At 50.0% G+C, this 71885-nt stretch overlaps 1 protein-coding gene across 1 annotated transcript; it reads right to left on the bottom strand.

Annotated features, from left to right (window-relative positions):
* Positions 1–38097: 38097 nt before the first annotated feature.
* GLRX3 (glutaredoxin 3) lies at positions 38098–70675 on the bottom strand. The gene is made up of 11 exons (XM_047825558.1): positions 70535–70675; positions 63677–63785; positions 54689–54763; positions 53743–53944; positions 48666–48838; positions 48365–48426; positions 46238–46295; positions 44453–44505; positions 41806–41845; positions 41619–41711; positions 38098–38347 (listed from the first exon to the last, which is right to left on the bottom strand). The coding sequence occupies exons 1-11, from the start codon at positions 70621–70623 to the stop codon at positions 38297–38299; spliced, it is 1005 nt and encodes a 334-aa protein (XP_047681514.1). The 5' UTR covers positions 70624–70675; the 3' UTR covers positions 38098–38296.
* Positions 70676–71885: the final 1210 nt, after the last annotated feature.

Genomic DNA, 71885 nt, shown 5'->3' with positions numbered 1-71885 from the left:
TTTGCTATCTAAGAAATACACTTCACAACGCTCTTGCTGCCACAGACAGTGATTTCTCTGACAGATCTGGGCGATGGAAGTTGAAAATCTTCTGGAAATGACTCACCATTCTACAGGAATTAAGACCATTTGTGGGGACACCTGGGGAGCTCAGTCAAACATCTGACTCAATGTCAGCTCAGGTCATGATGTCATGGTTCACAGGATAGAGTCCCATGTCGGGCTCTGCGCTGACAGTGTGGAGCCTGCTTGGGAGTCTCTCTCTCCCTCTCTCTCTGCCCCTCCGGCATGCTCTCACCCTCAGTCTCTGTCTGTCAAAATAAAAAAAAATAAACATTAAAAAAAAGGACATTTGTGATTCATGGAAAGAGTGTCAAAATATCAACATCATTGGGAGTTTGGGAAGAGTTGATTCGAACCCTCTGGAGACTCAGTGGAAGAGGTAACTGCAGGGGGGTGGGAACAGCAAGAGAATTGGAGTCCAAAGAGGAGCCCGAAGATGGGCCTGAATGGCTGCAATCTCGTGATAACGCTTGAGGAGATGAGTGGTTACTTCTTACGGATGAGGAAACAGTGATTTCTTGAGATGGAAACTACTCCTGGTGAAGACGCTGTGAAGACTGTTGAACTAACAACAGAGGATTTGGAATATCACATAAACTTAGTGGATACGGCAGCGGCAGGGTCTGAGAGGTCTGACTCCGATTTTGAAAGAAGTTCTACTGTGAGTAAAACGCTATCTATCAAGCAGCATCGCCTTCTACCGAGAACTCGTTCACGAAGGAAGAGATCATCTATGCAGCAAACTTCGTTGTTATCCTATTTTAGGAAACTGCCCTGGTCACCCCACCTTCAGCAGCCACCACCCTGATCAGTCAGCAGCCGTCAACATGGAGGCAAGACCCTCCACCAGCAAAAAGATCATGACTCACTGAGAGCTCAGATGATGCAGTGGTTAGCAATTGCTACTGGCGTGTTGTTGCCCTCAGATAACAGCAGTGCAGAATATACGTGTCTGTCTTAAGCCATGCATATTCAAATATCTATAATTAGTTCTTACCCATCTGTATCTGAATCAGCCTAGACACAAGTTCATACCGATGTTTCAGACTCTAGTACAGGAGCATGTGGTCCATTCTGGTCTTCCCCTTTGCTTTTCTGTGACCTCCTCTCTTCTCTGGAGGGTCCTGGTTGCTTCAAGTGTCCTTCTGTAAGAACGCTAATCCCATGCCCACAGCCCATGACCTAATCAACTCCCAAAGGGGCACCTCCCAATGCGTCATCTTGGGGGTCAGGATTCAACACACGAATCTGGAGGGAAGCACACACTTAGACCACAGCGCAGGGGGAAAGGCCTCTCATGATGCTTCATCATTACACCGGGAGATCTGTGGGGACTCTGCAGTCATGGTGGATATGAGACCCAGGGGACAGGTAGAACTGGAGCGAGTTGAACACAGTTATATGATTGGCACTCCAGAGTATTTTTTAAAAGACCTAAAAAGTAAATTGCCTGGTTGTAAATCACACTTGGGCTATTCATAAAATGTGTGACTTTGAGCAAGTCACTTTCACTCTGAGCTTCTGTCTCCTTGTTTATGGAATGACATCAACACCGGCTGAAGCACGATGCCCTGATCAGATGCCCTGGTCACACAGAAGACTCCAGGTATACAGAGGAAGGCCAGGGTTGTCCTGCTTGGGCAGGCGGATTCCAAGAACTCGTTGCAGACATGCCCCCCCCTCCCTCTTCACATGGCATACAGATGTCAGCCACCTAAGAATCGTGGCCTTGCAAAGGTCAAAATCCCATACAAACCTTTCCAGGGGTCAGTGCCCAATGCTCCAAGCTCTGGCTTCTAGCCGGAGTAGACCACCTGCATGTCAGGTCGTGCTCACATGACTGACCCTTGAACTTGGCTGCACGTGAACACAACACAAGCAACACACAACATCCATGACCCTGTGTCACCACGTTGTGCTGTCTGAACAGGCAAGCACCTGCAGTGGCACAATAGCAATCAAGGCTGTATCACTCAGGAAAGAGATTTCTCCCTACAAGGTCCAGATGAAGAGTTTCTGAGGGAACTACTATCTAGAGGGTCAACCAAACAAACAGGGAGGGTCGGGGGCCTCCAGAGCCTGGCCACTGCTGCCCCTCGGTATGAGTTATCACCCCGAGGGTAGCAGCCAGGAGCCAAGGGGAAACCATGGTCCCTGGGCTGCACTGGGGGAGGTTGTCTCAGAGAACTGACACCACAGCCAAGTAGGAGCAGGAGAAGATACCCGGACCACTCTTGCTCCACCCCCAGCCTCCTGCTGGCCTGTCATCGGTGGAATCCAACTGGAGCCTGGCCAATGAGGAAAGTGGGCCCGCCCCCTGCAGGGGCCACAAAGGATGACTAGAGATAGCCAGGGGGTTAGAAGCTGTGGCCACGGAGGCCCCCACTGCGATGTTAGAGGCACAAATGAGTACAAAGCACACACAGCAGAAGACCAGAGAGGTCCTTGCAGCAAGCTGTGATCTTGGCAGAACATTCATTTGCTTCTCCAAACTTTTCTCTACTTGCCAACTTCTGACAGGACACTGATTGCATTTATAGCCAGAGGAAATAAATGTACCTAAAAATGCAATACAAAATACACATTTACAGAGACTTTGGGTTGAACCGCATGAAATTCTACATGGCTGAACGTCCGTTCAACTGACACACAGAAACACACACATCCACATCCACACACCCACACTCACACACGTTAGACATGTATACCTCCTAAGCACCGGAAAATCAAGGCCAGGACATGGCGAACACCAGCTGGTGTCTGTGGCGTGGCCAGACAATGAGGGTAGCTGGGCTTCCACAGATGTGCTTCTGTTTCACTAAGATGTTCTGGCCCATTCTGCAAACATTGGACCCGTGGGCAAACTGCAAAGCATGAACTCCACATACTGGCCTGGCTCATTACCCTCTCTCGTGATAACGCACCAAAGAAAACCTCAGCAAAAACAGCATCCTCCTCTATGGCAGACATGTGTTTTTGCTTCTGCTGCGATCATTGGCCAAAGGAGAATGTTTTCTTCAAGCATTTATCTCGTTAACACCAGTGGCCACTGCCCACTCACTGCCACAGGTGCAAGGGCAGCCTCCAGCAGATACACACACACACACACACACACACACACACACACACACACACACCAGCCCCTTGCCCTGCATTTCCTCCAGAGCATTCACAGCTGAGGAGGGCCGGCCACCGAGTCAGTCACTGAAAGCATCACATTATTAAAAAGATATACCTTGTGACGGTAAGTTTGTAACATTCCCGTGATTTTGGTGGAACTTTATGGCACGAATACTCTCTAAGCTGTGAACAAATGTCTCCCTGGTCACACATTGTCAGGGAGCACACAGTTGCTCTGCTTGAAGATAGATATCGGCTTCAGAAAGTTCCCTGCAGAGGTGATAGATGACCAAGGTCCCCATCAGGCCCACTACAGGGAACTCTTCCTAAATCAAAGCCCTCAACTTGGCCTGCCCACGCTCCTCCCTGGCCCCGTTCCATCACAAAGGCTCTCAAAGACCCATAAATGCTTCCCCTGAGCCTGTGATGTCCACCAGCTTCAGCTACAGTGGAAATCACCCTGCCCTCACTTGTGTGGACAGCTCTTCACTCACGACGCACGTCATTAGCTCACAGCCATCACACCAGATCCCAAGCCCCACATGACCACAGATGACCCCCTAGGGTCCCAGGCTGGCAGGGCCAGCACCAGCCATGGGCGGCATTTCCAACAGACACCTGTCCCTTGTCGGTAGGGCTGTCAGTGTCGTATGGCCTTTATTCCCCGTATCACTCCAAACTTTGCCGATGCACACCTTCCTGCCCAAGACCCTTTCTAAGGACGCAAACCAGCCTGGGGCCCCAAGAGTGACCTGTGGGTCATGCTCCAAGCAATCAACTTTATTTTGTCCCCTTGGCCAAGACAGATTCGTCACTTCCTAGCTGTGTGACTTCCAGCGAGCTACTGTACTCCTCTGTGCCTCAATGTCCTCATCTGTAAAAAGCAGTTCCTACCAGTGCCTGTTCAGGGGCAGGTGTGAGGCTCAGTGCAGCGCCCGGCATGCAGCGAGGCCTGGGAATGGGCCTGCTATCACCGCTGCTTCTGGCCTCAGGCTCAGGCACTGCGAGGGAGGCTGGGGAGTGGAGGGCTGAGGCTGCCATGTGAGCTGCCCGGACCCTATTCATACTGCTTGGCTGGGGTACCTGGGTGGCTCAGTAGGTTGAGCGATCGACTCTGGATTTCGCTCAGGTCATGATCCCAGGATGGTGGGATTGAACCCCACATCGGGCTCCATGATGAGTATGGAGCCTTCTGCCTGCTGATGATTCTTTCCCTCTCTCTCTCTCTCTCTGTATCCCCTGTATCCCTCTCCCTCACTCGCACGAGTGCTCTAAATTAAAATACACACACACACACACACACACACACACACACACACACACACACACACTGCTTGGTGACATAGGACAAGCCACCTATCCCAGACAGGCCTCTGTTTTCTCATTGGTAAAACAGGGGGGATTTGGGTCCGACTATTTCTGAGGTTCCCTTCAGCTCCCACATTTTCATGAGTCTTCTGTTTTTGTCTCCAAATCCACCTTATTCAGGAAAAATAAAACTACTTGCTTCAAAGATGGGCAGAATCCAGATACCACAACTCTGCTGGCAGACAAAGTCATGGGCCCAGGTTCAGAAAGAAGACCCCAGCACACCAGGGCTGGCCACTGCATCCCCACCAGGGCCCGAGGGCCACCACGGAAGTCCTGGTGCAGGAAAGACACAAGCTTCCATGGGTGGCCATGGTTCCAACCACTGCCTACAAAACTCCGCCACAACGTTCACCAGGGAAGGACCCTCCAAGGAGGCTTTCAGAACAAAGAGCCCCCAGGTCGGAGATGGTGTTCTGGGCCACTGGAGCCTGACCGAGGGTCCAGGAAACAGTACAGGGCAGGGGCCACCGGGCAGCACCCTCCCCAGCACCCAGAGGGTGTCCTGCCAGGTCTCCAGGAGGCCACGGAAGGAACCAACAAAGACTGCTGCAGCCCCAGGGGAGCTCAGAGCAGCGGCCTTGAATGACCGCACGCCTGGCGTTGGACTCTCCGTCCGCTCTGCCAGCACGACAAGCACGGTGAGGCTCGCGGGCTCCCTGGGGGTCCTGGAGGGTGTGGGGTGTCGCTGAACGTGCAGCTGGCAGGCTCTCGAATATCTGAAATGACTGCGCTCACACAGCAGAGGAGCCCTCCCAGGCGGCCGAGCGCCCCGGCAGCGTGAGCGGTGTCCTCGGTCATGGTCACAGCTGGTGTCAGGTGAGCAGGAGGGCAGCACGCTCTGAGGGCCCGACCAGAGAGCAGACACCCCACGTCAGCTCAGGTGGGACAGAGCCCGCGCCTCAGAGCAGGGAGCCTGCAAGGCCCGAGGGAGAACACTGCTTCTCGCCACGCCAGGGCTCACACTCTACACTGACACACACGTGTGGGCCGTCCCACACCAGGCGATTCTCAGATACCAGCTGGTGTCCTACAGTTTAACTCTGCCCTGACCCTCACACGGACTACCTGAACCCGGGCTCAGACCGTGGCGGTCAAGGGATCAGTCCTCCGAGACGGTCCCTTCCCGATGTCAGGCTGTCACCTGTGCATCTGACCGCTGGCCATCAATCTGAGGTTCCCATGACCCTCTCCTCGGCTTCCACGATTTGCTAGAGTGGTTCACAGAACTCGGTAAAACATTTTACCTCCTAGATTACTGGTTTGGAATAAAGGATACAACTCAGGAGCAGTGAAAGAACAGCCCAGCCCCCTGACCTGTTCCAGCCATGTCATCTGAGGCTCCAACATAAGAGATGAGGTTACTGGGCCATGCGAGACAGGCTTTGTCAGCAGCTGGCCCACCAGATCCATGATCATGTGAGTGAATGCAGGATAGATTAGCACAGGTACCCAGCTCAGCCACAGAGTCACGACAAATATTCAGCTGTTGCTTTTTTAAATGTTTGTTTATTTTTCAGACAGAGAGAAAGCATGAACGGGGGAGGGTCAGAGAAAGAGGGAGACACAGAATTGGAAGCAGGCTCCAGGCTCTGAGCTGTCAGCACAGAGCCCGACGAGGGGCTCAAACTCATGGACCATGATATCATGACCTGAGCCGAAGTCAGAAGCTCAACTGACTGAGCCACCCAGGTGCCCCAAGCTGTTGCTTTTTTTTTAAGTTTGTTTTTATTTATTTTGAGAGAGAGAGAGAGAGAGAGAGAGAGAGAGCAAGGACGGAGGGGCAGAGAGAATCCCAAGCAGGATCCGCACTGTCAGCAAACAGCACAACGCAGGGTTCCATCCTACAAATGGTGGGATCATGACCTGAGCTGAAATCAAGAGTCGGGCGCTTAACAGACCGAGCCACCCAGGCGCCCCTAAGCTGTTGCTTCTTCAGCCAAATGAATGAAGGTCAGGCATGACTGAGGACTGCCTGTACCCCCCCCCCACTTCCCCCCGCCACCAGCAGCTGGCGAGGCCGGAGGCACTTGCGAGACACTGCGTGGCCCAAGGATATCTGCCAGAATGTGACCTGTTCCAAACAAGGCTGGTCACTGGCACAGAACCTGGCACTCACATACCCCTGCCCCACCCCCCCCCACACTGGTTTAATGCTCTGTCTTGAGCCCCACAAATTAAGGAACCAATCCTGACTTAATAGTGATACTCCACGGCAGAGAGGGTGGGACCCCCCAGGGAGCAGAGGAAGTCACTGCAGGCTTCTGCTTGGCTCCTGGGCCTTTTTTTTTTTTTAATTTTTTTTTTTTTAACGTTTATTTATTTTTGAGACAGAGAGAGAGCATGAACGGGGGAGGGTCACAGAGAGAGGGAGACACAGAATCGGAAGCAGGCTCCAGGCTCTGAGCTGTCAGCACAGAGCCCGACGCGGGGCTCGAACCCACGGACTGTGAGATTATGACCTGAGCTGAAGTCGGACGCTTAACCGACCGAGCCACCCAGGTACCCCACTTGGCTCCTGGTCCTTGAGGTCAGAGACTCTGAATCGAGGATCATAGCCAAGTGCCACCCATCCCTGGGGCCACGTTCTAACTCAGGCCTAGACAAAGGGCTGCTATGTGAGTCCCACAAAGCAAACAGAAGACATAAATAGGGCAATAATCTCTGACATTAAGGCGGACTTGTTTCAGACCAGCTGGGCACGGCGAAGGAGTACTCTCCACCCCAAAGTCACTGCGCACTGGTGGTGGGGATGTGACACGGTGCGGCCACTGTGGAAATAGTACAGTGGCTCCAATTAAACACAGAAAGACCCTACAATCCAGCAATTCCACTCCTCAGTACCTACCCCAAAGAACTGAAAACAGGGACTCGAAGAGATGTCTGTATTCCCGGGTTCACAGCAGCATTACTCACAGTAGACAAAAGGAAGAAGCAATCCAGATGTGTCCACTGATGGATGGAGGGACAAACAAACTGTGGTCCAGGGGCACCTGGGTGGCTCCGTCCACCATCCATCCAACTTGGCTCCGTCCAAGCATCCAACTCTTGGTTTCAGCTCAGGTCATGATCTCACGGTTCATGGGTTCGAGCCCCATGTCTGGCTCTGAACTGACAGTGTGGAGCCTGCTTAGGATTCTCTCTCTCTCTCTCTCTCTCTCTGCCTCTCTTCCCCTCACCCACTCTCCCTCTCTCTCTCAAAATAAATAAACATTAAAGAAAAAAAAACAACCATGGTCCATCCACACAATGGAATATTGTTCAGCCTTAAACAGCAAGGAAACTCTGGCATCTAATGCCAAATGGATGAACCTTACAGACATCACGTTCATTGAAATAAGGACAAATATTTCGTGACTTCACTCATGAGCCCCTGGAGTCGTCAAAATCATACAGACAGAAAGCAGGTGGGGGGTGGGGGGGGCGGAAGGGTGAGTGTTTAGTGGGGAAAATGAGACAGTGGTGGCTGCAGATGGTGTGACGGCCACACAACAGTGTCAATGTGCTTTGTGCCACCAAACGGAGACTTGAAAACAGCTACTTTTCCTAGGGGTTAAATTATATGGTATATATGTTTTACCAAAATTTTTTAATGTTTATATATTTGTTTTTGAGAGAGAGAGCAGGGGAGGGGCAGAGAGAAAGGGAGATAGAGAGGATCCCAAGCAGGCTCCACGCTGTCAGCACAGAGCCCAATGCGGGGCTCGAGCCCACGAACCATGAGATCATGACCTGAGCCTAAATCAAAAGTCAGACACTCATTCGCTTGAGCCACCCAGGTGCCTCAAAAAATGTTTTTAAAAGAAAGAAGGGGCGCCTGGGTGGCTCTGTCGGTTGGACATCCGACTTCAAGTCAGGTCATGATCTCACAGTTCATCAGTTTGAGCCCCGTGTCGGGCTCTGTGCTGACAGTTCAGAGCCTGAAGTCTGCTCATGCTCTGTCTCTCAAAACTGAATAAATGTTGGAAGGAAGGAAGGAAGGAAGGAAGGAAGGAAGGAAGGAAGGAAGGAAGGGAGAGAGGGAGGGAAGGAGGGAGGGAGGGAGAGAGGGAGGGAAGGAGGGAAGGAGGGAGAGAGGGAGGGAGGGAGGGAGAGAGGGAGGGAGGGAGGGAGGGAAGGAAGGAAGGAAGGAAGGAAGGAAGGAAGGAAGGAAGGAAACGAGGCCACAGGCAGGGAGACAGGGAAGGGGGAGGAGGAAGAGCAGGTAACATCAGGAAGCATGCAGACCAGAGAGAAGCACCGGTGGGCAACTGAGGGGACATCTTGGCAATGGGGGTCCTGGGGAACTGCAGAAGCACCCCCGGGAGGGTGCTGGACAACAGCCACAGGAATGCTCAATGCCAGGCACCACCTGTCACTCCCAACGTGAGCGGCTCAAAACAGCCACCAGCAAGGGGCTGAAGCGGGACGGTCACTCGGGGAGCTGGGCATCTCTGACCACCTCCCTGCCACCAGCATAAAGCATCTCCAGGGTGACAGCACCCTAACTGTGGTTCCCAGGACCTGGAGCACCACAGCTCTCCAAAACAAGATGCGTTCCAGAAAACAACACCTACTGGGGCTAATTTTGCACTACAAGTTTTAAAACCTGTACTTTTATTACAGAAAATCGTAAAGCAGATAAGAAGATGGAAGCTATTGGTAACCTCACCACTGAGAAACGGCTGCTCTCACACGTTCTGGCGTGTAATCTATACGTCCAGACTGAAGGAAACCAGAACACGTCACCCCCAAAAATGCCACTCTGGCACATTGCTGGTTGTGAATTGGAGGCACTCAAGAAACAGCAGGGGCAAGGACACTCTGCCCCTCCCACTGCTCCCCAAAAGCAGGAGATAAAACTCCCACGTGGAAGGGGCCCCCCTGCAGCAGGAATGAAGCCATTCTTACCACGAGAGCCGGGAACCGGGGGTGAGAAACCTGTACAAACGAACCTTGTCAAACTAACCCTTCCCTCCTGGCCACGTCCGAGGCCCTCGCCAGCCCAGCACGACCCCTCTGTCCTGCCGACCCGTCACATGCTCACTGCTTCTTTGTCTAAAAGGCATGAAGGCTTCCTGCTCTGGTCACTCTGGGGGTCCATTCTCCTGTGAAGCCTCCCACGCACATGTGACAATTCAATAAATGCTTCTCCTGCGAGTCTGCCTTATGCCAATGAAATCTCGAGCTCGGCACAGACTCAAAGGGTAGAGGAGAATTTTCACTCCCTCCAGACACAGACACACAGACACACAGACACACACACACACACACACACACACACACACGTCCACGTACATATGTATGCCTGTACACACACTCAGGTGTATTTGTTTCTCATCTTTAACAAAAATAAGAATTACTGCGTCTGCTCTTTTCGTGCCTTTTAAAACTTGACTCACTTCAAGCTTCTCCTGTATGATTACCTCTTCTTTTTGAACGATGTATTGTTATGAGCCTATGATATGCTATTGTATGGTTCAACTGCATTTCACCTGAACTAATACATATGGAAAACACTTGCTGCTGCTTCCAGACTCCCTGGCCGAGTCTCGGGCACATGCATAACACATTCCCAGCTGGGAAATTCCCAGGTCAGGGGTGTGTATGTGCTTCTGGGAGCCTGTGGCTAAAAGGTGCCCCAGAAAAGCTGTCCCAATTGACACTCTACAGGGGTCAAGTGACAGCCCCCAACAGGAAATCAACTCTGATGTGATTAAATGTACTAAACAAATGATGAGATCTTGGTGTGAACGTGGAACCAACATTTAGTACCAACAGGCTGCAACACGTCAGGGAACAAGGCTTCTGGGGGTGTCTCTGCACCTGCACCCACGCCCAGCAGCCCAGGCCAGGCCGGCAGAGGACACAGGATGGACCCCTGGAGCACCAGAGCTGTTTGCACGGCACTGCCGTGAGCGGGGCAGGCCACGTGGCCCCAGCCCCAGGGGCACATCAAAGGCCCCACGTCCTGCTCTGCCCCTGCTGGTGTTGACGGCATTGATTTTGTGTCAGAAGTTAGCAGGATTCTGTTTTAATTGATGGCCTTGCAGCTGACCCCTGGAACGCATTATTAATGGATGCTCCGTGTGTCCTGTCCATCCACAGCCCCCCATCGCGGTGCGCATCTCGTGGGCCGCAAGGCAGAGGACCAGGAGCCCAGCAGGACCCAGGAGGCGACGGGGCCCGCTGGGCAGCAGGGACCCGGGGCTCTCGGCACTGTCCTGCCCACACTGGAAGGCCAGGCTTGTGATCCCTGTCAGAGCCCCGGCAGCTACCTCTGCTCAGGAGGAAGGGTGCTCCCCGGCTGCACCGTGTGGGCCCTTTGTAACCACTGCGGGCTGACGTGAGACCCTCAGCAGGCAGCCTGGAAGGTGTAGGGACGCGTTCGCGATAGGGCAGGGTGGGCGGTGACTATGCCACCTGCAGGGACACGGTGGCCAGTCGCCAGCGCCAGCTGGAACACGTTGGGGCACAAGGCTCTCACCTCCTTTAAAATGCAGGTTCCGTGCAGTCCCACTCTGCCTCCAGGCAGACTCTATCCCCCGGAGAAACCAGGCGGAGGAACCGTCGGCAACAAGCCCAGGCCTTCCACGAAGCTGGGGGCAATGTGACCTCCCCTGGAGGCCCTTCCGCATAGATGCGGGCTGAGCTGAGCAGCCCTGCCTGAGCCGGGGCTTCCTCCCACGCGTGAGCATGTGACAGCAGCACCCGCCTCCTCGTGGGAATACTGCTGGGGGGCCCTGCAGGGTCACACGGAGCACGTGGTACAGCTCCACGCCCGGGAAGCTGCAAATCCGGCTGCCATCACTGTGCTTCCAACGGAAACATGGGGCCCCATGTCCATCCGGTCAGACTACAGTCGTTCCCTTCTGTTCCACACATTTGTATCTGTGGAAACCCCACTAGATCCGACTCCTTGACCCCATGTGATGTCACCCCTCAGAGCACCAAAGAAAGTCCATCCAGGGAAGCAGGCGCCCGCTGGAGCCTTCTTCAGCTTTGGGGCCAATTTTCAGACAGAACCACTGACTGTTCCAGAAGCCCCAGCAGGACTGGCTCGTGTTACTCCCATCAGTGAATAGTTGCTCTGAACTTCTTAAGTACGTGTCCTTAATTCTGCCAGTTGAGTTCCCAACTGCCATGGTGGTGGCCAAAGTCCCAGAGGAATGAAATCATTAGACCCAGGACAGCTGTGAGTCCCGGATGGCGTGGCCAAGCCACTTGGGTCGGGAGGCATTCTTTTAATAATTGTTTATTACTTCAGAGAAAGAGAGACTGGGGGAGAGGGACAGAGGGAGGTAGAGAGAGAGAGAGAGAGAATTGCAAGCACAGAGCCCAACGCGGGGCTCGATCCCACAACCGTGAGATCATGTCCTGAGCCGAAATCAGGACTCAGATGCTCAATAGACCGAGCCCTCCCCAGCAGCACCCCAGGCTCAGGAGGCATTCTGACCGTGTTTATTCAGAAGTGCAGTGTCCTTGCTGTGCTCGGTCCCAGCTTGGGGTGCAGGGTGGGTGGGGCTGCGCTAAATGTCAGTGGTCCTGTCTCTGAGACCAGCCGGGCTTTTCTGTGTGACCAGGAAAAGAAGTGACTGAGTGAAGAAACCACAGGTGCTGGGGCCACAGGCCACATGGGTGCCTTGGCAGGCGGGACGTGGGCATAGCAGGCATGGGGCCTAGGGTTCCACCTCTCGCCGTAAGCAAGGTTCACAATTTCTGCATTCTGGTCATCTTTACACCAACATGGTCATAAAATACAATTTTTAATAGGTTTTTATGGGGGAAGGCCCATGAAGGCCAAAGTGCCCTGGACCCAGGAAGTCCTAATTTGGCCCTAGAGAAGGGCCAGAGACCCGGGGAAAGTATGGGGGGGGCAGGGAGGGGTCAGGCAGAGGGAGACGCCACAGTCAGATGAGCAGGGGAGGGGCTCCGGCACAGACAGGGATGGCCCCGACGACGTGTCCTCTGGGTAGCAGATGACATTCGGCACAGGAGGCACAGGGTGAGAGGGGAATGAGCCCCAAGGGACAGAAGAGTCAGCTCCAGGCAGGCAGGGACAGTCGGAGCAGCCCCACAAAAGTAGGGGTTTGGGGGTGAGCACTGCCCCCCTCCCACCTCACCTAGGGTCCCCCGGGACGCCGTGCAGCAAACTCACTGACCGTGGCCTCACATCATGCATGAAACTGACACATTTACACGAGCCAGTGAGCCAGCTCTGTGCGGCCACCAAGGCCAGGGCCATCACCCCAGACCCCCGCCCTGTCCCCACCCCACCAGGCCCCACACTGCTTTGGCAGCCTCCTCCAAGGGTCAGCAGCTTCGCAGAGACCACTGTCTCCCCAGAAAAGCCCCCTCGGCTCAGCCCCCCGGGGCCAGACGCTACAAGTAAAAGAGAGGGAACTGTCCACAGTGGGAGGGACCAACTGTCCACTGTGGGAGCCCCTGCCCTACCACCCCCACAGTCAAGTTGCCCCATTAAGGGGGAGGAGGGCACAGGCATAGACTGAGCCTCTGTGGGCATCTGGGGTCCCTGCTGCTGATCGAGTCCTTCACACACCTCCACTGGCCTCCCTTGGCCCAGCGCACACTTGGCCCGAGTGACCTTCCAGCCTCTAATGAAGCCCATCTTGTTTTCACCCTTCGAACATGAAACCCCCACAGCTCCCACACGCTATGTGTCCGCTCAGAGTCTTCGATTTCACACGCATCTGGGGTGATGTGGTGGGTTGTGCGCCGGCCTCAAAAGACGTGCCCGCGCCCCAGCCCCAGAACCAGTGAATGCGACCTTATTTGGAAATAGGGTCTTTGCACCTGTGAGGTAAGGAAATCATCCTGGATTATCTGGGTGGTCCCTAAATCCAACGATAAGGGTCCTTTAGAAAGACAGAAAGGGGGGCACCTGGGTGGCTCAGTCAGTTAAGTGTCCGACTTCGGTTCAGGTCATGATCTGATGGCTTCATCGGTTCGAGCCCCGTGTCAGGTTCTGCACTGACTGTGCGGAGCCTGCTTGGGATTCTCTCTCTCTCTCTCTCTCTCTCTCTCTCTCTCTCTCTGCCCCTTCCCTGCTCGTACTCTGTCTCTCTCAAAATAAATAATAATTTTTTTTAAAAGAAAGGAAGACATGAAGGACCCCTGCAGCCTCCAGAGGGAGTGCGGCCCGGCCCCACCTCCAGGCGTCTGGCCTCCAGAACGTGTGAGAATGCACTCCTGCTGCTGGCCAGCTGTGGACATTTGTTGTGGTTGCCCCAGGCGACTCATACAGTTGACAAACATGTGTTCTGGAGAAACACACGTAAGAGAGTACGGGAAACTGTCTCCACTACGCTGTCTCCACTGAGCCCGCAGGGGAAATGTTAGTGATCAGCAACCGTCAGGCACATCAGGGAAAAGAAGGGGGCCTCGTAAAAGCAGAGGGATCCAAACACTCGCTCCTGTGGGGCGAAGTACCAACCTCCTTCTGAGACACAGGCCCTGAGTATCCAGAATTGCTAGTTCCGAGCAAGGGTTTCCATATCTCTGCGATGGGTTTTTATTACCACTCTGCAGACCAGCAGGCATCTGGCAGACAACCCCAAAATCACAGAGTATTGCATGCGGCCGGTTTGGGGGAATCCAGAAGGGGCAAGGGGAGCAGAGAGAGGGTCCCACCACATATTGGCCCTGTTCCCCGGGGCTGCCTCCTGCTGGCGAGACACCAGGGGCAGGTTCAGCCTCTGCGGTGCTGGGCCGCACCCTGACGTGAACAATCCTCTCTGTGAAACACAGTCTTCCGGGTGGTTTCAGGTTCTTTTGCCTTTTTCACAGCAACACATTTCTATTTTTTTTAATGTGAGTGATTTCAAACAAACAAAAGCAGTGATGAAATATACATGAACATTATCATGCATGGCTTTTTAGCTAGAAAAATGTCCTCGTGGTTAGGATAACTGCTTCAAAGGGTTGTATAGCTGGGAGCCATTTGATTAGATTAACACAAGAGAAACAACATTTGCAGAAAGCACAAATCCGATAACCCTGTCTGGACCAGGAAAAGCAATGTATTCATCAACAAACAAATAAGACACTGCATTCCTGGACACCTACCTGAAGTCACAGAAGTGTCCACAAAATGGGACGGCAGCAGTGGCACGCCAAAGTCACTGCCAGAACCAAGCTCTCGGCCCCGAGCCTGGCCGAACACAGCTGCCCTGCCCAGAGGTACCTATGTCCCCTGCCTCCCTGGAGACAATTCCGAGGGCCACCCGAGCTCCAGCTACCAGTGGGCTGTTCCGTGGCCTCTGTTGTGGCTGCATCTGTGCTCAGCACCTCCCTTTGCCCTGCCCTCAGGCACTTACAGACACGTTCCAAGAGCCCTCTAGATAAATTCCCTGCACAAGTCTCAGAGTCTGCTTCCCAGGAACAGCACCCGTCCTGGCTTAACACCTCCTTCCCCCATCTCAAGAATTCCATGCCCTCCTCGGTCTCCTCCAGAAATCTGAACTCTCCCATCTTAAAGTCGTTTTCAGACCGTGTTATTTCTACTTCCTGGGTGTGCATTTTCCCGTGGAGGTTCTCCTGACTTTCTCAGGGCTGTGAGTTTCTTCCTGTGATCTGTAATTTTTGTTTGCAACTTTTCCCACGGACATTTTCCCTCTTGTCTGATTCTGCAGTTGCCCCGGCCTGCCCCTACAGGCTGTGGGGTTGAAGCAGATTTTACAGTGAGCATTTGGGGCTGCAAAAGCCTTGCTCTCATTCGTCCTTCTAGTCCCCACATGCCGTGGCCTTCCCCTCAGCCTCTGTTCACCCCCGGCCTTTCCTCCACTCCTGGGCCTGGGTGTTTTCCTCTTGAACCTGGCTTCTTTTATTCATCTATTTATGAATGTAACAGTTTGTTATCACTTGTGTCAGGAGCAGAGAAGGGAGGTCTCTTCCCCCACCTTGGCCTGGAAGTCCAGCCCAGCCCTTCAGCAGACAAATCTGCGTATTCAAAGGCCCTTCTGCATTTTGATTCTAAATCAGCCTCTTCTATGTTGTCTTTGTTAGTCTATGTCCACCCTACGAAGTTGCCTCGAAAAGGTCCCCTTCTTCTGATGTCCCGCCAGTAGGTGGTCGCTGATGGTGGTCCCCATGCCTTTTCAGGCTAAACATCCCCATACCGCCTAAAACACAGCTGTGAAAACTTTTTCTCCCTAGAAAGCCCTCCCTGGATGTGCTCCTATGTGTCAGTTAATCCTTAATTCTCTTAATAAAATGTTCTTAGTTCTCCCCATTTCATTTTGCCATTGACAAACCTACTTCAACTCTTAATTTCACTGCCAGAATCCTTCCGTGTGTAAAGAGTTACAACCCAGCAACCCACACAGGCCATCCCTGACAGACGGCCAGCCTGCCCTTCTGGAATTTCCTAGACACGGGAAGCACAGAGTCACCAGCCAGCTCTCAAGGTCGCTGGGCAGATGCTGCGCACACCTGTTATTTCTGAGTCCAAATCTTCCTTCAAAAGAGATGAATGTATTAAATACAGAGAACAGCTGAGAGTTGCTAGAGGGATGGTGGGTGGGGGAATGGGCTCGTGAGGGAAGGGGCATTAGGGAGGACACTTGTGATGAGCACTGGGTGTTGTGTGTAGGGGAGGAATCACTGGAATCTACTCCTGAAACCATTATTGCACCAGATGCTAAGTAACTTGGATGTAAATTCAATAAACTAATTAGATAAATAAAACAAAATAAAAAGATGAATGTACAAGGACATCAGCTGCCACAGCCCTTCTGCACGGGGGGGAGGGTGCAGGCCAGACACCTAAACGCCCATGGTGTAAGGGAGGGATTAAATAAACTGGTGTAAATCAAGAGAGAGACGAAATCTGTAAACACCGACATCGTGTGTCTAATGACACAAACCAGGACATGCTGCTGTGGCGAGGGCAGAGAGGGGGCAGTATAATGATCATTAACTGGTTTCAATACGTAAATTAAAAAATTAAAACACCGGGGCGCCTGGGGGCCTCTGTCAGTTGAGCCTCCGACTTCTGCTCAGGTCATGATCTCGCGGTTTGTGAGTTCGAGCCCCGTGTGCGTCAGGCTCCCTGCCGCCAGTCCGTCAGTGCAGAGCCCTCTTCAGACCTTCTGTCCCCCTCTCTTCCCCTCCCCTGCTTACGCTCTCCCAAAAACAAACACTTAAAAAAAAACAAACATGTGGATGTGTCCTTATTTGTAAATACATACGGGAAAACATCTGGGTGTTGCGTGCCAGCAGCTGTACCTCCCCTTGAGAGGAGGCGAGAAAGGCACAGGGCAAAGGATGAGGGAGGTTTCGTTTGCTTTGTAACTATAAATACTTTTACGTTGTTTGAACCTCTACGGTAAACATACACTGCTTTCCTAATTTACAAAGAAAAAGGAGAACAGATTTCCCAAGACCACGTGCAAATGAAAACTAGTTCTAACAGCCGACGTGAATCTTTGCCATCTGCAGACCTGTGCTGAGAATACTGCGTGCCCGTGCTTACTCAGCCTCAGAGCAAGCCTCTGTCACCCCCTCCTTTAACAGATGAGAAGGCAGAAGCACAGAGAGGTCAAGGAATTTCCCCAGGCCACACAGCAAGAACAGTGCTAGCCAGGATGCACATCCTGCAGTCCAACCCAGAGCCTGCACACCCGACCCCTGCCCTGCCAAGGGCCTCTTCGGCCCAAACTTGTGCAGACGATGTTTAAGTACAGGAGGAAGTTAGTGTCCAGCAGCTGCCCCTCCTTCATGGGGAGGCCCCCACACCCTGGCTGACACACATATTCCCGGCCCTCCGTGGGCCTTGAAGGCCAAGGTGACTAGGTCTCGCTTGCCTATGGTCATGAAATCGGCACAGTGCCTGACCGCAGAAAAGACTCAACTCACATTCTAGAATGTTCCAAAATGCATTTCACACGCACAGTCCTGCACATTATGTGTTAAGCCCAGCATCTGGAATCCTTGCCATTCCTGGGTCTGTGACGTATAAGTTATGTCGTTTCGATCAAGATCCTTAAATGCTTTGGGTCTGCTTTCTCACCGTTTAAATAAAAATACCTCACCGGCTGTTGGTGGGGATTAAATGAGAATTATAGGTAGGGGAAGACGTGGCAATGTTGGCCACACATAAGTGCTTAAACACTCAGCATTAATGTTTGTGTCTACCACAGTCACACCTGTGGACTGCCTGGTTGGGGTGGCAGGTGTCTGCACCTCAGGAAGAGGGACACACCAAGACCTGGCATCCCAGCCCCCAGAGCAGCCCCCACGCTGCCCGGCGGCAGGGCCCAGCAAGTCCCCTGTCCGTTTCACACCAGCAATGCTCCATCTAGAAGCTTCTTCACATTGGTAAACACCTGCCATGTCTACCCCACCTGCCCGCCCGCCAGAGGAAGACGAGGGGGCCCCCACTGGATACTGGAAACCCGGCCTCTGTCCTTCGGGCTCGGGGCCCTCCCGGGGTGGGGGCAGGGGTGGGGAAGTGCACACAGCAGGAGAGTCGGGCCTTTCACAGCCACCTGGAAAAGCAGATTCCAGATGGCCCAGCTCCAAGTGAGGCCCCACCTCAAGTGAATGGGCTTCTGCACAGAGGATTCCTGGCGACTTTTACAAATGCTGGCTAGCTGAGTTAATTAACAGAATGAAAATAACGGTGAAAACAAAACGAGCTAACACTGCTCGCCATGGCAGCAGCAAGAGGAAAATAAAGCCCTTCAAAATTCTCAGACGCGAGCAGACCTATTTATCAGTGTCTGATTAAATACCCCATTTCTTTGGGAAATAAATTCCCATAATTCCTTCCTCGACTAGACCAATAAACTGTTACTTCAGTGTTTTGGGTTTTGTTTTTTTGTTTTTTGCTTAAAAGTGTTCCTCTTCTCCCACTCTCAGCTCTGAAACCAAATGCTTCAGAAGCTTAACTAGACAAGGATGAAGATTTTAATGTTTCTTGGTCCTCTGTCCTCTGTTAGCCTCCGTGCCCTCTCCTCTGTCCATGGTGCTGGAGGGGGAAACCCAAAGGACTAAGGCCTGGGGTGAGGCCGTGGAATACGAGTGAACACAGGACAAACACATTTCACCCAAAGACACTCTCCCTTCTTGTCCCTGGGCCGCACGTGGTGCCCCACCCTCCCACCTAGCCGGGCCCACAGGCTCAGGGAGACCCTTGGTTGAAGGGAAAAGCTGGGGTTTTGGGTTCAGACAAAAATAGACCTGGGCTCCAATCCCTGCCGTGTGTCCTGTACCCGTCCTTACCTCTCTGAACCTGTTCCTTGCCTGCAAAATGGAGCCCCAGGCACCATTTGGTTTAGCTGTGAGGCTCCTGTGTGTGTAAAGTGCCCTAAACACTCCAGCCCTGACGTGGCCCCATTACCAAATCTCTGTGCCCCCAGAAGCAGACACTCATCAAAGCCCACGAATGTGGAAGAGGCAGGGTCCCTGGTGCAGACCTGAGCCCCATCCTGGATGCATCCTTCCCACAGCCGTCAACAGAGAAAAATGTATTAACCTGTGTTTGATGAGGATCCTTTCTTACTTGCCAACTTTGATGCATCTTTCCAATATACTAACACCCCTAATGAAGATGTGTACAAGATTAACACATGCAATTAGAAAGAGAGCCTTTTTGTCTCCTTCGATACAGAATCAGATTTTTATTGCACAATTTACAATATCTTCACATTTTCGAAGTCAAGGAAAACACAAAAGTGGAGCTCAGCATGCCAGAGTGTATCACGTGTAATTATCTTTGGAGGAAAATGAGAACACACGTAGGAGATAAATCTGATTGCCTGTTGAATAGTGAAAATCCACAAGAAACAGAAAAGTGTCCATAAGTTTGTGTTCACAACAAGCACCCTTTCAAATTGGCTTCATAAACCCTTTGTGACCTTCAAGAATGTGGTGGCATCTCCTGGCCAGCATTTTTGACATGAAATAACAGCATTTAAGGAAAATCTGTAATATCAGATTCTCAATGGGTTTTCACAGCCTTGGCTGCCAAGGTCAGAAAGACAGGCAGCCAGAAGCACTACACTCAGCCACATTCATCTGGGGGTGGGGTAGGGGCAGCACCCCTGTGCATGCCTACCTGGGAGCTAGCAGGCACAGGACACCAGCCCGGAGTCCAGGGCTGCCCAGGAGGCCGTGCCCATGACCACCTAGCTTCAAATGAAGGATGCCTCCTGCAACGCACATTCTCCACTTTGGCCAGAGGTGTAGAGGGCACTGTCACCATCCAGAAAATCACCTGAACCATGGGCTGAACCAACAACGCTGGGCTTTCTGGCCCCTGCAGTTGGACAGAGATCCTTTACCAGCCACCATCTCTGAGACAGCTCGGCAAACTAAGAGCATCTGCCCAAGCACGGGTCTCCACTGGGCCTTGTAGGGAGCACAAGGCTGAGCACCCACCAGCCAACTCAAGAATCACAGTGGGCATTCAGTGACCCTCTACCCCTCAGGGCACCAGGCTGAGACACAGGACCACACGTGGAAGAGCCACTGCATTATCAGCCTGATACCTACAAACCCCTCAGCCACTTAACAAGGAGGGGGGAGGTAGAGTGGGAAGGGAAGGGGTGAGGGGATATGGAAGGAGTGTGGGGAGGGGAGGAGAGAAGGAGGAGGGAAGCAAGTAGGAGAGAGGGGGAGGAGGAAGGGGAGGGAGAGGGAGGAGGGAAAGGAAGTGGGAGGACAGCAGGGGGGAGGAGGTGGAAAGAGGGGGAGGGAGGAGAGGGAGGAGGGAGTAGGAAGGAGAGAGAGGGAGAAGAAGGAAGAAAGAAGGGGAGGAAGGAGACGGGGGGGGGTGGGAGGGGAGATAGGGGAAGGAAGCAGAGGGAGGAGGGTGGGTAGGAGGGAGGGAGAGGAGGGAGAGAAAGGGGGAGGAAGGAGAGAGCAGGGAGGGGGCGGAAGGGCAGGCAGGGCTTTTCAGGGCAGATACATCATACTGGAGCTTACAGGAGAGAAACGACATTGGCGAGCTATTTCTGTGCAATTCATATAATAAGAGCATTAAAAATAACCACTGGGAATTATTTTGACTTTCAGGAAGTTGTCTTAAAAGGCTATTTCTTCCTCTCGGGAGGGTAAGATCCATTAAAATCCCAGGAAGACAGGAAAGAATGGTCTCTCCCTTCTCAAGGGAAAGAGGTGAGAGGCTGGGAGAAACCAGGAGGTCGGGGTTTTCTCTGGATCATTAATGGCCGGCCCGCCACCAACAAAGTGGGATCATTTGTTAGTTACAGAAAGAAAATGGGCTTTGGGGACTGGGGGACACTGAAGGCCTGGTGGCGAGCGGCTCACCAACAACAGGGCACACTCAGCACCACTGAACCGCACACTTTAAATAGTGAAGATGGTAAATTCCACGCTGTGTTTCTTTTTCCGTGACAATGTCAGTAAATAGGCTTTGGAAAGCTTTAGGAGCCGGTGGTGGTGCAGCCAAACCTCCCCGGTGCCTTGCTGTCTGCCCTCCCCTCCTCAGACCGGCACCCCCTCCCTGGCAGGGGACCTCTCCTCCTGGTTCACTCCTTCCATATCCCCTCACCCCTTCCCTCCCCTCCACCATCTTTTCCCCGGTGGTGGCGACCCCAGGGACTCCACATGCCCTTCGGCCAGACAGCGTCAGCGTTGCTAGGCAGGCATCAGGCCAACTCCCCAGCTCAGCAGGGAGGCTCTGGAAGCCTGTCCTGGGTGCCCAGCCCTTTGTCAGGCAGACCTGGGTCCCCCTCCCTCCGGCTCCTCTGGAGCTGCATGTGCTGAGGCTGCACGGGGCCATTATCCCCCACCCTGTCCTTCCTGCAGGACACCTGGCCTCCCTCCCTCACGAGTTCAGGTGGGAAAAGTGTCTCAGGTCCCACAGTCTGGCCAAGGCCGTGCCCTGTCCTGGGCAGCTCCCCAGCCTCCCGACTCCCCCGGTTGTGGACAGTGAACACTCCCTGCTGGCCGCCCTCCTCGGACACCTCCACGGTGATGTCCTCCTCCAGCCCCTCACTGCTGTGACCGTGGCCTCCCTCAGTGACAGCTCGTCCCCTGTAGTGTGGGGACCCCTCCCGCCCCTACAGGGGAGGCCACCGTGGAGCTCCTCGGGGGTGCTGGAGCCCCGCACAGGCGTGTCCTCGTGCCTCCAGGCTCTCCCCAGGGACACCACCTCCGGGTGGCCTTCCAGCAACCCTGAGGATGTGTCACAAATTCCCTTTCCTACCCTGATGTGCTACCAAGGAGGCTCAGCCCCACCCCAGCGCATCCTGGAGCCCGAGGCAAGGGCCTTTTTAGGCGTGAGCCCTCCGCAGGCCCAACTTGGGGAGAGGCTGTGACCTGTGTCCAAGAGGGGGACCTGAGGCCTGGGACAGGAGTCTGTACTGTTTTCAGGCAAGGGGAGCTCCAGCCGGCAGTGGGAGGATGTGGCCCCTTCCGCCACAGAATCAGAGCCTCCCAGACCTTCCGGGACCCCCTCCCAAACCTCAGGTCCTTGTCTTCCCCTGCCAAGGCTGAGCTCTGCCTGGCTGAAGCTTCCTGTGCCCCCGCTGTGGGGCTGGGGGCTCTAGCTGCTGCCAAGGGTGCTCTCTCTGGAACGTCCGCTGTTCCCACCTGTCTGTGCCCCCCACCCCAACGCTGCCACCACCAGAGGTGGGTCCTCACTGCCAGCTCCCAAATCTCACCTCAGTGCCTGCCTCCAGAGGCCACCCCTGGGGGAGCCCACCCTTACATGGAGACTAGTGTGCAGGAGGGTTATCAGGGACCCTCTGAGCACCTGCACCCCAGGGGAGGGGAGCTCCCTGAGCACCTGCACCCCAGGGGAGGGTGAGGCAGGCTGCCTTCGGTCTCCACAAAGGCCTCAGCCCACCCTCCATGCAGCTCTGCCACGGGGATGCCCTCCAGAGGGGCGCCGGGCCTTATGCTCCCCGCCGATACCCCAGGGAAGGGCATGACCTCGGGCCTGCTGAGGGAAACTCTCAGAGACGGCTGGCCTGATGGCAGCTCTCCCACAGCTGGGGGCATAAACCCACTCAAAGAGGAGCTGGCCCATCATGGCATCTTCTAGGAAGGATGGCCCCAGGACGCATCACCCCACGAGGAGACGCTCTGGAGAACGGACAGAGGGCTTTGATAACTGTGCCGGGCGTGAACGGAGATGAGCCAGCAGAGACGGGACACGTGGCCACCTCCCAGTTACAGTGACCTCACCCCAGGACTTAGAGTAGAAAACTCATTTGATGCAACCACAACCACTGCTCAGCATCTGCCTTCAACTTCCAGGAAGGACGCTGACCGTGCCGCCCCCACTCACAGAGGGAGAAGCAATGGCAGAGGGTCACCCCCAAATTCATGGGCAGCCAGCAACCAGGGTGTGTTTGCAACGTGAGTCCCCACCTCCCAGAGCCCACGGCAACTCGCCTACTATCTGTGGCTGGTAACCCAGGTTTACTGAGGGCTCAAGGGGCCTTTGTTAATGCAAAGCTGACCAAGGCCAAAATAATAATAATAATCTTTTTACTTTTTATTTTGTTTAAGTTTGAGAGTGAGTGAGTGTGAGTGGGGAAGGGGCAGAGAGGGAGGGAGAGAGAGAGGGTCCCAAGCAGGCTCTGTGCCATCAGCGCAGAGCCTGATGCGGGGCTTGATCTCTGGTGAGATCACGACCTGAGCCGAAATCAGGAGTCGGACGCTTAACCCACTGCGCCCCCCAGGCACCCGTTTTTCACTTTGAGAATTGTGGTGAAACACACAGAACATAAAAGCGACCACTTGGGGGCGCACAGTTCAGTGGCATTAAATGCCTGTGCCCCGTGGTGCAGCCGCCCCGCCATCGTCTCCAGAACCCGCTAAACGCTAACTCTCCTCATCCCCTGGAAAGCGCATTCAACTAACTCCCCGTCTGTACTATTTGTGATCCTTCCTGCAAGTGGAATCTCAGGGCACTTGTTCTGTGACGTCCTCCAGGGCTCACCTGTGCCTCAGCCTGTGTCAGCATTCCTTCCTTTTAATGTTCAGTAACAGTCCACTGCATGGAGACAAGGGATCTTTAAGGACAGCAGCCCCAGCCCCCGAGGCTGCCCCGCGGCCAGCAGCATGGATGAGAGAGGCTGTAGGTCACAGCCATGGTGACCTTCAGGGAGGAGTCTCCTCCTCCTGTCTTGCGAGCCACCCTGTCCTCGAGGCCACTCTGTGAGCAGCTTTCAAACTAATAAAAGCAAATGGAGTTTTTGATTGTGCCTAATGAAATTATGGGACTTCCAGTGTTCGCTTGAAGGAAACGTTAATTCTGAAATATGGAGCTCATGCCTGCATCTCCTCCCAAAGGGAACAGCGTGGCTCAAGGGACGTGGCTCGGCGGGCACTAACAGGCGAGGCGGGAGAGCTGGCACAGGGCCCTCCCGGCTGGCCCTTCCTTTTTTTTTTTTTTTTTAAGTTTATTTGTATTTGAGAGAGAGAGACACTGTGAGCAGAGGAGGGGCAGAGAGAGAGAGAGAGAGAGAGAGAGAGAGAGAGAGAGAGAGAGAATCCCAAGCAGGCTCTGCACTGTCAGTGCAGAGCTCAACGTGGGGTTTGAACTCATGAACCGTGAGATCACGACCTGAGCCAAAACCAAGAGTTGGATGCTCAGTTGACGGAGTCCCCCAGGCACCCCCAGGCTGGTCCTTCTGCCCACTGCCAGGGTCTCCGGACATCCTCCAGGGGGTGAGCTGCCTGGCTGCAGGAGGCTGCAAAACACACACTCTTCTGGGGTACCAGGGGCCTCTGCGCCCTTCCTGCAGCCGGGAGCAAAGCTGCAGGAAGACAGAAGGCCCAGCTCCACCATCATCCTGGGAACAATGACTCTGGCAGCACAAGGCAGGGGAGGCCGGGTCCCCAGGGAGACAGGAGGCTATGAGAGCCACCAACCCTGGGGACACCCTGCCCCTTTGCACATCACATGCTTCTGGCTCATCACCCTGACACATTTGAAGGGGCCCCCATTTCACCGCAGAGGCCCTAGCAGCCCCTCTGGGCTCAGCACACACTTGGCCACCAAAGAGCAAGGCTGGCCTCATCCCGCTGGCACCTGCCCACCACTCCTTGGCTGGTTCCTGCTGCCCAGCAGCCGAGGCCCCTGGCTCCCTCACTCCCTCGCAAGGACCCCCAACCCCCAACCCTCGCCAGTTCTTACCCCCACCCAACAGCACCCTCTGACGGCAGCTCTTGGGGACCTGCCCCCCTCCATCCCAGATCCCAGAATCCCCCACGCGCCATGCTGCTGCTGCCTCTGCCTGGGACCACCCCCACGCTGCCCCAACCCCCCATCCACCTCATTGTCCTTCCCAGCCGGGCACCTCCTTCCCTCCAGATCTCACCTCCCCTTCTGCGCCCCTGACTCACTGCTGGCACACGGCCACCCTGAGACCGGGCCCATGGGACGTGGGGCCTCCACCACACGCCTCCTGCCAGCCCCACTTCCAGATGAGCAAACTGAGGCAGGCCACCACCAGGGTGGCACAGGCAAGGACGAACCTGTGCAAGTCCACATTCGCAGATGGGCGTGGGGTGCAGACAAGTCTCCCAGAGCACACATTCCAGAAACACCACTTCCTGCCTTTTCTCTGAATCACAGGAACATGCTTCATCTGTCGCTCCTGGGGCCTCCCTGTGGCATGACGCCCAAACACGGGGGCATGGGGGGGGGGGGCAGGGTCGCAGCCCCACTGAGGGCATCCCCACCCTACCCCAGGGGAGCCTCATGTCCAGGGTCCAGCAGCACCAGCTATCTGGCATCCCCCTATCCCCCAGGGCTGTTCCCTCCTGCAGACCCACCATCACCGGGGGAGACAACCCCCCGCAAGCAGGACCCACCTGAGGAGTAGTCATCATCTCTCCCTTTCCCTGTCTGCCTTCCTCACCCACTGCCCCCTGTCCCCCAAACCATGCTCCTTCTTCCCCCAGCCATCCACCCTCCTACAGGCAGGCGGGGAGCCCAGGGAGCCAAGCCAGAAGTAGACAGGATTCCCCTGGAGGCGGCCTGGAGCACAGACACCTGCTGGAACAGGGGGAGGGAGCCGCCAGGGGAGGGCAGAGGATTAACATCTCAGATAGGCCAGCCGTACTTGGAAATCTGACTTCCCTCTAGGCACAAAGCAACTAAATCTGATTAAAGCAAAGTGTCACTGATTTCCACCTTCCAGCCACCCCCTTGTAAATCCTTCCAGACCACGCATGTGACATTTATACTCATTTCTAAGCAAAGTCTACTCTAAAAAGCAGTGCATTTTAAAGCAAGCTTCAAGAATGAAGCCACCATTGCTCTGGACAAAGCCTCCGGAGCTGGGCAGGGGAGGCCAGGGCCACCCAGTCAGACCACGAGCCAGGACCCCGCCTGGAAGCCGGTCCTGAGGCAGGGGTGCCTCATCATCTGGGCTCCCGGAAATAACGAGTACAAGTTAGAGGGGGTTTTTAGGAGCAACCAGATTTCTCTATTTCCATTTACGAAGAGTGCCAGGGGGTGTGGCCTTGCCAGGAACAGGTGCCTCCACTCAGTCCCCCGACTGAGTCTATGTCTGTCGTGCACAATGTACTTTAAAATCATGCCCAAAGCGCTCTCTTGATGTTCTGCAGCGCAGACCACACTGAGAGCCGCAGGACCTTTGCTGGAAAGTCACCTCACCAGCATTGAGGAGGGTTGTTGTTACAATGCAGCCTGCTGCGCCGTGAAACCTCCAGGTGGGATCCCCTTCCCCACCTCCAGCTTGAGGAGAAAACAGGACAAGTTCCTCAGACAGATCCCAGGGCTCTGAGAAAACACTAATTTCTATTAGGCAAACATTTGGTGTCTTTTTCACAATTTCTATTCTGATCTGTATTTGAAATCAATTATTCGCGTGTTTGCACAGGCAGCCAAACATGTTCCCTGAGAAACTGTCACTGAGCGGCTTGCCTCCGTCACCATGTTGACTCTGGTGCTTGAGAGACATGCATGTCCCTCCACCCCAGGGCCCAGAGGGCTGTGCCAGCAGCTGGCACCTTTGTCACACGCTGCTTCTGCACGGCGTCCATTCAGCACGACAACACACAACAGTTAGGTAGGTCATCGGCGTTTGTGGAGAACCTGGGGGCATCGCTCACCCTCTCCCTACAGACTAATCTGCACTGAGGGTCTCAGCCTTGAGCACTAAAAGAAATCAGTCCCCAGTTTTTATCTCTTGGTTCACACCACTTCGTACCTGGAGAAGAAAGGTCCATCGAATCTGAGTCCAGCCGACAGAGAGGATTTGGAGCAGAAAGGGACTGTGGGAAGCTGGGGAACTTCCCTCCTCTCCGGGGCCCATGGGACCCCTACAGCTGGAGAGGGGCACCCTGGTCAGGAGGGCACAGCCCATATGCCCCGCAGGCCTCCCTCAGTCTGGAGCCTCCAGTGGGGTGGCTGCAGCCGGTGAGTCACTGACCGTGGCCGTTCCGACGAGTGGGAGGTTGGGTGCCCCAGTGCGACCTGCTGTGCCCACGGGTCTTTCACAGGACCCTGTCATGGAGAACAGCCTCACCGAAGCAGGGACTGAACTAACACGTGCTCCTGGCAACACTCTGCAAGGTCACATGCAAGCATCTCAGGGTCCGTCCTGGACAGCAGACGGGACCACACGCTGCCGGAGCTCCTGCCCTAGCCCCCATCTGGACTCAGACTCTGGCCTTCCACAAACCATCCAGGGTTTTGACAGGAACACAAACAAGACACGCCGGAGACGGACTTGTACCTCCTGAGCACGTGCGTGTGCGTGCACACACATACAAGCAAGCACACAGGCACTCACTCACAAGCACATGCCAGCCTCTCTTCCCAGACTGACCAGGACACCTGCACCAGCCTCTGCCCCCACAGCTTAGCTGCACCAGGACAGGAGAGCCCCAACTCTCCCTCCCTGCAACCCGGCCCCTCTCAGTGCCCCTCTGCAGCCCCCGGAAGAGGCAGAGTCTCTCTCTGGCCCTGAACTGGGGCTGGTTGCAGCCGCAGAGCAAAGGACAGGCTTCCAGCTCTCGCCTGGGCCCCAGAGGCACTGCACACGCCCACTCCCTCTCCTGGACACTGTGACATGGTAAGAACAAGCCTAGACTGGCGGGGGGGGGTAGGGGAGAGGCGGTGTTGGGTGGAGAGGCCAGCCAGCCCCCAGCCAAGCCCACATATCCCGTGTGTATGAGACCCCCCCAAACCCCAGATGGTGGCAGACACAGGGAGGCCCGGACAGGACCAGAGGCGAAGAAGAGACAGTGCTGCTACTGTGGCCAAAGTTGGTGCAGAGAGTGAGAATAAACGTCCTATTTACATGAAAACAATTAACGCTGAGCACGCACAGAAAGAAGGGAGTCTTACCAAATCGCCAGGCTGCACAGGGTGGCAGTGCCCTGGATCGTCACCTGACCCTGGAAACCAGAGATCTGCTGTGATAATCAGGTAACCCGGAACTGGTGAAATCTGATCACAGCCGGTGCATCATATTGGTACCAATGTGCTGTTAGCACACTGCATGACGCCCCTTATGGGGAGCCAGGTGACGGTACTGGGATTTCTCTGTGTTGTTTCTTACAGTTGCATGTGAACCTACAATTATCTCAAGTTTCGTCAAGGTCCCACCGGCCAGCACTCGCAGAACAGGCTGCAACAGCCCAAATGGCCTGCAGACCCCAGGCAGCCCCTGCAAGAGCCAAACCCTACAAGGCAGAGACACAGAGAGAGTCAGAGGGCACATGTACACCTGCTGGGGGTCCTGGGGGTGGCCAGGGGGACAGACTGAAGACGCAAGGATCGGGAGGGCTGCCGGGCTTCCACAGCAGAGAAGAGAGGGGGAAGCAGGCTCCCCCCCACCCCAGGGTGCCCAGCATCTCCCCCAGGCTCCACACCAAACTCCCTGCTAAACAGCAGAGCCTCGTATGGAAATGAACCAAACTTATAACTTTGATAGGTCATCTGAGTTTGGGAATGAGGCTACTTTGCCAAAATGATTCTTCCCTCTTTAATTAAAATCCTTTATTAACTGCCAAGCTAATACCATCCCCCAAGACAGACAAGATAATGAGCCCACATCCATCAGCCCAGGCTGGATGCAGTCCAAGCAGGCCCCCACAGACACACCTCCCTCTGGCTGGGGGTGTGGCCCAAAATCAGGGATAGGAGTTCCATTTAGGGCACAAATGGTGACTCTGTCTGAAGATCCCTGTGGGAAACAGGGCGCCCACAGATGCCCTCCAGCCCAGCACTTTCAAAGTCACATTTTCCTCCACGGCAACAATACTGCAGCCCAGTAAAAGGCAGTGTGCGTGTGCCCCAGGGAGGCCATCTGGGAGGACAGGGCCCTGGTCCAGCCCATCTGAGGCCTGCCCGCAGTCTGTGTCAGCTGAGCAAGAGCCCTGACCTGAATATGGCAGGTTTTGGATGCCACTGGGAGCTGGGCCTGTGCCCCAGGAGCCCTGGACGTGACCCTAGAAGGGAGCTAGGGCAGAGAGAAGGGGCAGAGAACAGCCAGAGCAGCCACCCATCCAGGCTTAGCCCTCCCCATCATCGGGTGCCATGGGGACACTGACAGTCCACCTGCTTGGTTCAGGCCCTCAATGATGGCCCTGACCCTATTTTTTTTTCACTTCGTTTGAAATACTCCAAACACAGACAACAATAGGGACCCATATAACAAAAGCTATGTATACACCTCCAGACTTACCCAACCTTAAAGCCCTACTCTGACCTACCTTTTAAGCATAAAATAAATACTTGTGAGTCCATACTGATAGGACACAACTGACTGGACAAACAAATGGAAAGAAGAGAAAAATCTCCCAAAACTTCCATGTAAAAGAATTCCTGGTGGTGTATTAGACATTCCCCCTGAAGAGGTCCCTTACACTTGGGCTGAGTGTGGTGACTTCCTTCCAAAGACAGTTGGTATGGACAGGGGCAAAAAACAGTATCCGGACAGCGGAGACAAGCGTGACCTCAGCCAGATCAAGGTGAAGCTCAGCAGTGGAAAGTCATGTTGACAATATGGCCCCTCACCACAGTGTGATGAGAAGGGCACTTTACCTTTGCAGACCTCCTCCCCAAACCCACTGCCCCAATTTAATTGTGGCAAAAACCTCAGATCCCAAAAGAGTGACATCTTCCAAAGTACCCAAGCACGACTCGTCCGAGGCCAAGGTTATCAAAAACAAGGGCAGTCTGAGGCACCCGTCACACAGGCGCCTAAGAAAACATGACAACTAAGTGTCCTCTGGGATCCTGAGACAGGAACAAAAGACACCAGGTAGAAACTAAGGGAATCTGAAAAAGTCTGGACTTTAGCTAACAATAGCGTATCCATATTGGCTCGTTAATTGTAAGAAATGAAGCATACTATGGTAAGATGCTCATAATTGGGGACACGGGGTGGGGGGTATATGGGCACCCTCAGGACCACGGACTTAATGTTTCTGTAATCTAGAACTAGTCTAGAAAATAAACACTAATTAAAAAAATCTAAACTCACGTGGTTCCCACTGTCTGGCATCCCCCTCCCCCCCCCCCCCCCCCCCCCCCCCGCCGACCGTCTCCCCTCTTCAACGGGACACTGAGGGTTTACTGTGGCCCAATAACAAGAAGTCCCACGCGCGGAGCTGACCACACAGCCCGGAGGCCGCCGGGCACTGAGCCCCGGGCACTGCGCGGCCACCTCTGCGCGCGCGGCAGGAGCGCGGGGGCCGGGCCCTCCCCGCGGAGCCGTCTGCTGGAGGCCGCCCCCCGCCGCGGCCAGGTCCGGAGGCGCCAGCTTTCGGCGAGGACCGCTCACCGCGCCAGCCCTGCGGGGTCCCCTGCGGCCCGCACCCGAAGCCTCCCGGGGCCCGGCTGCAGGCGGCGGCCGCGGCGACGGCACCGTGAACACCCCGGGTCGGAAGACGAGGCCCCAACGCTTGGAACTCGCGGACCGGACGACGTGAGTCACTCGGGTGACCTCCGCGCAGGTGCTCGCGGCGCGCTCCCGGGAAGCAAGAGAGGCATGAGAACGCCGTCCCGCAGGTGCGCCGTCGGCACTGAGCGCACGCGCACACGGCGCGGCGCGCTCACTGCACCGAGCGCACGCGCTCCGGGCTCCGCAGGCCGGAGCCTGAGCGCTCCTCGGTCCTCGCGCGCCCCCTGGCGCCCGGCAGCCTCCCTGCATGCGACGCGGGTCGATCCGAAACGCGGTGCGCAGCGCTCCCGCGTGGACATGCGCCGCCTCCTCTCGCCGGAGATCCCCGGCCGGCGTGGAGGCCCCTCGGGGGGCCGACCTGGCGCAACCCCCTACGATCCGGCAGCGGCCAGAGAGTCGAAGCACCGGCCGGGGCCGTTTTGCACTTGCAGGGACTGAGGCTTGAGACGTTCTGGTGTGATTCTTTCCGGACGTGGCAGTTCGCGGCCCGGTCCCTCCGAGGTCACCCCGAGCCTCTACCAGGCCGCGCGGGCTGGAGAGCTTAGCGTCACTGCCCGCAGTCACCCGCCCTGGAGGTGAAGGCCAGAGGGGCTCCCCTGGAGACGCCGCGACCGCGGCATGCAGGGGGCAGGGACCCAGACGGGCAGGGCCCGCGACCCGCTCCGACCCTGGCATCTGCTTCCAGGCACGCGCGGCGGCGCGCTTTCCTTCGAGGAGCCCGCGGGCCCGGCGCACACGCGCCCGAGCCCCTCAGCCCCTCGGGAAGGGGGCCACCGTCACCCACCCCTCGGGAGGGGGGCGCACCGACACCGACCCCTTGGGTGAAAGGTGCACCGGCACCGACCCGTCTGGAGGGGGACGCACTGGGACTTACCTCTCAGGAGGCGCTCGCACTGGAACCCTCCCCTCCAGAAGTGGGGCGTGCCCGGAGCCGGCCCTTCAAGAAAGTTGGCGCGCGGGGACCGAGACTCCGCGGAAGGGGGATGGGGGCCGCCGGAGCCTGCGCACTCCCTCCCCGCGCGGACCCGGAGCCTGCGCACAGACCCGGGCGGTCCGGCTGGGGCGCCGCACCTGTGCGCCAGGCCCTCGAGGCGAGGAGGAAAACTGAAGGCGGGAAGGGCGGGGGCGGACCCAGAAGAGCCCTCCCAGCAGATTACTCTAAATTCAAGTGTACTCCTCCAGGTCATTAGCGGGCTGTATTTGTCAAGATAAGAGGACAGCACACATTGTAACGTTTCGTTCACTTGATTTAGAACTTCGCTGTTGGCACACTGGAGTGGAGGTTAGCTCCCCGAGCGCCGGCCTGCTCCCCAGGCTACCCCAGGGCACCAAGTCGCCCCTCTGGGGCCCCGGGACGCAGACCGAGGCGGGAGGGGGCTTGCCCTGAGCAGAGGGGCTCCCTCCGACCACACGCGCTGGTACAGCCGTGGGCCAGGACTTACCCTCTGCGAGCCCCGCCCCCCACGCCAGCCCGAGCGCAGCACCTGCTGAGGAAGACCCCTCGCTGTGTTGAACCTTGGCCCGACCTACTCTCTGGTTAGAGGCTCGGGCATATTTCTGAACCTGTTTCCCCAAGGCAAAGAGAATGCCGGTGACACGCTGTGCTGGGTCCTTAGCAGCTTCTCAATAGTACCCGCCGTGCGACCAGCAGCACCTGGCCTTCCACAGAGGGCGGCTCCTGCGATGATCAGTTTTTCCCTCCTGATGAAAGCAGGGGACGCCGGTCGTTGTTGCCCTGACCTCCTATACCAGCGCCGCGCATTAGCACCGCTTGTGGCCCAGGGTCCTCCGGCCTCCCAACTCACGGGGGATCGAACGAGCCTCTTCAGGGACTCCACCAGCAGTAGGCTGAACCCGGGACCCACATGACCAAGGGCCGTATCCCAGGTCTACTTGGAACTGTGCGACCTGGACCAGTTCAGTTCGTTTAACGTCAGTTTCCCCATCTGTTAAGATGGGGTGGACAATGTAGAATTCAGTGTTTTAATGTGTCCATTATTTAGGGCAGTACCTGACTCCAGGTTAACATCAGGTAAGTGATAGCTGTTATTACACTAAATCATTAACACAGGAATTCACACACACAGAGGATTCAGGGGACAGTGCAATCGCATTTGGGGTTAAGTGTACATTTCTCTAGAAAACAGTTTTTTCATTTATATTTGAAAGAGAGCATGAATAGGGGAGGGGCAGAGAGAGAGAAAGAAAGAGAGAGAGATTCCCGAGCAGGCTCTGTTCCAACAGAGTCCGACTTGGGGCTCGAACTCACCAACCACGAGATCATGACCTGAGTTTCAATCAGGAGTTGGTTGCTTAAACGACTGAGCCACGCAGGCACCATCTAGTGAACTGTTCTGATCAAGTTCAGAGAGAAGGTTCCTTAGCAGGTAGTGGTTACACTCACTACCTGGCTCTGACAGAATCTCTAGGAAAGAGCACTGGGGCAAGGGCTTGACCTCCACCCGTCACTCCTCAGACCACACCCTCTGAAGCAGGCCCAGCTTCATGGGCCTTACAGTCAGTCCCACAGGCCTGCCCTCAGAAGGGCCCACGCTAGTTTCATGCTCTGGCACTTGGAATTCCCTATCATCTTACCTTTGTGCTAGTGTTCTGGAAGTGTAATGGGATAAGGGAGCATGCACGTGAGGAGACACGTGTAATGCAGAGGTCCACCGGCTCCAGTCCACACACAGCATTCCTGATGCCCTGTGAGCACAGAATCCCAGCGGCCCCCGATGCGTGGGAAGTCAGTGGGACTCAAGGCCGGTACAGGTGAGCATGTTACACATATGATCAAGGAGCAGGGAGCACACAGCCCCAAGCAACCATGCTTTCTGTTCAAACCACAACTTGTTTTGTGCACAGGAATTTCGAAGGCAACAGCGGTCTAAGAGACAAATGACTGATGCTTATCCCTTCTGACTCTGTCACCCCCCGTGCTAGCCAGTCACCTACAGGGAACCTGACAGAAGGAAAGAGAGAGCACCCAGTCCTCCTCACTCCCCATGCACTGAAGGTGAACGTTGAGAGAATGTGCACCAATCAAGAAGTGAGCGAGAGGTGAAGTCTGGCGCTGTGCACATTTGCGATGTCCTGGTAACAAAATCCGCAGGCGGAAGCAGTGAAAAAACCAAACTAGGGTCAGGTATTCCACATACAAGCCAAATGCTCCTACATTTGCATTTAAAAGCATCACTGCATGACATAAAGAAAAATGGATTTGTGCTCATCATTGTTAACTTTACTTAGAACATTAAACGGCAAATTTTAAAAACCATGACAGGTAGAGAATGTGCAAGAAAGCAGCTTTAGGCCTTAGCACCTGTAAGGGCACTTTTTTCCTGCTTTTTGAACAAGGGGCCCACAATGGCATTTTGCACCGGGCCCTGGGAACTCCATGGCTGGCCCTGGGCTCAGGCCCTACACGCACGTGGCCTGCTCAAAGCACAGCACAGGGGAGCTGAGGTCAAGGGTCCTGCTTCAAATCCTAGCTCCTGGCCCTGGAAACCAGCAGTGACTTAACACACCAGGAGTCCTTCCACAAAGGCTGCTGCAGCCCTAGATGAGCCGGCACATGGTGAGCCCCAATACACGCCCAGCACACATGCGAGCCTTATCACCCCCCTCCCCGGGTCCCTGACTGTCCCCGAGGCCAGCTGAACTCCCGTCTATCAAATGTGAACGTCTATAGGTAACAGACAAAGCTATATGGGAGAAAAAAAGCCAAGATCTGAAACCAGAGTTGGGAGACCAATTATGAAACCTTGTCTTGCTTGGAACTACGCATTTCAGTTTATGAGGCGTCAGTAAGTTATTTCAACTTCTACCCATTCCTAGAACCCAACCCTTGAAACACATTAAAAAAAATGAATTTATCTACAAAGAACCAAATTACTTTTATTTAGGAAAAACAAGAACCAACTGTCCATTTTAAGAAAATGGATTTAAAAAAAATTTTTTTTAACGTTTATTTATTTTTGAGACAGAGAGAGACAGAGCATGAACGGGGGAGGAGGGGCAGAGAGAGAGGGAGACACAGAATCGGAAACAGGCTCCAGGCTCTGAGCCATCAGCCCAGAGCCCGACGCGGGGCTCGAACTCCCGGACCGCGAGATCGTGACCTGGCTGAAGTCGGACGCTCAACCGACGGCGCCACCCAGGCGCCCCAATATTTCCTATCTTAATCTGAAGCTTTTAACTTCTCTGACCACAGGACACGTCTGTATGATTCCTTCCTGGGACACAAAGGGATGGTGACCGAAGTCAGGCACTTGAAACGTATTGCAGTCATTTTACTGAGCAACTAAACTTTTCGTGACTACACTGTAGTTTTGCTAAAATGAGATCTTCTATTTATAAAAACATGCTATTTGTATTCAAAAGTTTTTAACGTTTATTTATTATTGAGACAGAGCATGAGCTGGGGGGGGGGGGGGGGCGGGGGTGGTGGGCAGAGAGAGGGGGAGACACAGAATCCGAAGCAGGCTTCACGGTCCGAGCTGTCAGCAGAGCCCGACATGGGGCTCGAACCCACGAAATGTGAGATCATGCATGACCTGAGCCGAAGTTGGACATTCAACTGACTTGACCACCCAGGCGCCCCAAAACATGCTGTTTTTAAAAATCAATCTCAGTAAATACAATAAATAGAAAATCCATCTCAATTTGAAACTCAGTAAGATTCTTGTCGACTGAAAATGGAAAATCATTGTCTTCGTCCTTCTTGAGCAAGTCAACCACCTGTTAAGATGGACACGGCCTGGGGTTCCTGACAGAGGCCAGGAAAAGCATGGTTCCATATGCCTCAGCTGTCCCACAATGTGACACAAAAACGTCTAATAAGCTGCCGCATGGGCAAAGCCAACCCTCCATCCTGTTATCTTCACGAGGGACATCGACATTATTACAGCAACTTTCAACACACCTACCTACCGGGCCTCCTGCAGGTCAATCCTTGGACTTGAGAGTCACCTGGTGCACCTAGGAGTGGGCAGCTCCAGGTGGAGCGGCCCGCGCCCCTCCCCACACACATAAAGGTACCGTGATCCCCCACCTTCACGGGGGAGCCTGGTGGTGGCAGTGGGCCCCAGCCTTGGGGAGTCACCGAATCCTGAACGGGACTCCCAGCCCCGAGGCCACAGCTGCACTCTTGAGCAAGTTTTGACTTTACAGAGTTCCTCCCTGCACAGAATTCCCAACTCCTCTCGTTGGCTTTTTATTTTTTCTATTTTTGGTTATGAAACAAAATCAGAGCTTAAAAAGTGGGAGGGGGATCCATTCCTGCAGGCTCCTCTCTCCAGGTGGATGCTAACTCTCTAAGAACCCTTCCCTGGAAAGGAAGTTACCTCCTGCCTGGACACGCAAGTCAGGAGGAGTTACCAGCCCTTCCTCGAGGAGGCCTTTCTGGAAGGACGGCCCTGAGGGTGGGGGCGAACAGGCCAAGTCCCAAAGGCAGCCACCCCTCGTGAGCCTCTAGCAGTGCCGGCTGCCCTTGGAGGTTTAACCGCCCTCCCCAGCCCCCCAGGGCCCCACGATGAGCTCCATTTTACAGAGAAGCACAAGCACAGGGAGACAGCCTAACAGGCAGAGCTGGGCGGTGCACAGAGCAGCTCAGCCCTGCCCCTGCTCCTCCAAAACATCCGGGACTCACTAAAACCCGGGACAGCACCCAGGTGAGCCCCGCCCCCCACCACAAGCTCCCACCACAGCTTGGACAGGGCAGCATCCCAATGACGCGGTCACCTAACCCTGTGAGCTGAATGGTCTCTCGAGCACTGGGCACAACCTTCTCTAGGATTTGTGGATCAGAGAGGATTTCAATTTTGACAAAACGCTCCTACGAGGGAGGGCTCATTTTGATTAGAAAGCTGGATCTGGGACTGCCTATGGAGCTCCCCAGATCAGGTGGGCCCAAGAATCGCTTGCCTTGCTCCTAAAACATACCTAATAAAGTCAGGTTAGGAACAACTAAATCGCTTTGTATGAACGAGATCCCTGATCTTCCCAATGTCTAGCTGGAAACACCTATAAAACAGAAATATGCGCCACCGCCCCTCCACCATCCCTGGAGACAATGGCGCCCACAACTGGCAGAATTTAACAAAGTGACATGTCCCCCCAAAACTCTGAACACTCACCCTGACTCAAACTACGATGTTCAATCACGGGTGACGCCATCAGAGTTTTGCATCACGCAAGAGTCACCCACAGGAGGAGGAGGTCATCCTACGATGCATGAGCATCTCACATTACCCGAGCAGCCACCTTGGCCAGATCAGTGGTTCCCAAATTGGCAGGTGGGAATTCGTTAAAATTTACGAATTTTAGTTAAATGTGCATTAGGAAAAAAACTAGCTTATCCAATCTGCGACCACAAAGATAGGATATTCTCACTTGGGATAAGGGGAAGTTAAAAGGTGGCTTGCTGACAGGTGGCACTTTGCAGACAGAGCAAAAAATCACAAAAGCAGTACTCAAGGCTTTCAGTGTCGGGACACCGGATATGAGAAAATTATGCACTCCTCCGTGGTTCACGGCATCCCTGAAGCTTCATAGAGTTTCAGTTAGAATTCCATTTCCATCTGCGTTGTAAAGGTTTCGCTTATGCAAGGATTTCTGTTTTAAAAAGAAAAAAGAAGTTCATGCACCAATGCCCAAAGGAGCCCCATCTGATTACACACACTGGCAAGGAAACCCACTACAACAGGTGTCCTCCTCCGACAGGAGGGCCGTGACCACCTTTAGGATTTTGTGCAGACTTGCCCTTTGTGACATACACAGACATCAGATCTCTCCTCTACACAGAGAGAGCAAGGAAATAGCCGGGTGCTCGTGTCCCGGTGAAAGGCTAACTTCACTAGATCTTCGTGCACTTCCTCTGGTTTCTCATGTAAACTGCTGACCTTTGCACCCTTTCCTTATAATCACCAGACACTTCTGTGGAGCCTCAACCACCCAGACCAACAAGCTGGAAAAATCTAATGAAGAAAACATGTGCCATGGGCACCAAACACAATCTACAAACCCAGGAGGTGAATTCAGCCACCTGTTTGAGGCACGCCCAACAAAAGCCTAACAGAGCAACTATTTTTTTAAATATGTGAGAGTCAGGATCAAAACTGTTGAAATTTTCATGGACCTCAGGATGTTCTCAGCCTATTTAAGGGCTAAATCAACGCTTTCAGCATAATGACTAAAATAAACTGTGGTGCTTAACACAAACTGACGACTGTCATCCCCCGGCCCACCCCGTTCTTCTCCTTGTCCTGGAGCACGTGAGGGCAACGCGCTCAGCTCACGAGAAATCACTTTCCTCTGGCCCGCCGCCCGCTAACACACCGCCGGCGCTGTCTGAAACGAGTCTCCACGTCTGCAGAGCCCTACACGGCCTGTGCGATCTCACCAGCGCCTCACACAGGGATGCTGTCAGAGGAAAATTTTCAGTTGAATTTTTCCAAGCTGTAAAGAGATCTTTGGCCATTGAGGGGAGCCACTGGTTTGGTCTATGAGCTGTTCTAAGTATTAGTGTGGATTTCAGACAGCTTCACAGTTCTGAATTTCCTGAAACCTGCCGTTTCTGAACTGCTACAAGGTGCCCGTGTATTTCAAAAAAGAAATTTAAAGCAGGCTAATTACTACATGTTTAACATCATCGTAAAAACACACCTTCTTTACACAAGTATTTTTAATTGGATTTTGAAGATGTTTATTGCATTGTTTGGTGGAAAAAACAAAACAACACATACATGTATTTAGCACAAGCTTGTGAAATACACAGAGCGTAACGGGGTGAGGCGCAGTCTCTGCCCCTCGCCCACCTCTGAGCATGGAGTTGTGACCAAGTGGTTCCCGCAACAGTCGGGCGCTGAGCGTACAAGCCTCTAGTTCTCTCCTTTCAGTACTGGCAGCAGCTCACCGTTGTCTTTCAGCTCCTAACGACGAAAACAGAAAGCAAAAACAACATGTATGCGGACAGATGAAAAATGGAAACGTCTGAAGAACAATCACAGGTTGCATCCGTTATCAGAGACCAGAAGAAACACTTCACTGGATTGAAACTCTAGCTCACCAACACGCTGAAACTAACTATTATGCCGTAAACACTATCAGATTACAGAACTGAGGTTTTAAAAGGCATTCCAAAACCAACAGATTGATCAGCATTGACAAACACAGCAATTAGAGCAAAACACCCATAGCCCCACGGGCAGTACACAGGCTTCACTGTTTCAACCCAGCCTGGAAAGGCCGCAGTACTACGAGTGTAAAAGTGTACATGTAAAGGCCAAAAAACACTAAAAAGACATACAAATCCAGAAATGTTGTGTGCTATCTTGCAGATTTAAAATCTGGAACACAGCCATCAAATTTTAAATGTGACAATAAATGATGAATGAGATTTCCTAGTTTAGGACAAACATTTAATCTGATGTAAATTTGCAGGTTATTACTAAGCAGCATGAACATCCATCAATAAAACCACGAAAATCAGGGCACCTCGCTGGCTCAGTCGGTAGAGCATGCGACTCTCAATCTCAGGATGGTAAATTCAAACCCCACGTTGGGCATGGTGCCTACTTAAAACACACACACACACACACACACACACACACACACACACACACACACACTAAATTCCATGTGACTTCATCTCTGGTTAAACCCCATCAGGTGTGATTCTGTCATATAAACTCAGACAACTCTCAGTGATGTTCTGGGATCTTCCAACATTAACTCATTAACAAGCACACATCCTACTGCACTAAAGGACCAGGCAGGACTTTCTGAGCACATGACCTGGAGGGCAGGAGGCCATGCTGCTCACGGAGAGGCCCAGAAGCCTGCAGGTGGAATCTGGACTCAAGGACTCACGAGTTGTGACATCACATGCAGATTACCTAACTTCTCATCCGTGTCCCCTCATCTGACGACTGAGGACAAGGAACTCAGGATGCTGTGAGGACGGCCTAAGCACTAAGGCAGCCTGCCTGGCACACGGGGATCGCCATCATCATCACCACTAATGTGCGCCGACCTTATCTAAATATTCCCTCTGTAAACAAACATTCTGCAGTAGTGATAACATGACCTCACTGAATATGTACTAATTAGTTGCTATTTTTCTCAAGACACTAGATTGACTGAGTCATTGAATTACCGGGTAAGTTCTTTATCTAACCATTCAACAGCAAAAAGCACTCAGTGCTCTTAAAGGCCAGCCAGAATTAACCCACCTGGCAACTATGATGTTTCCGCTGAACTAAAGACAGAAGAACCGTGCTCTGTGGGAAACGGACTAAAATGGCAACCTAAGAACCATTCCCAGTTATCTTCTCGGGAGAAAATGTTACCAATATCACAAATGTGCACATGTGTCTTTTTAGCAGGTGAACATCAAGAGTCCTGTAACATCCTGTTTTATACCTAAAACGAAGTTGCCCGCACAGCTCGGCTTTAGAATTAAATGAGATTGATCGATTGTTATCTTCCCAAGAGTTAGCAATGGCTAAGGTACAGGCTATAAAACATTCAGACAAGAACAGGCTCAGGAGTATTTGGGTTTGAAGACTGTGTCTTAAAAAAATAAAACACATATATAACATAACAAATGCAGATCTATTTTTGTTGCTTCAGGGCTATTCAAGAGCTACTATGTTAAGCCTGCTCTTCTCCTCCAGGAATGAGACACTTTGCTAGTAAAAGTGCCTCACTCGCTGCCTTCAGAAGCGCCATGTCAAACAGCACTCCGCAGCAGACAAGACTGGTGTGGGCGAAACCACAGCAGACGGCACCCCTGCCCCGTGTTCACCACACGTCCGGGCCCACGGAGCTGATGTCCCTCAGCGCTGGGCTCGAGTCCTCCCAACAAGACCAAAGTAGGAGTTAAAACTTATTTTAAAACCTAACTAGGAGCAGTGCTGCTGCCGGGGGGTTAGCACTGCAGCGTCCCTGCGGGACCAGGCTAAGAAACAGCGCGTGGCACACACAGGCGCTATCAGGTGTAAGCGCCCCAAGAAAAGTCCTGCCCACTGAGCATTCGCGGAGGGTTTCCTTAAAGCAAACTAAACAAGTAAATTAACGGTCAAAGATGTCAAGGGTGTATAAGAAAAGGTATCGTTTCTAAACATGCTTACGATCTGACAGAGCTAACCGATCTCCTAGCGTCTGAGGCCAAGCTGGACGTGGGGAAGGCCCACAGCAGCCTCGCACAGTTCTGTTAGGAAGCCGGGGTCAGGGGCCTCGGGTCTGTCACACAGCTGACAGGACCAGGCAGCACTGGGTGTCAGGCCTCCTGCCCGTGGCCCGGCGCTCTTCCCTCCATCACCCCAGTGCATGTAAGGCAAAATAACACAAAAACACAATACAACGTAAATATAAAAGGACAGAAGAACTTCAGGAACAGGAGCGAAATATTTCTGGCTTCAAGAATCCATACACGATTCACAGACAACAAGGGTCCTGAAGGGCACAGAACACATGTAACTATGGAACACAAGATATCCAAAGCAGAGGGGGGACGAGGAAAGAAGGGCTAAAAACATGGAAGACAGTTCCATCAGATTTAGTAGCGTGGGAGTAAAAATCACATTTCGAGCTTGGCCATAACCAGAGCATCTTGGAAGGCCAAGTTACAGTTCTGGCCTTGGCCGGAAGCTCTTCGGGAGAGGAAGGAGGTTGTGCAGAAGACCCGGGGAGGCAGAAGGCCCCACAGCAGGGGGATGATTTGGCTGGCTCAGGGGACGGGTGAGCACAGCCTGATCCAACAGGGACAGTGGGAGGACAAGGTACTAGGGACACAGAAATGGTAACACGGGGCGAGTGCCTGGGTGGCTCAGTCAGTTGAGTGTCCGACTTGAGCTCGGGTCATGATCTCGTGGTTCGTGACTTGGAGTCCTGCATGGGGCTCTGTGCTGACAGCATGGAGCCTGCTGGGATTCTCTATCCCCCTCTCTCTGCCCCTCCCCCACTCGTGCTTTCTCTCTCAAAAACACACATGTAAAAAGTAAAAGTAAATAAAAAAATAGAAATAAAAAAATTTTTTAAAAGAAATGGTAATCAAAAGTGAGCCAGAAGTGACTGGACAGGAGGCCAGGAAGGAAAGGAGTCAGGGAAGCTCCGAAGTTTCTGTTCAATATGAAATTGTAATTTTCAAACATGCCAACATTTCCCATCTTTAGGATGCCAAATGAACTCCGACCTTACCTTAACAATATCCAGACCTCCAACAAGTTCCCCTTTCACATACAGCTGAGGATACGTGGGCCAATTCGAGAAAGTTTTTAACCCCTGCCGAACCTACGGAAACAAGAGAAACTCTGAAACCTTACTATTAGACCCTAATGAGTAAAACTAAAGACAAAGGATGAGAAACATAAAACACAGAACTTACTTCTTCATCCTCCAATATGTCAAATGTCTCATATTCAACACTACAAAAAGGAGAGAACATTTTAACAGGAAATAGCTGTATTAAACAAAAATTATAAAGCCTACTTGGTGTTTTAAAAAACAGGAAAAGTAAATTGTTTCGTTGCTAATGACATTCACTATAAAAAATGGAAATGACTTTACTTCTCTCAATCTGTCAGGTAGGTACAAATTCATCTGGACTTTTCTCTAGACAATACTGGATTAGACAGGGGTCAGCACACTTTTTCTGAAAGGGCAAGGCCATAAACACGCAGGCCCTGGAGGCTAGTCTCTGCATCACACAGAAGCAACCACACAGGGCAGACAGGAGTGGGTGTGGCCGTGTGCCAACCCCAGGTTAGACCTGTACCCCAAGTTTACATGAGTCTGTCCTTAACACTCCGTTCCCAGCCCTCACCCCCGGAGCCGCTGCTTCTGATGTCCTGGAAGCTGCTCAGGGAGCGGGGAGCAGCTCTGACGTCTGTGACCGCTCGCGGACACCAGGGCTGGGCCGGACGCTCACCGCCCAGGACGCCGCCGCCGCCAACAGACGCCACCTTACGGAGGTGTGCCTTCCCACGTGAAAGCGAACTTATTTCAGAACACACATGCTGTTTTCAATACGCACAAACCAGTGAGAGTGGTGTGGATTCATGCTGTACAATGAACTCTACTTGTTATAATGAATGAAAAATCACTGCATGGAAATCCAGCCATATCTACTCAGAAGGACTTCACTGTTTGGTGGTCAAGGAATCAGTATGAATGTAGGACTGAATTCCTGCAGGGAGACTGCGGAGATACGTGCAGTCCCACAAACCGGCCAAAGAAAACGCCACATAAAAGATAAATTTCGGGTTCCATAAAACCAAAACCACCTTCACAGGGAAATCTCACTCAGTAAACAAGTTCCCAAGAAAACTGTTCATGGTGCAGAAAACAGTCAAAAAAACAAGATGACAGGATCAATCAGCACCAAGTACCAACAACAGGACTGTCTGAAAGCAAGAGAAGATTAAAAAAAAAAAACAAAAACAAAAAAAAAAAAACAAGACCCAACGTAAGTTTCCCTTCAGGTTGAACTAAAGGAGGCAGATCTCCTAGTCTGAACAGTCCGATAAGCGCGAGTGACAGGTCCACAAGGGAGCTGAGAGGCACCGGGCCCACGCACGTGCAGGTGTGTGTGCAGTCACGACAGCCAATGCATCTCCTGAAAGTTCTGTGCACAGAGTACCTCCATACCTCCGTGTATGCTCGGTACACGGCCCCTCGAGGCATGTGTCTTTGGGCAGAGAAGGCGAAGAGGAGTGTAAGAACGGAGGGGAAGGAATAAAAAGCCAGAGCTTTCTCCACAAACTGACAGCTCTCAGCAAGAGGACGGTCTGTTCAAGGTGAAGAGCGGCAAAGGTCCCCACGGCCCCGCTCACCGCAGAGCCGCAAGTCTGCAGCTGGGAGCGCTTTGTCTCCAAAGAAGCCCCTCTGTTCTGGGGAGCAGGTACTTGCAAATCCAAACAGGATTAGACAGGTATTGGGCGACTCTCCACCGAACATACGAGCTGAGACGGCCCGATGCTCCTGTGCCCCGGCCTCATGGCCTCGTGGAGGTACGCCCTGAGGGGACACGCTGTCACTAGAGACAGGTGGACTGAGCGTGTCACACCGGGGAGCTGTGACAGAAGACAGAGAACGGGGCCATAAAAACTGATGACCAAAAGCAAGCCAGCCTCTGCTCTGTCCTCGGGCAGGGTGAGGAAGGTCTGGCTAGAGACCATATGACAAAAGACTCTTTAGACTCTCCTCTGTAAAATGTCACCATCACTTGAAGAAATCAATCTTTGCTTTTCATGTCCCCAGAGTTGTATTTAACCTGTGCTACTCAACTGACTACTTTCAACCATGCCCACGCATGTCTAAATATCTCAAAAGATTACCTTCCCCACGACTTCAAAGAAATGGTTAATCTCTTTAAAGCTATGGCTAAAAAATTAACTTAAAAACTAAATAAAGCAAGCTATGGCTAGCACAGTAAGAACATTAAAAAGAAAGTGTTGTGAAATAAGTAAAATAATAATAATAATAAGCAAATACATTTGATAAACTCTACCGAATATGGGAGAAGTATCTCCAAACAAGTGGTTTGTTTTTAATCAGAAAAAAATCAACTGCAATCTTCTTACCTGGCAGCATTACCACTGAGCAGATCAAAAGCATGAACACAGCCTTCAATTCACCCTGCTTCTGAGATGCACAGAATGACCTGTACATGGGCCCTACGCATTTGATAAAATGTTGAAAACTAGAATAGTTTTTAAGGAAATTAAAAACCTCTAATACATTTCCCTAAAATATCTTTGTGCGTGTTCAAGAACTCAGTTATTAACTTTCCTCTGGGAAAGCAGACAAATAGTTATTCCAGTAATTGCCTAAGAAGCTCCTTTATGTTACCAATCAGTTGATACTGTCCAAAAAATCCTCTTGTGGTCTAAGTTAAAGCATTCGCAAAGCACCACAGCAAAAACAAATAGATAAACATATACAGATAGAGCCACAACAACCGAAAGGCATCAGTGGCAGGACGGAAAATTGGAGTTTCTTTAACACACCGTTTGACAACAAGATTTACCTACCCGGTACTATTTAGTATCTCCAGAATCTGTTTGCTGAATCCACATTTTGCTTCCTAAATTTAGAAGGGGGAAAAAAAACACACAGACATGTAAAGATGGATTACATTTCCTACTCAGCCCACTGGCCTGGTCCTGTGGACGCTCTGTCCCTGGGACACAGTGGGCACAGCGCACTCTAGTGACGAGCCTCCCAGTGCCTCTGGCATCACAGAGCAGTGGGTCAGCTGGGATTTCAGGAGGCCACCAATCCCCACCCCACCCTCCTTTCAAGTCCTGGCCCATCCGGACATCACCCTGGACTCTCGGCCCACAGACTTCCTTCAGGCTCTACCCACCGGGGAGGACACGTGTCCTGGAACCTGGCAGTCTTTGTGGTGACACGGTCCTCAGAGGGGAACCTTGCCGCTCTACCAAGACTCGGGTGCCTTCTCCACTCGCTCTCAGATGACCTCGCCTCACCTAACCTTTCTGCACTGAGCGGGATCATCGCCTGCCTGTTCCCAACTGGACTTTTACTCCCCAGTTTTTAAAACGTATCTTTACGTTATAGAGTCACAGAGTGCCAGGCTTCTCTGAGGTTATGGAAGGGCTACACGGTTCTGTCAGGCCGCCAGGTCCCAAATCCTAGCGATCCTGGAGGGAAGACTCGGCACCACATGCATTTCTCAACAGCGCAAGTAACTCTGCTCCCAAGATGTATGAATACTTGCTGACTTCCAGAAACAAACTCTTTTGAGAATAAAAACCTGCTTTAAACAATCACCAAGAAGATATAAAAAGATGACTTTATCACTACTGGGAATTATTAACTTCCTCTATTTTGTTTTAATAAAATTAGTGAACCAGTCAAAGAATCTAGGTCCTGATCTGTGATCTCAGCATGCTGAGACATATATTACCATTTTCCCGGTTACTGCTTACACTGTAACAGTTACACTGACGACTTATGTTAACTAGCTGGTTTTACTGTATTAGTTATGTTAACTTTCACACTCGCTATCACAACCTCGTTCTCCGGGAAGCACACTGAACACTCACCCAAGGGGCCGTGAGGCCCTGGGAGGTGAAGCAAGCAGCCCGGGACGACAGAAGAGACGGACTGCCGTCCCTCCGTTCCACCAGCCTCGCCTCCCAGGGCTTTCACCTCCTCCGCTGGGCCACGAGCCATACTCTGTCCCACCTGCCTACCTCTGTCACTGGCTGAGAATAAAGGAAGGGAACACAGCCTGGTTTCTGGAGATCTCCGTTCTAGTCCAAATACAAATGATAATCAGCTTTGCTCAAGCTGCCGGTGGGAGTGCTCTTATCTAACTTGGTCCTCAAAACGATGCACAACCAGTATGCTCCTTCATCCAACAAGCTCCAGGAACCACCCCATTACAAGTAAGAACTGCCAAACTTTCACTCAGTCATCAAACCGGTGCCCCCGAGGGCGACAAGGCTCCCCGTGCCCGGGACGCGTGTGGACCTAACTGCTCACTACACGAGCCCAGGGACTCAAGTCGGGACGGGACAGCAACTAACAGAACCAGGAGAGGGTGAACAGTGTTGACCAAGTTTGGCAGCAAAGAGAAATGCACCCCGCTGAGATGTTGATGTTATGAAGTCAGGCAAGATGTGGATTACTTTGTTTGATCTCCATAAGCACCAATTAAGGCCTGGATAACTTCCTGATGCCACTATAGCTTCATTAGCCACAGCCAGGAGAAAAGATTTAAGCGTCCCCTAGTTGCAGATGTTAGCATCAAAAGAAATTACAAATAAAACCATTTTTGAGTTCTTTACCTGTTTGTTTCCTTTCATAAAGAGCATCACAGAAGCTTTATTTGTCAGTACTTTGAGCCTGAAGAGAGAAAATTGATATAAAATGGCTCAGCTCAATTATTAAACACCACTTTTGCTCCGCTTCAGGAGAAACATGCATATTTGAGGGATAGCAGGATGATAGTTCACAGCTTTGAGTGGTATTAAACAAGCAAATGCATTGACATTTTCCTTTATTTCATTCTCTCCCTGAGCCACCATAAAACACAATATGGCTTTTAAGGCAACGAATGTTCCTTCGAGTTGCAATTCAAGCCCATCAACTCACAGCACTAAAAAAATAATAATAGCCAATTCAGTAAGGAATTGTTCAGGAAGGGGCCTGTACACTGAGCCCACCCACAATTTCCAGAACTACATCTTGTGGGCTCCCTTCTCCGCCACGAGGCAGCACACGGCCCCACACTCCCCGATGTTCACAAGGTCACAGAGGGAACGGGAGGTGCTAAGTGCCGGAACGCCAGCTGCTCACATCAAACGCCCCTGTCTTAACTTTGCGTTTCACACTTTGTACCATCTTCCAAAGGCCATCCCCCACTTGCTGTCAGGAGCGGCAGCCGTCTGCGTGCCGCCTAAGGGTCAGTCACAAATCCCAGGACAGTCAGCGTCAGGACAACCTGTGGTGGTCACGTCACCGGATCCTCCTCCCACCGGTGCTCTGGGTCACTCACAGCCCAACACCTCCTCAGAGAACAAAGCGATCACAAACGAAACACCCAAATCATGCTCAGAGCTTCGTCGCGTACACTTCCGGTAGAGTACGATGGGCCGATTCTCAGAAAAACTCAGAAATAAAGAATATGGTGCTGATCGCCATCAGTCACCTGCAGCAACCCAACTATCTGGGCCCAGGAAACCAAAACAAGTGCTTCCGTCTGACTCACAGAGACGTCGCCAGAGCCAGGAACTCAGGAGCCAGGAGCACTTCAAGCGATTACTCAAAATACAAGTGTATCTCTACAGAAATCTCTATGTAACTCCAGCTATCTAGTCTGAGGCCACAGGAAATATAGACACAGCACATTAGGAAGCGAGACAGAAGGTCTGATGAAGACGAGGACATAAACAGCAGCAAGACAGAATGAAGGCAGATACTAGCGCACACAAAGCGCAGCAGGTGTCTGAGGCCACTTCGCCTCCGTGAGCCACCCAGGTTACTCAGCAAAGAACACAACTGGGGACCCAGAGTCAACAAAGGCACCAGGAGACTCACTGCCCTACCAAAAAGGCAGCAAAGGGTCTAAATCATTTGAGAAAGTGTGGCACTTAAAGGTCAGTTTGACACATATGGGACACTATTTATTAATCAAGGACAGATAAATGAGGTGCTTACTATTAAACACTTTTATCTCAAAATGCTGAATGGCAGGAAAGCTACAAGAGGAGGTTTCGCCTTACAGACTCAAGCCCCAACTACGAACAGCTGATACACGGATGTATTTCAAAATAAATTCTTCTTTAAACCTCTACATTAATTCAAATTTATTACAATAAAAATCCCTGTAAGTCTCCCTACAGGCCAAAGTCCAAAATTTCCATAAGATAAGATCTTTAAAAGCTGATTGAGATCCTTCATAAAACAAAGACCAATTTTTACAGCTCCAAATCTCCTTGAATTTTAAGTTATCATGGTTAGAAAGGCAGCGTGAGGCCCCCAAAGTGTTTATGCGGGTACCACATGCGCAGCCCTCGCTCCTCACACTGGGCACTCTTCCCAGCCCGCGTCCGGATGATGCTGAGAGGAGGGGCTGTTACTGAAGGCTGAACACCGGGACCGCTGGAGCCTGGCTCCGAGATGCAGAGAAGTAAGTAAAACTTAGTCATTCCACCGAGACAATGACGTTTCGTTCTATAAAAACGAAGAATATCCTCCACGTGCTCATTAAATTGGCAAAAAAATTTCTCCAGTGCAAATGAGACCTTCCCAAGTTCGCATGACTAGTCTGACTGCAAACAACACTCTTATGACCTCGGCACGCGAAAACAAATCCCTCGTTTCTATATGGAAAGAGCAATGCAAAAACCAAGAATTAGGAAATACTTTTAAAGTAATAAATGGTAGACTATTTGACACTTTTAAACACTTACCTTTCTTCTAATTTGGGAGCTTTGGGGCAAATTGTATCTAGTTCGTCAGATGCTTCCAGCTCCTGAAATAAACGCATGTGTAAGTTTAAGAAACGTTCACTACAAAGCAACTCTCCTTGGTCGTACCCTGACACAGAATATCAATCAACCATCTCATCAGAAATACTTTGCATATACTCCAGATTCATATTCGTAAATGTAGAGATTCTTAAGAAATTCCTACTTTACATTTATTACAGCACTTACAAAAGTGTGCTCTACATGAAAATCCTTTACAAGGTACAGACTTCTCAGTTCTAACCTTGATTATATCAAGTCCTCCTATGAGCTCCCCAGACACATAGAGCTGGGGATAGGTAGGCCAGTTGGAGTAGGTTTTGAGGCCCTGACGAACTTCTTCATCTGAGAAGATGTCAAAACTGCTAAACTGAATATTGTGTTTGTGAAGGATTTCCACCATCTGCTTGCTGAAACCTGCATAAGAAAAAGAAAATAAAGAACTTAGCTTCTCTCTTACACATGATTTTAAATCAGTTCACAACACACATTAGCTACTGAACAAAGATGTCTGCCTCAATCTCACCCGTGATTTAATTAGCATGGCTATACAGCATGGAAAGAGAAAACAAATTCCAACAGCCCCTTATCTGACCTTGAAGTAAACCACGTGTTCAAGTGGGGCTTAGAGTTTAACACATTTGTGAATTTTTTAAAAAGTCTCTCTTTATCAACGTTCCTCTTCAGTATTAGGCATGATTTTGTTGTAGGAGAAATAAGGCTGGTCAGAAAGCCCCAGAACCTGCCCCACCCACCAACGAGACAAACAGTTGAGCCCTGGATGGCCACCCCACCTTCCCGCACATCCCCATCGATCAGGGGACGGAGTCGGATGCCTCCACGGTCCCTCCCAGCCCTGCGGTCTGTGAGTCTGTGAGAATGAACACTGGATGGGGGAAAAAAATCACAACAGTCATTTTTAACCACTCCGTGAGCATACTGAATCCCAGCCGTTTGGTTTCTGTTGCTCTGGAAGTACTTCCTGAGTGTCCATTTCAGGGGCTCTCAGCCTATATGATCTTTAACAGAATAAATTATCTAGGTCGAGGAGGAATGTGTTCTGTTAGTGGACACTGGATACCCTGAGTTTCAAAGCTGTCTTTGGTGTTGTTACATAGGAACTGTCAACAGGCTGACAGCGTCTTTCTCATCTGGTGCTGTTACCTGACAGTCTCCTTTTGAAAACTATTTACATTCCCCAAAGTATGTAATGTGATTTTTTTTATTTATTTATTTTTTTATTTATTTTTTTTTTTACTGCACCATAGTGACAATCTTATGTTCCATGATTTTATTATACTTTTGTGACACATTTCTGTCCTGGACTTTTTTGACATCATTTTCTTATTATGACATTAGTACTGAAGAATAAGAGTGTGAATACCAGTCTTTTATAAATCTATTCGTCTTGTCTGAAAAGAGGATATTTTTCTTTCCATAAGCTAATTCTTCCCAATTGTTTTTCAATACTTTGTACCACTTTACTCTTTTCACACACCATCCTTCTTTTCAAACAGTCATAATTCACTGGAAAATGACCTGTTCTTCAGGTGCAAAATTCCTACAGGATTTCACAGCATCGGCAAGTATTTTTAAATAAAATCAAATCATAAAATTCAGTGTAAGATTAATTGCAAGAACAGGCTTCACCTGGTGTCCTCCAAAAGCACTTTTACTGCGAAAACGGGGATGTACTACTGAGCTCCAAACAATTTTCAAATCTACAGTTTACTGAGACGAAGCACTGGTATTTGTACGGCATATAAGTTGCTTTCCCTACAACTGAAGTGTTAAGTTCATGTACAGCCTGGAGTAAAACACTGATTCTGAAATTTTTTTCGCTCATCTGGGAGTTCATTAGTAAACAGCTAACGGCTGATTGCTGATGGTTATTCTGTTGCCAATATATTAACTCATTTCTACTGTAACTGGCTGAGGAAAAGCTTTCTTTTAGCTTTAGGCAATTACATGCAGACTAGAAAGATTGATGGGGAATGTTCAGTTTTTAAGGGTTAAAGGAGCAGACTGGAAATGCTATGCTTAAGGATAAAACCGTGAGAAGGCTTCATCCCAATAACAAGATATTTACACACTTTTAAGAAAAACGTATGCACGCAATACAAATATTTAAAAGTAGAAGAACCACTTAGCTGTCACAGAACCACCGTTTCTGTCCGCAGCCATTTCTACTCATGACAGAAGGCATGAACAATAAGCCTGACTGTACATTTCATCTAGTAACAATAAAACCCTAAAGCCCACTTCGCAACCTACAATGTTTGTGTCGGATGTAAAAAGAAAACCCTGTTAGATGACTTTTGCTGCAGAAGAAGTCTGTCCCGTGGCTCAAATACCCTTTGCTTTGCTAAAAGCTTTGTTAACTGAAATGGATACAGGAATTCCCAAATAACTTAATTAACCTGCATGTTCAAGGATTTAACATCCTGTTTAAAAAGATGTACATCTCAGTATATCTTGAAAATCTGCCTAAAACACGAGAGCCCTCTCTTTCCTGTCCTCCTGAGGAGCACAGAGTAAGAATAATCTAGTTCTTTGACGACTGACACCCTATCACCACGTCCAGCTCCTAACACACTACCCAGTTCTGCCGGGAGAAGCCAAAGCTGAGAGCCACAAAGACAGGGTGTAAAGTGTGAAAGGGCTGGGCTGAGATCAAGCGGGGCTCCAGGGCAGACCCTGAAATGGCTCTCAGGGTTTCCCTGACAGAAAATTTAAATGTTATACATTCATGTTTTCTGATTACCCGAAAGCAAGGTGGGGTCGGCTAATCAAACATCACCGCAGCTCCACTCCACAGAGGGGGCCCACGGGGAGTACCGGCTGCCACTGACGGCAGGGCAATTCTTCCGAGGGAATTCTTTCCAAATATGGAAACACCAGCCAGTGGCGTTCGCGAGCACTGACGGCCACTGCTTGTACAGAGGAGGCTCCGCTTGTACCTCACCTCGGATGTGCGAACACGAGAGCAAAACCTATTTTCCACTAAGTGGGCTCAGAAAGGAAGAGGGTGAAAGTCGAGTACATTCCTGAAAGAGAACAGTTTCGAGATGCAGAGTCCGTGTAGCAGGGCACACAAAGGGGGACACAGAGCCAGAGGAGCATCAATGAAGGAAGTGGCAGGGTACAGGCACAAGAAAGGCACCTTCTAACTGATCCCTGAATAGAGGTTTTATTAAAGAATACCAACATTCTAAAATGATCTATTTCCCATACGTCACTTACTTACTATATTTGATACCAAGACATGCTGTTACACAAATCAAGACCTCAGGAAACAGAAAAACTTGTCAAAAACATAGTTACAAAAATTATAAAGAATAAAGCAAGTACTTGTTTGAAATGAAACCGTACCTGTTAAATTACATATATCTAAAAATCTTGTTTGAATTCCCCAATTACATCTCTTATTATCTAGATGTAATTATGCTTATCAGATTGTTCCAAAATGTTTGAAAGCTTCCTTTTTTACTCTAACTTGCTTTTTATACACTCTTCTAAATGCCAGTTAACATACAAATGACTAGAAATGCATTATAAGTTAAGTCTAATGAAGAGGTAAGCAGAAAAATGGTTATTCCTCAGGGTAATTCTAATTTATTTGAATAATCATACAACATCTGATTTGAAAAGGATCCCCAAGACTGGCTCCAACCCCAATGCCACCAAAGGAAGGACCAAAGGCACAGAAAGGGTCACTGACCTGTACCTACGTCACCAAGGGTGGCACTGGGCTGCAGCCCCCCTGCTGTGACCCCCGGCCACTGTGCTTCCCCCTGCTGCCTCAGCACACCTTCCCCAAGCTGCGGGTTTTACCACCTGCCGATCTGGTGAGGTCACCACTCAGAAAAGAGTGAGAGGACGGTCCTGTTCGAACCCAAAGAAGAGAGCACTGTATCGGCTTTACTGCAGGTTTCCTACGTGGGAACCTGTCATTCAGGGGCATCCACGTGACAGCCAGTTCCACTACTCGTCACATTTCAGTGAAGGCACTGAACAAACCCCGTCAGACTCACGTTGTAAGTCCTTGTTATTAGGTCACCACAAAAAGCACCAGAAAGGATTCTCCTGCCTGATAGGGGAAAGTAAACCAGCCACAACCTCTATTAAAAACAAACAACCACAACAGAGACTGACTCTTGCTACCTGGAGTTAACTCTGGTAGAGACAGAGTTTGCTTTTCAACATCTAAACAGCAAGCATCCTTGGACACGTAAATGCCAGCAAGGAAATTTTTCAAGTAGAAGTGAGAGCTAAAGGAGCCTTTTATCGTTTTAAGATGGGACTCAACATGAAACTTTATCTTTAAAACTGGACTTTTTCAGAACCTAACATGTAATTTGCTAACCATATAGGGAAGAATTCACAATTAAAGCTATGCTAGAAGCTAGGTTATTTTTATAAAGTCACACTGGACATGCAGTAATCTTACCAACAGCACACTCAATTTTACTGCCACCTATCTGAAAAAAATTCCCCCCTGTATAGTTGAAACAAACTGATTCTCAACAGCATCATCAAAAGGCATTAAATGCTCAATTATGAAGCAGAATAATGTTGTACTAGGCATAGTAAAAAGAAAATAACACAAACCCAATACCAGAGGGGTCAAATAAACCCTAAAACTTACTTCAGGAGAAAATTACAAGCGTATATATACATGTATATGTATATGTATATGTGTATGTGTATGTGTATGTGTATGTGTGGGGGGGGGGTAGGTGGGTGGGTGTATACACACACGGAAAACAAGAGCACCTATAAACTGGAAATGACAGCACTAGTTGAACACTAGTCGCATAATTCGATGTGCGACAACAGGGAAGGCCAAGGTACGGGGGGAGACACAGAACCACCACCAAAATTCTGAAAATTTTTAAACCACTCTATCTGGGCAAGGTGAATAAAAAGAGACTCCCAAGAGAGACAGGAAACCATCAACAGCAAAAAGAACTGAACAGACAAAAGCCCATTCACACAACAGCAGTGCCCTCCCAACTCTGCTCCCGGTAAGCTGAGTGGCTTTCCGTCTCTGGGTGCTTGTTACATAAACAAAAATCTTCAACTGGATGACTTCTAAGAAGCCTCTGCGTTCTGAAATTCTCTGTGTCTGTGGTGCAAAACAGATTCTCACCACCTCAATACAGAGTGTCAGCGGGAATTAGGACCTTCTGGATTTCCTAAAGCTGTCTCCACACAGGCGAAGGAGGGACGGTGTGGCAGGACCAGAGCACGCCCACCCAGCCGCACCCCACGCCGGTGGAGCCCACTCTGCTCGCGTCCGTGTGAAAGCAGCTTCTTACCACAGCGGGGCTCCTGAGGAGTCCCCTTCATAAACAACATGCAAGGGGCAGCGTGAGTTAGTTTCTTCAGGCGCAGGTTGAGGTCTTCTTTAGGATGCTCATTACCGCTGGGTGGGAAGGAGCCGCTAGATGCGTGTCGCTGAACTTTTTTGGTCAACTCTGGGGCGTGTGCACCATCTAATCGGTCAATTTTCTGAGAATTCTAAAGTTAAAAAAGTCATTTAAAATACGTGCGGCATAAAGCTCCAAAATTATAACAAGCACGAATCCACAGCTCTAGCTGATTTTTAAAGAGGTCGACACTACTTACTATTAGGTGAGTTTTTAAAACTCTGATTACCAATTGGCGGAATGCATCTCCATTTTAGAAATATGTAACTGTTTTCTTTCATCCCCCTTTTGGGAACATACTAGGAAAACATCGCTACACCTCAAACTCAAACCAGATCAGGGTCCAACCTTAAAGAGAAAAGATTTCCTCCACCCTCGTGGGGATTAATCTGTTACTAAGTACAAATGCAGTACTTGGAGGAACTGTGGGGACACTCAGGGGTGCCCTGAAGCACAGATTTGCACCTGCTTCCTGAGAGAGTCATTAATCAAACCAGGACCGGCCAGATGTTCCATTATGTCCAGGCACATGCCCTAAGCAACCAACTTCTACCCAACGGAGGGGACATTTTGCGGCTATAGCCAAGTATCTGGATTGTTCTCCAGAAGCTCCAATTCTGGTTGCTGGTCCTCTACATGGCCCATATCACTTCTGCAGGATGCCCCAGGCCAAGCTTTAGCATCAATGCAAACAAGGAGACTACAAGAAGACGGGGCAAAGCCAGGAACAACCGAGTGTCTAACGTTCACGGATCAGGGAAAGGGGTAAAGGAACCAAGATTCAGCCCCCTGGCCCACTACAGATGCAGGATCTCCTGTGCGTCCTTATCCTTACCTTGAAAAACAGAAAGGTGGGAACAGAACTAATCCCGTATTTTTCAGATACTTCAGGAACGGCTTCAGCTTCCAACTTTAAAAACAAAAGAATATAAAGCTTGATTATGAAAAGGTCCTTTTTTACGACTTCAATATGTCTGCCAGATTCACATGCAGCATCCCTTCAAGTAGGTGATGTTTCTAAAGAGTCTGGTACAAAAGTTTATGACACATTTACATTTAAATGAGACTCACTGGGCTGGTGTGTCATCCACTGAGTCTGCAGTGTCAAAACAGGTTCAGAGGTTTTTATTTTGTTGCACATTTCAAAAGATGCCTGGAGGCTGTGAATAAAATTTTTGGTGCACTAGTGACCTAGTAAATTTTCAATCATATGCAGCTACTACTATATTGAAATCCATAAATCACTGACCCCAGTTATGTCATGATTACAGTGCTTATTTTCTGCCCACAGCAATTCTTGCTGTTTGCTCTATTGACTAATTTCAAGAGGCAGTACATCACGACTGACAGTTGCAGCCTTCTGCAAATTATGAAGCAAAAAGGAGTATTTCTTCAATAAACTATTGATGTCTGATAAATTTTACTTTTAACCCCTGCAAGGCTGCCGGACACTAGGCAGAGATCTTGCTAGGTTATCTACTTCTGGGTCTATTCATACATTTAAATGCATTTTCAATAAGATGACTGCATTCTGCTTGATGATTTCCTTGAGGCCCCTCAACGAGACACGATGTGTTACCTGACATATGAATTTTACACAACTCAATTTCTAAATAATTAGAACACAGTTCCTGTAAGGCTATTTATGTGCAGGATTTTGTAAACAATACACTTTGAGAGAAACTAAGACACAATATTGTATCCTTCCCTCACAGGACTTTCAATTTAATATAAACTTTTTAAAACCAATAAAAATCTGAATTCACATTATACCTGTAGGAAATAAAATTTATTGATAAATTTTACTGTTAAAAGAGTTAAAAATATGTATCCTGTATTTTTCCAGGAAGAGAAGGTTTCCACTGGGCTTGAAACACTACTCTTATCTAGAGCCTTCCCCAACCCAGCATCCATCTATCCAAATGAACCTGGACGGTAAGTGGGAGGCACAGTCATTCGTCTTTGGTTTCTATCTTCTGTCTCACACGTTCCCGGGTGCTCTTTTACTACTTTATTTCTTTAAAACGCCCTTTAGACATATATTTTTAATTACCTTCATCTTTCAAAATGTATTAACGTGAAAATTATATATGTTTCAAGTCAACATCAACTGTCCAATAAACTAAGAAAAATGAACAGAGAGAAGACAAAGCATTTGGAGACCACTACGTAGAACACGCTTTCTGAAAGTTCTGAAAACTTCTGTGCCGTTTTCTTTCATACAATTGCACACTCAAAGCAAAAAACAGCAGAGAAGGCGATGACTAGGGCAGCTCGTGATTTTCTCTTGCAAATAATACCCCTGGAGTGCCCGGCACACACCGGCACCGGGTGAGGCTCAGTTACGATCCCTATCTTTGGTACAACTGGATTCTAACAGCAAAATAACACAAATTTTAAAAAGGGGCAGTGCTAAGGGGCACCTGGGTGGCTCAGTAGGTTGAGCATCCGACTTCGGCTCAGGTCATGATCTCACAGTCTGTGAGTTCGAGCCCGCGTTGGGCTCTGTGAGCCGGGAGCCTGGCGACTGCTTCTGATTCCGTGTCTCCCTGTCTCTGCCCCTGACCCGCTCATGCTCTAGCTCTCTCAAAAATAAACAAACATTAAAAAAAAAATTTTTTTTTAATAATAGAAAGGGGGCAATACTCAGCGCAAACAAGATACTATGGTCTTAAACCAAACCAAAACAGGCAACATCGGGAATCATAAAAACACATTCCTCTGTGCTGCTTAAAGTTGACCTCTTCTCATATTCCTGCTGGTTTCCAAGGGTCTCCCTTAGTGACAATTCTTCTAGGAAGCAAATCATCCTCTTGAAATTCCTAAAGCCAGGAGGATCACCACAAGCACCTCTCCTCAAAATCGCTCCCAGCGAGATGACATCTTCTTCGTAAGACAAAGGCAGTGGTGACAAACAAATCCTCCCAGAGCAGGGGCCAGGACTGTCACTAAAGGCACAGCCATTCTCCCAGAACATCAAGGGTTATCTGAGGCCCTAAAACCTCTGCAGCAGTAAAATTCTCTGGAAACATTTTTATTGGATGTAAAGCAACATGACAGTTCTATCAATGAAAATAGAAAATAAATAAATACTGAAAAGTGAGCTGCATTCAGAAAAGACCAACGGCTGTCAATAATAGCTATCTTTCATGGAAAACCTACTTGGTGCCATAAACCACGACAGGCTCTTTGCATTCAATTGCCTAAACTACTTAACACCTGGAAAAGTGTATGGTACATTATCATCTCAACCTTACAGGGGGCTAGGTAAAGATGTAACTTGTCCCAAAACACACAGTCACTGGGTAGGAGAGCTGAGAAATAAACCCAAGACTGACTACAAAACCTATGCTTTTTTTCACTATACTACGGTAAACTTTTTCTACTCTATCGATCAAAAAGAAAGATTAAATTTCAAAGATAGGATTTATACATGACTTTAGCCCTCACCAAACACGAACGTTTCCAGAATGGAATTTCAGACAGAATGCCTTTGTTGGGAACCATCTACTTCCTGAACCATGACTCTCAAACTCAGACCCTTCCCGTGTGCAGTCGGGTGAGGAGAGGCAGGGAGCTGTTACCACAGCAAGGTTAACTGCAGAGGTAGGGAACTCCCTCTCTAGAGGGTCACCAAAGACCACTATGATGGTAATGGCTGACAGCTATGATTAATCTAAGCCAGACACTGTTCTAAGTGCAGTTTGTATACTGAGCCATTTAATCCGCACGATCGTAGATGCTGTCATTACACGTAACTAACAGAAGAAACTGGAATTTAAGGAGGTTAGGTAACTCAGCCAAGATTCCAACAATGGTGAGCAGTGGAGGAGGGCAGTGTAGCTCCAGAGCCAAGCTCCTCTCTACACCGCCAAGCTACCATTTCACCAAAGCCAACGGTTACTCTTTGTTCATCATGTTACTGAGCTTTCAGTATCATTAGTACGACCGCACCCACCTTCTCATGATACCCTTCACTTGGCCTTCCATGTTTTGTTTTGTTTGTCCTATAACTCTCATGACTCAGTCTCTTTGGCTTCTTCCCTCACATCTGGCCAACCTCTCCACGGCTGGCACATCCAGGACTTGGCTCTGAGTGCACTTCTCTTATTTACGCTCATCCTCCCTGAGCGGCCTCATCTAAGAAACACCCAATATGGCGACAACGCCCAAGTTGTATCCAGGCCAGACCTCCCCGCTCAGCTCCAAGCCACACACTTGACATCTGCATGTGGATCTCTACCAGGCATTTCCCACCAAGCCTGTTCCTCCCCAGGGCATCTGTCTTCTTTCATCCAGCCAGTGATCCAATCAAAAGGAAGACAACTTTGGTTACTCCATTTCCCTCACCCGACATCCAACCCGTTAACAGGTCTTCTGGGTTCCCCCTCCAAAATACAAGCCAAATCAGACCATGACGTCATTTCGATGCTCCCTTGCCACCAGTGTCCAAGGCATCTCTTACCTGGCCTGTGAAATAGCCTCCTAACGTGCGTACTTGCTTCCAGTCTGCATCCTTCCGCCACTTCAACCCACTCCCCACAGGACAGCCAGGTAAGCGCTTAAAACCAGAAACTGATGTGTCACTTCCACTGCACTCAAAATAAAACCCAAACTCCACCAGTGCCCACAGGTCATGTGGCTGTTGCCTCCCCTTCCAGCCTCCTGCCATACCCTCTCCCCCTTCACTGGCCCCACCGGTGGCCCATATGCAGGCCAGGCCCTCCAGCAGTACTCACTTGCTAATCCACAGCCTAAAAGTTTGTCCTGGCTCTCCAAGGACAGCTCCTTTTCATTTTCCAGCTCTTACTAGATGCAGCTCTCCAGCGAGACCCGGAATAAAGCACCCATCAGCCCAGGTTCTCTTCTTCCACACCCGATTTCTTTCCTTTCAGAATTATTCTCTGAAATTACCTTGATAATGTTACCCGATTACCCTATTGTTGTGTACCCCCAGTGACTAGCATAGTAGTGGCCTGTAAGTGTTGGGTAAATAAATTTTGACACAATACTGAATAAATGGTGGTCACTATTGCTAAGCCAACAACGGGAGTGACCACTGGCCAGTGTGGCACTGATCCCCAAGGCTGAGGAGAGAACAATTAAACCTGACATTCAGGAATATTTTGTTCAACATCAAAAAGAGGCTTCTTTCTAACTCTGTGACTTGTGATATTAAAGGAAAACCTTTCCAAGTAAAATTCCTTGTCCAAATAGATCTTTCATGTTTTTGATAGCTTTTTAAAAGACCTTTACCAAACGTAGCCCAGGAATGGCTAATGAACTGCTAATTGTTAAATTTTTTTTTTAATTACCAAGGCAGCATAAATAAAAACTAGGATATTTTTTTTTTGATTTTTTTTTTCAACGTTTATTTATTTTTGGGACAGAGAGAGACAGAGCATGAACAGGGGAGGGGCAGAGAGAGAGAGAGGGAGACACAGAATCGGAAACAGGCTCCAGGCTCTGAGCCATCAGCCCAGAGCCCGACGCGGGGCTCGAACTCCCGGACCGCGAGATCGTGACCTGGCTGAAGTTGGACGCTCAACCGACTGCGCCACCCAGGCGCCCCAAAACTAGGATATTTTTAAGATTTAGCAATTCTACTTGAATTATCTGAGAGGCATTTTTAGAGTTCTCCAAAAATGGAACCCTACATACGTTCTCTAAGATGCCAAATAAACTGGTCAGTATTCTCTGACACTGAAAAACAGGAATTCAGCTAAGTGGTACCTAGTTACACAGCTGGCTGGCACCCTTCTGGAGATGACCCTACATCGTCTGTTTACAAATACTAACTGAACAGACATTTAGAATTGAACATTTCTATAACCACACAGAAATTATCTATACTGATTTTAGAGACCCTTAGAAACTGAACTGTGAGCTGTATTTTAAGATGCTTGTGCATTCAAGAATCAAATTATAACAATTCCTATTTTTTTAAGAATCAAAAAATACAAATTTAAGTATCTAACTCCTATACCCTTTGCCTTCATATCTGAAGTTACAATGGACGTAAAATTCAAGTTCGGCAGGAACTATGCAAATGAGATTACTACTAAATGAAATACAGTAGCACAAAACCTCACCAACCAGGTGGCCAATAAGCTTGCCTTTGAGATTTTATGTACCGAAGTGCCTTATATGATAAAATGAGTACCACGGCTTAATTGAGTCAGGGTACCAAGCTGGAAGAGGGGTGGGGGAGGCTGGCATAGGAGATGGAAGCCAATGAATGACACAAAGGGAAGCAATAAAACAATGAAAACAAGGTAAGGTACAGGTCTCTACTTCAAATATCCCACCACCCACTCAAGAAGCCAAACGAAATAGGACTAAACGACAGAACAGACAAAAGTACAACATATCCTCTAATCGTTGAGCCACAGGCACAGACTGAGTTTGGAGATGGGGGAAAAAAAAAAAAGCCACAGGGGTACATGGGAGACTTCATATAAAATGGATTCGATTTGAATCATCATGTTGCACACCTTAAAAATACACAATTCTCATTTGAAGAAAAAAAAATACTAAATTTAATGTAACAAATTGAATAAAATATTTCAATTAATAATTTAAATCACAATAAAACCAAACGTAAAATAAAAAAAAATGAACAGCCACTCTACGAAAAGACGAATTTGACTCGGACCTCGAATAGAACTACTGGTACCCAACTACACCATCACAAGGAGCCTTATGCTGTTCTCGCTCCTTCCCACCCCACTACCACACCCTAGACCTTGAAAGATTCTATCTACCAAACAAGGGAGTAAACAATAAACGTGTATTCCCGTTTTAAAGGCAAAGAGTTGGGGCGCCTGGGTGGCTCAGTCGGTTGAGCGTCTGACTTCGGCTCGGGTCATGATCTCACAGTCTGTGGATTCGAGCCCCCTCCCCCTCATCGGGCTCTGTGCTGACAGCTCGGAGCCTGGAGGCCTGCTTCCGATTCTGTGTCTCCCTCTCTCTCTGTCCCTCCCCTGCTCATGCTCTGTCTCTCTCTGTCTCAAAAATAAATAAAAACATTAAAAAAACAATAAATGAAAAAAACAAAATTAAAAAATTTAAAGGCAAAGAGTTAACAAACTGACTTTACACATTTTGAAAAGCAAGGACATGTAACATCTTAATTAGCCATTTAATTTTACTCTGAACAAATGTTAAGTTTTCAGTAAGACTTTGGGCAATAAGAGCGACTCCTATGTCTTCTCGAAGGCCTTGGAGGCGTGCGAACCTCCTGTGGGGCCCAGAGCCTTGGGTTCGGGCTAGATGGGGCAGCCAATGCGCAGCAGTGAATCACCGCAAGGCACGGGCATAGACATGGTGCCAAGGAGCGTGCGTGCACTTCATCACCAGCCCATCAGTACAGGAAGGAGGGTGTTCGTTCACGTGCAATAAATGTGAGAGTCCTGCCTTTCAACAACCTGTTCCAGTGAACACAGACTAATTCGGACCAAAACGTACGCTAACTTTTCTCAGGTATTACTTTCCCATTGTCTACAAAACAAGAAACTGGTGGTGGTCACAAAACTCTACACTCAAAGTATTAAAGGGGCGCCTGGGGGGCTCAGTCGGTTAAGCGTCCAACTTTGACTCAGGTCACCATCTCACGGTTCATGGGTTCCAGCCCCGCGTCGGGCTCTGCTGACAGCTTGGAGCCTGGAGCCTGGACCCTGCTTCAGATTCTGCATCTCCCTCCCTCTGCCCCTCCCCTGCTTATGCTCTGTGTGTCGCTCAAAATAAACAAACAGTAAAAAAAAAAAAAAAAAAAGAAAAAAAAATTAAGTATTAAAAACATTATGCTCGAGATCACCTACATGATGATTTTGGAAATCTAAGTTATAAAATGGACTGATCTCTATAATTCACAAGTCAAAAATGCCAGACTGTTGGCAGTCAAAAAACAAACAAAAAAAACTAAGAAATCAAATTAAAAGACACAGAGCAGAACATCAGTTCCCTTCCCTAGACTGTTCAAAAAGCTCTCAGTAACAAAAGACAGTTATTTTAAAATGAACTGCACCCTCTCTTACTGGGGAATGCCAACAGACCTCTCAAATATTTTACTTCTTATTTGCTCACCAATTAAATTACCTACCTTACAAAGTCCACTGCAGGTTATCCCTGCCATTTAAAGACCAACTACTCCACAGAGTGAATTTTCAGAAAGTAATGACTCCTGGGAGAACTGCCCCACCTAGCGCCACCCCCTACCCCCGAGAGGGGGGTGCAGTAGGGTTCAGGCATCCCCAGCAGACCAGGACTTCCAACGCCTGGCAAGACACTTAAGCACTTGAACAACTTAAAATCTCCCAGCCAAGTGTGGTACCAATGTGAGAAGTAATTCTATAGTCTCTTTAAATAAACCATTCAGATGGCAGCTCAGAACAATGTGTCACCTAAACCTGTAACATTATACACATAAAAGCAGACTTGCAACAATTACCATCATCTTGATTAATCGTATGATTGAAATGTTTAATCATTCATTCCACCTGTAATCATTATCTTTTATCACTGACCAAACATGCAGTTTTAATGTCTCCTTCTATTATTTATACTGGACATTTTAGGGTTATATTCTAAGGTTACATTTACACATTTCATTGGAATTTTAAGTAAGTCCTTAAATTTTAAAAAGCTAGCTATTACTTCTATATTTGCTCTATCTTCATTAAAAAAAAAAAAAAAAAAAGAAAACACTGAAAGGATTCATGCAAAATTAACACAGGCAGCCCCTTCTTTATAGGGCAGGACAGCGGGGGGGGGGGGGGGGGGGGGGGGAGGTGCAGGGGAGCTTCGCGTTGTACACCTTTCACGCTGTTGTGATTTTGAGACATCTAACTGCAACACCATTCAAAGCACACTTATCTGTACAGAAACTGCCTGAAAGTTTTATCTCCTGTTACACAGATGAATTAGCCTTCAGAATTCTGTTTTCAGTTGATACACAAAGCGGAAAATAGAGATGTTCACTTTTAACCCCACATGTGGGTATATTTGCTAAACATGTCCCCTGAACTCACAAATTCTGGTTTCATAAAATAAGGCTTTGGTCTTTCTTGTTTCTTTAAATCTGAAGGATTCAAGTTTCTGAAACCAGGGTTTCACTTCTGAGATTCTCGGCTTCTCTACTGTGGCTTTGTTGTTTCAACCAGTACTAAGTCCTGAATGACAGCATTAAATGTGCTAAACCAAGTAGCTAATCCACAGCCTCAACTATCACTTCCTAGTACGTGCCCACCCGAGACACAAACTAGGAACTAGAGCATGCAAAGCTGGGTGAAAACAAGGCAAGCCAGAGAGACACCAGATTCCCTCCTTCTCTGCTTCCTAAACAGGTCAGCAAAGCTTTTCGGTTTCTCCTATGGGTCTGCATTTACCTGACCCCAGATCCCAGATAGCAGCTTCTTTCCGTTCCCCGGGTTCCCAGCCGCCTCACACACCCTTTCTCCAATCACTTGGCACGTCACACCCTGCTCTTCAATGAAGCAAGCTCTGTTAGTATTTTTACCGTACTAAAACCACAATGGCCCACACTGAATGATCTAGTCTGCTTCTGTTCACAAACATCCCCGCTGCCCATCCTGCAATCTACCCAGCATGTGGCAGGGAAAGTATGGTGATTGTTATGCTACTCGGTACTTGAGAAATGCGAAGCAATTTTAAGATTTTTAAGAATAACCTGCTGCAAAAATAACACACGCACCAACTATAAATGTAGAATCCCACACCCCTCCTCCCTTACGTTAGTAAAATGCAGTCTGCATCATAAGTCAGAATTAAGCTCACAAAAGATGCGACACTGGAAATACAATACCTTCACAAATGAAACTTGAGGGTGCTCTTTGGCCAACTCCGCCATCACGTCGTTCATCTGAGCACACTGCGGAGCCCATGGCGCCCAAAAATGGACCACGAGGAGGGACCTAGAAATCAACAAAACGCAATGTTTTAAAGCTAAGGTGTCTTTAAAAATAAGGAGATATTGGGGCGCCTGGGTGGCGCAGTCGGTTAAGCGTCCGACTTCAGCCAGGTCACGATCTCGCGGTCCGTGAGTTGGAGCCCCGCGTCGGGCTCTGGGCTGATGGCTCGGAGCCTGGAGCCTGTTTCCGATTCTGTGTCTCCCTCTCTCTCTGCCCCTCCCCCGTTCATGCTCTGTCTCTCTCTGTCCCAAAGATAAATAAAAACGTTGAAAAAAAAAAATAAGGAGATATGTATATATATTCAATTCTATCACCAAAAAACCTGTACAAGAACTGCCTGAATTGCTTTTGTACTGCTACAATTTAGTTGTATTAAACAAAGACTGAAATGGAAGGCTTGCAAGGTCTTGATAATCTTTCGGATGAACTTTCAAGTCAATGGTATCTCTTGAGTGAAGACTTACTTCATACGAAGTGGTTCTAAATATTCATCCATCTCAACTCACAGTCCTATAAATCAATCATGTTCTCAGATCCTTAGGAAAGGCGGAAACTAGATGTCTGCACGATGTCTCTGAAAAGGGACTGCAGATAGATGGTCACTACAAATTCTAGGATTCACTTTCTAAGCACAGTACTGTGGAGGCAGAGGTATAGTTGTGACCACAGGAACAGGAATAAAATGTTGAAAATGAAGGCACGCAGGCAGAAAACAAGGGGAAAAAAAGAAACTACTTTTTACAACGACATCCTTTTTTTACATTATACTACAAAAGATTTTCTAAAAACTGATAGTATGAACAGACAGGACAGTGGATTAATAAACTGTTGACTAAGTTCTTAGGCATCTCAGTGTATATTTATCAACTACTTTCATACAAAATTGTCTTGGCAAAGATATCTTTTATTTATTTATTTATTTATTTATTTATTTATTTTTAAATTTTTTTTTTTTTTTTTCAACGTTTATTTATGTTTGGGACAGAGAGAGAGCATGAACGGGGGAGGGGCAGAGAGAGAGGGAGACACAGAATCGGAAACAGGCTCCAGGCTCTGAGCCATCAGCCCAGAGCCCGACGCGGGGCTCGAACTCACGGACCGCGAGATCGTGACCTGGCTGAAGTCGGACGCTTAACCGACTGCGCCACCCAGGCGCCCCTATTTATTTATTTTTTATTTTTGGGACAGAGAGAGACAGAGCATGAACGGGGGAGGGGCAGAGAGAGAGGGACACACAGAATCGGAAACAGGCTCCAGGCTCCGAGCCATCAGCCCAGAGCCCGACGCGGGGCTCGAACTCATGGACCGCGAGATCGTGACCTGGCTGAAGTCGGACGCTTAACCGACTGCGCCACCCAGGCGCCCCAAAGATATCTTTTAAGTCTATCCTCATACTGAACTTAAACACCCTTCCACAGAATTCTAAGTTCAAATATAACCACCCCCAATCAGAAAAAATGTGAAAAAGCAGGAAAAAAAAACCCACAATTTTTAAAGAAATGTTACATAGAGAAAGGAAGTAAGGGCAACTAACCTGTGGGTAAGCAAAGGAGTGGCAGCCTGTAAAACCAGTGAAACAGTACGGCTGAGAGAGGAGTGAGCCTCCCATCCAGCGTCAGAGAACAGAACAAAAGGGATTGCAGAGGTAGGAGGGGCAGGATTTGGTTGGCGACCTTAGAAGCAAGAGCTAGAGCGACTCCCAAGTTTCACTGACTGATGGATGACCAGCGGTGGCAGCAGGCATGGGTCATGTACACTAGCCGCCAACCTGAGAGGAGAGGAAACCTGGTGGGCTGCTAGTGATGGTCTCAAACTCAGGAAAGAAGTCTGTGCTTCATCTGCAGACAGACTTGGGAATCAAGAAACAGAGCTGGCACCAAGCTCTCCAAAAACACAGAGGTCAGAGCCTCTGGACTCATCAACAGGAGTTGGGACAGACAAAGGAAAAGGAACCCGGCAGTAGACCAGAAAGTGGAGCCTAAATGGAACATTCTGGGGCTCGATTCTGTTGTGCCCCTCAAAGGTTAAAGGGCCTCACAGAAGTCAAGAGAAGGAGGAGGAAGGAATGACAACCATCTGATGCAGGTGGCAGGGCACCAGCAACGCTGGACGGCAGAAGCACAAGTCGGACTGCAGCATGTGGGGGACTGAACCTAAGAGGAGGAAGCAGGTTGCTAGAAATCTACACTTTAATAAGAGATCTGTCTGTAAACAGGGGGAGTCCCAGGCAGAGGCAAAGACAGGCTCAAGGGATTGGCTTTTTTTTTTTTTTTTTTTTTTTAGTTTATTTATTTACTACGAGAGAGAGAAAAAATGTGAGCGGGGGAGGGACAGAGAGCGTGAAGAGAGAATCCCAAGCAGGCTCCACACTGTCAGCGCAGAGCCGGATGCAGGGCTCAAACCCACAAACTGTGAGATCATGACATGAGCCTAAACTGGACGCTTAACTGACTGAGCCACCCAGGCGCCCCTGTTTTTTTTAATACAAGAAAATCTTCACGTTTATCTTGTGAGGGGGTAGTGCAAGTGGAGAGGAAAAGGTTGAAGGCAAAAGAGCCTTCTAAGGATGCAAAGTCTCGGGGCGGCAGGGGAGGGGAACCTAAGAGCAGAGAAGAATTCATCTTGAGATAAGGGGCAGTCTGCTCCAGGTCAGGAGTGAAGCAATCCAGAATGGGTAAAGCTGGGAATAAATGTTAGATGTTGGGGGAGGGGAGAGTAGGAGAGTTGGGGAGATGCTGTTTTCCCAAGTAGGAAGCGTGTCACTTGCTGAAACAAAGGAAAATGGAGGTCTGAGTCCCAGACAGCACTGAGGCAGAAGGGAGAGCTGCCCGGGGGCACACAAGAGGAAAGCAGCATGTTCTCAAGAAAGACCCACCTAAGGCTGGAAAGGACATACTGTGGGTCCCTAATCAATAGGTTATCGCTCGTGTCCAGCAGAACTCAGAAGCTCCAACGTGTGGGTAGGTGGGCCTCAGGGTCTATGGCAGAGACTATGCTGTGTTTCACCAAGTGTGATTTCCTTCTCCTCCTGGGCATACAGCCTGACTACACTTGCAGCTGTCTGGGGCCCCAGAACTGAGCTCTGGCCAGTGTGACGCAGGCCACAAGTGATCTACCTGCCCCTCAAAAACCTCTGAATGAGCCTCTGCAGAGGATGCTGGGGAGGCTCCAAAGCCTAAGGGGACGGGGAGAAAGAAAAGAGGCCCACAAAAGGACCTGCACACGAATGTTCACAACAGCCTCAGACACAATAGCCAAAAACTGGAAATGACCCAAATGTCTACAGATTGGAGAAACTGTTGTCTATTCATATAATAAAATACTCCTCAGCAGTAAGAAGGAACTAATGACAGATCCATGCAACAACATGCATCTCGAAAGCATGCTGGGCAAAACAACCCAGACATAAAAAACCAGCAGCTGTAGACTCCATTTACATAAAGTACCAAGAACAGGCAGAACTAATCTACACTGACAGAAAGTGGATCAGCGGTGGGGATTACTGGAAAGGAGCTAAAGAACATTCTGGGGCTCAATACTGTTGTGAATGGTGATTACTTGTGTACGTACAACTATAAAAATTCATCATACCTAACTATTAAGATCTGTGCATTTTACATGGTGTGTATGTTAATACCTCATTTTTAAAAAACTGGGATACCATTTTCTACTAAATTGAAAAGGATTTTTTAAATAATATTCCACGACCAAAAACATGGAGAGAGCCAAGCATTTCCATATCCTGCTGGTAAATATTAAACTGCAACCTTTCAGAAATTTCCTACACACAGTCAAGTATCTATCCTATCCTAAGGAGGTAATTAAAGAGACAAAGATTTATGTATATGAATACTTTTCCATTATCTTATAGAAAATAACTAGAAAAATCAATTCTTCAACAATACTATAGTTTTTTTAATGGCCAAACAATAAAATACTATCAAGACATTAAGAATCATCTTTCAAGGAATTTTTACGACATGGAAAACTGCTCACAATATGATCGTATTTTTAAAAATTAAGGGGCGCCTGGGTGCTCAGTTGGTTAAGCGTCCAACTTCGGCTCAGGTCATGATGTCACGGCTCCCGTTGGAGCTTCACATAGGGCTCTGTGCTGACAGCTGAGAGCCTGGAACCCGCTTCGGATTCTGTGTCTCCCTCTCTGTCCCTCCCACACCCGTGCTGTGTCTGTCTGTCTGTCTCTCTCTCCCCCCCCAAATAAACATTAAAAAATAACTTAATTAAAATGTTACCAAACTTTATAATTGAACTGATCTATGCAAAAATAAATAATACACCTGAAACTAATATACTGTGTCAATTATACTCTAAGAATTAAAAAAACGAAAAAAGTACACCTACACAACTTAAATTCCATTATCACTAACATGGCTTTGAAGAGTAATTTAGGTCTTAATCATGGAATCTTCCCAATTATAAAATAGCAATAACTAATACCCTGGAATGTTGGGAAGATCAAACAAAAATATGAAAACGTTTTGAAAACACAGAAGTATGATAGTATTAATAGTTATTTTACATTACCCACAATATTCTCATATTTAAATGCTTAGCTTTCTAATTAAGTACGCCGGGTCTGGTAGCATGAGGATATAAACCGGAAACAAACATGAACGCTGCCGCCGCCCTGTCTTAGGTTATAGGTGAGAGTACTCTGTCTGTAATCCAGTGTGCATGGTGTGCCGTTTGAGGACCAGGTTCAAATCCCAACTAACCTGACTTTGGACAACGTAACAGACCTTGGTTCTTCATCAGCAGGATAAATGATGCTCGATAAATAGCAGTTTCTCTCTCGTTAGGTGTTCTGCTCCTGCAGTTCCTCATCTGCAGACAACACCAGCTACCCTTTATTAAATACTGCCTATACTCGACTGGTAAGTATTTTACACACGGGCAAAATCTCAATTACTCTGCAGATGGGTATGAACATTCTGCCCAGCACAGACCAGCTGAGGTGTCAGCGATCTACAAACACCTGACACGACGCAAGCAAAAAGTTCAATTCACGTAAAATTTTAAAATTGAGAAGTGATGTTTACAAAGCAGATTTTTAAATGACTACAATGCCAAGTACTATTTAATTTTTTTTTTAAGTAGGCTTCACGCCCAGCGCGGAGCCCAACGCGGGCCCAAGCCCACAGCCCCGAGATCAAGACCTGGGAGGAGATCAAGCGTCTGAGGCCCAACTGAGCCACCCAGGCGCCCCTACTTAATAACGTAAATGCTTCCATTTTCACTGAAACCGGCAGATTTATTCCCTTCCTGGATGCCATGCATCATTGCCCAGGTGCCTGTTTAATCGCTACGGAAAAGGTGTCTTGTCTCCTGGATCACTTTAAGTGCGGGCCAGCGACAAGAATACGTGGTACAGTACGGACTGTGCTATTTTAAGGATTTTTATGAATAAAAAATGAAACCTAAAAAACAAACTGTGCAACACACAGAGCAAAACAGTTTTTCAGGTGATAGTAAGTTCAAACACGTCTGGAGGGCAGGCCCGCACAGGCCCTGGTCCTTTCAGGAAGCGTCCACCTTGGCTGTCCTCGGTAATCTGAACGCAAGCGCTGGATGAGTCAGAACCCACCTTTCATCAATGAGTATTGGTCATTATTTTCTCCTTCCTCCCCACCCCAAACAATTTTCCAAGCAAGCCTCAAAAGTCAAAAGAGCTGTTCTGGTCAATACCTTTGACTCCGCCACGTCCCCAGCCCATGACCAGCCACAAGTTCAGGCAGGAATTCTCACCCTGCTCCATTTCCAACACAGGCACCTAACTCCCCCGTCTCACTTGCTCTCCCATGCAGGGCACTACCTGCCCCTAAATCAAATCCGGGGGTGGGGGGGAGGGGGTGTCAATCCCACGGAATTGGGTCCACAGGCACTTACTGCCTGGGACCGCCATGCAACTACTCTGTTCCATACTGAAAATACTCCGGGCTGACGATCCCGCGCGCTAGGCGAGGTCGCGGGGTACACGCACCGCCCCCTTCACCCACCACAACCCTAGGGAGCCGCTACTCTAAGAATCCATCTCACCGTCGAGGAAACTGAGGCCCGGTAATGAAGCCTGCCCAAGGGTCACAAGGCTAGGTAGTGGCGGGGCTGGGGACTGGCTCCCCGGCCATCCGGCCCTGGAGCCCCCACCGTACCCGGCGGCAGTAGAGCGGTACGAAGCTCAGAGAACCCCCAGGCCCCGGAGGGCTCACGGGGGGAGGCGGCAGGAGCGCCGCGGGGCGGCCCCGGAAGCCCTGACTCGTACGCGCCCACCCAGTTCGGTGTCCCCTAATCCCGCGCAGCCCCGCGGGTCCCCTTCTGGAACCGTCCCCAGGGCCAGGAGCCGTGTGCCAAAGCAGCACAGACCCCGGCTCGGCCAGCTCCCCAAACAGGAAATCCCCGTCTGCGGCTGCAGGTGAGCTGGAACACGCGAGCACTACCCGAGTATGCACACGTCTCGACCGCTCGGCTCCAGGGAGGCAGAGTCACCTAACCCCCTAGGCCCTCTTCAACCGCCCGCTGCTGGCAACGCGGCCGCGGGGTCTCCGCGCCCCTCCCCCGGCCCCGGGGCCGACTCGCCGCGCCGCCGCGCCCCGCGGCCGCCAGGCCGGGCGTCCGGGCCGAGCCGGGGATCGGGCCCGGAGACCAGGCTCGGGATCCGGGGGCCGCCGGCCGCCGCCCGGGAGGCCGCCCCCCGCGTGCGTCCCCTCAGCCCCGCCGCCCGCCGCCCCGCTTACTTGGCTGTGAGGCGCAGCAGCTCCTCAAACTGCCGGGTTGAACCGACCTCCACCACTGCCGCCGCCGCCTCGGCCGCCCCCGCCGCCATGCTGCAGCCGCCAGACAAGAGCAATCGAGCGCGGGCGGCCGGCGGGGGCGGGGCCTCCGGGCGACTGCGCGCGGAAGCCCCGCCCCCGGACCGCCCCGGGCCTGCGCTTGGGGCGTGCACGGAACCGGGGGCGGAGCTTCCGGGGGAGCGCCCGCTCGCCTGACCCGCGTGCTCCTGGCATCGCGGACGCTCGCCTCGCTGGGCACCCGCTCCCGGAGGCTCCGCACCTTCCAGACAGTTCTACAGCAGCCGGGAGGAGGGTGTGTGCGCGAGTGCAGGTGAAGTCAGGTCTGGACGTCCCACAGGATAGCGTTTTAATCTAAAATGAAATTAACTAAAAGGTGTGGATGGAATGGGATAGATGTTACTGAAAATGGAAAATTACATTATTTAAAATGCAATGAGAGCCATGAGGAACTGTTTTGTATCCTGACTGTAGTTACATATGCAAACCTAAACATAAAATTGCATAGGACAAAATACACACACAAATGAATTCCAGTAAAACTGGGGAATCTGAAGAAAAGAGGCGGATTGTGTGATCATGCACATCCCGGTTGTGGTTTTGTACTATGGTTTTTTTGCAAGATGTCCTCTTTGGGGGAGAAGGTACACAGGATCTCTCTGTATTATTTCTTAGAACTGCACGTGGCACAAAATTATTTTACAATGAAAAAAAAGTTTTTTAAATAAAACCTAGAGATTACTATGCAAAAATGCAATAGAAGGAGGGGAACCCCATGTTGCAAAACAGGGTGTATACTCCCATGGCCATTTTTAAAAAGTTTTTTTATGTTTATTTTTGAGAGAGAGAGAGAGAGAGAGAGAGAACCCCAAGCAGGCTCCATGCTGTCAACGCAGAGCTGGACGCAGGGCTCGAACCCACAAACCATAAGCTCATGACCTGAGCCAAAATCCAGAATCCAACACTTATCTGACTGAGCCACCCAGGTACCCCACTCTGATGGCCATATTAAACAGGAATATAAGAAATGAAATGACATCACTACCTATAGCTGAACACAGCATAGAAAAAGTTCTTCAGAAGGATGTGCCCCCAAAGTGTTAGGAGAGCTTGCCCCTGCAAAAGAGCAGAGTGAAAGGGAAGACCTTCATTTTTTACATTATGTACTTCTTAGTGTCATTTGCATTTTTTCAAAGAACATGGACTGTCTTTGTAATTTTAAAAATAATGAAATTGTAATGCACAAGGGAAATGTGCAATAGTGATTCTTTTTCAAAAAGCAGTAGTAATCACCCCT

Source organism: Prionailurus viverrinus, chromosome D2, assembly GCF_022837055.1.
Source record: "Prionailurus viverrinus isolate Anna chromosome D2, UM_Priviv_1.0, whole genome shotgun sequence".
Taxonomy (NCBI): Eukaryota; Metazoa; Chordata; class Mammalia; order Carnivora; family Felidae; genus Prionailurus; species Prionailurus viverrinus.
This window is presented reverse-complemented; position numbering and strand designations above follow the sequence as displayed.

Excerpts from the sequence above, each read along its gene's own strand:
- GLRX3 (XM_047825558.1), bottom strand. The coding sequence starts at position 70,623 with ATGGCGGCGGGGGCGGCCGAGGCGGCGGCGGCAGTGGTGGAGGTCGGT. Across the intron at positions 63,786-70,534 it reads CTGCTGCGCCTCACAGCCAA|GTCCCTCCTCGTGGTCCATT; the intron begins GTAAGCGGGGCG and ends GTTGATTTCTAG. Across the intron at positions 41,712-41,805 it reads ACATATTGGAGGATGAAGAA|GTTCGGCAGGGGTTAAAAAC; the intron begins GTAAGTTCTGTG and ends TTGTTTCCGTAG.